Source organism: Cervus canadensis, chromosome 29 (genome assembly GCF_019320065.1).
Source record: "Cervus canadensis isolate Bull #8, Minnesota chromosome 29, ASM1932006v1, whole genome shotgun sequence".
Lineage (NCBI taxonomy): Eukaryota > Metazoa > Chordata > Mammalia > Artiodactyla > Cervidae > Cervus > Cervus canadensis.
The window spans coordinates 25,308,192-25,372,566 of NC_057414.1; the positions used below are offsets into that span (position 1 = coordinate 25,308,192).

Below are 64,375 nucleotides of genomic sequence, written 5' to 3' on the forward strand. Positions count from 1 at the left end.
ACAAAATTAATAAACCTTTCGCCAAACTAAACAAGAAAAAAGGGAGGGGACTCAAATTAATAAAATTAAAAATGAAAAAGAAAAAGTTACAAATGACTCCATAGAAATACGAAGGATCAGAAGAGATTACTATGAGCAACTTTGTGCCAATAAAATGGACAACCTGAAGAACTGGACAAATTCTTAGAAAAGCACAGTCTCCCAATACTGAACCAGGAAAAAATAGAAATATGACCAGACAAATCACAAGCACTGAAATTGAAGTTGTGATTTAAAAACTCCCAATAAACAAAAGCCCAGGACCTGATGACTTCACAGGTGTATGCTATCAAACACTTAGAGAAGAGTTAATACATAACCTCCTGAAACTGTTCCCAAAAAATTACAGAGGAAGGAAAACTTTCAAACCCATTCTATGAGACCACCAGGACCTGATACCAAAGCCAGACAAAGATAGCACAAAAAAGAAAATTATAGGCCAATACCATTGATGAAAAACAGATGCAGAATTCCTCAACAAAATCCTAGCGATCTGAATCCAACAATACTTTAAAAAGATCATACACCATGAGCAAGTGGGATTAATTTGAGAAATGCAAGGATTGTTCAACAATCACAAATCAATCAATGTGATACACCACATCAAACTGAAGAATAAAAACAATATGATCATCTCAATAGATGTACAATAAACTTTTGACAAAATTCAGCACCAATTTATGATAATTCTTCAGAAATTGGGCATAGAGGATATATGTGCATGTGTGCTAAGTCACTTCAGTCATGTCCAACTCTTTGTGTCACTATGAACTGTAGCCCACCAGGCTTCTTGGTCCATGGGATTCTCCAGGCAAGAATACTGGAGTGGGTTGTCATTTCCTTCTCCAGGGGATCTTTCCAACCCAAGGGTTGAAATTGGGTCCCCTGCATTGCAGGCAGATTCTTTACCACTGTGCCACCAGGGAAGCCCATAGTAATTAGCGACTAACAGAGACCCTTAGACTTCTGAAAGTCTGTTTCCACCTGATTTTGATCCAGGGACCTTTGTCATGTGAAGCGAAAGTGATAATCACTACAGTACAGAAACAAGGCCTAGGGGTGCATCTTAGTATAATAAAGGCCATGTACAACAAACCCATGGCAACCCACTCCAGTATTCTTGCCTGGAAGATTCCAAGGGCAAAGGAGTCTGGTGGGCTACAGTCCACGGGGTCATAAAGAGTAGGACACAACTTGAGTGACTCTGCACAAGAGTTGTTTAAGCATTTTAGAGTGTTCATTTCCCCATATTTTCTCAAAAGGAAAGTAATCCAATGTCCTATTTGAGAAAAGTCATAACTTGAGTTAGTCACCAAATGTATTTTTCAAACTATCATTCTCTAACAGCAATTTGAAGATTTATACTTTAAAATCCAAGAGGAAGTAGCCAACAAAAGGAGAAATGATTTAGTCTTGCCCAGGTTAAACACAGTGTTGGAGGTTGAATCATTTAGTTTTTTAATTATCAAATAAGTTTTCATCCTACCCATCGAAATCCTGTGATCTTCATATTTCTAAGTCTTCTAGAAAAAAAGAGGAGAATCATAAAAAGAGGCTTTTATTTTCAAAAATTTATTTCCTAGTTTCCTTATCCCTAATTTGTTTTAATCACTAACAGTTATTTTATCTTCAGAAAAAAAAAAAGTTCTCTAATTTTCTCCTCACATATAGCCACTTTTCTACCTTCAATTCAAACAATACTACTATCATATAGTCGCTCTGCATCATTAGCTTACGAAAGCTTTATGGACTAAATATTTAATGTTCTAGATGGAATAGTTTAAAATAAAATATATTTAAAGGCATTTCCTAAGCCTCATGAGAAATCACCACAAGAAATCACTTATTTATTGGTGATGTGGCTTGTTGAACCTTGACCTCATGCCAGGATTCTGGACTCTTTAATCTCCCAAGCCCTTTTCCTTAAACTGCAAATACCTGCAAATGTTCCTTTTTTTTTTTTTCCTTAATTTTTGGGAAGAAAAAATATCCTTACTTAAGACAGTCATCTCCCTAGTATTCAGGTTCATAAGGCCTGCTATTTCCCAACAATGACAAGAACAAAATAATTATTTTCATAAACTAAAAAAACTAAAAATAAATACCCATTCTGAGAAAAATTCACGTACCACCCAGGGACAAAGCACAGTCAAATTTCAAATTAGAATATTTTCTTCTTTACCATATTTACTGAAACAAAAATAATGAGAAAAAGTAGAAGCAAGTATACCGAGAATAGTAGACTTTAAATCATAAAACTGAATTTAGTCTAGAAGTTTTCATTAAAAGATATGCAACTATAAATAAAGCAAAAACCACTCTGAGTCACACTTTCGCATCCAGGCAGTATATGCTTATAATCTGTTATGTGCAGGACTGGCTGTGGAAAAGTAAGAAAAATCTTTTTTAAGAAAGCAAAATGTACACTGTTAACAAAAGCAAAATGGTTTATAATGAACAGTCATTATGAAACCTTGTATCTCAGGGATTAAATGAAATATACTCTTTCTCAGGGAAAACTGGAAGGAAGAGAAGAGAAAACATTGTCTGATTCATGCTTCCAATGGCAGATGGCAAATAAGACAACCATAAAGACACCACGTCAACCTATTGTTCCCCAGTTTGATCATCAGTAGAACAGTCTTCTATTTCAACAGGTGAAAAACTTCAAACTGATAAAGAAAAACAGATTAAATACATTTTTCTGAAGAGTATTAATAAATATGAGGAAGTGAGGAAAGGAAATTGTGTTAGTGGTAAGAAAAGAGAGACTGATTCTAAAAAAGTGGAAATAAATTGTGAGATGACTCAGATATCCTTTCACATGGTGAAAAAGAAATAAGAAGATTGTCAACAAAGTTACTATGATTAAACACAGAAACTTTCCTGTGCCCAACTGCACAGAGAGATACTCTATCTATTCAAAATTATTTGCTACTCAGTGTTTTTCTCAGAGCAGTTTTCACATCTTTGTTTCTCAAGCTATAGATTAAGGGGTTCATCATAGAAACCACATTGGTGTAAAAGACAGAAGAGACTTTTTCCTCATCCATAGACCCAGCAGAAGATGGTTTGAGATACATAAATGCACTTGATCCAAAGAACAGAGAAATAGCAATGATGTGGGAACTGCAGGTGCTGAGGGCTTTGGACCTGCCCTCTGTGGACTTGATTTGGAGGATGTTGGTGAGGATGAGACAATAAGAGACAAAGATTGTGAAACTGGGCATAATGATGTTGATGCCCACCACAATGAAAACTACAAGCTCATTGACATAGGTACTTGTGCAGGAGAGCTGGAGCAAAGGGTGGACATCACAAAAATAATGGTTGATGGTGTTTGCATCACAGAAGGTCAGCCTCAGCATGCATCCAGTGTGAGCCATGGCACCAGAAAAGGCCATCAAGTAGGAAGCAAGCATAAGGCTGGAACACACTTTAGGGGACATGGCAGCATTATACAAGAGTGGGTTACAGATGGCCACATAGCGATCATAGGCCATTGATGTCAACACATAGCATTCAGAGATGACAAAAAAACAGAAGAAGTAGAGCTGGATCATGCACCCCATATAAGAAATAATATTCTTCTTTGATAAGAAGTTAATCAGCATTTTGGGTGTAAATACAGAAGAATAACAGAGATCTATGAAGGACAAATTAAAAAGGAAAAAGTACATGGGGGTGTGCAGATGTGAATTCAGTGCAATTAGGATTATCAATCCTAAATTTCCTAGCACAGTGACCATATACATTCCTAGAAACAGGAAGAACAGAGGGAGTTGGAGATCCGGTTGGTCTGTTAATCCCAACAGAATGAATTCAGTCACGAAAGAGTCATTTCCAGGAGTCATTCTTCTCTAAGGGAATCTGTGGATAGAAGAGAAAAGGGTTCCATTAGAGAACAACCCAGCTCTTCCACAGTGTCTCACCTATAAAAGAGATCAATTTTTCTTGTTTAGTCACTAAGTTGTGTCCAACTCTTTTGGGACCCCATGGACTGTAGCCCACAATGTTCCTCTGTCCGTGGAATTTTCCAAGCAAGAATATTGGAGTGGATTGCCATTTCATTTACCAGAGGTTCTTCCCAACCCTGGGATCAAACCACATCTGCTGCATTAGCAGGAGTGTTCTTTACCACTGAGTCCCAGGGAAGCACAGCACAAGAGTATACACACTGGGAATATCTGACACTATACCAATCTGGTCGCATAGAATCTGACTTTACCCTTGATAATATACATGTTTTGATGCTGTTCATGTATATTATCAAGGGTGAAACAGATCACCAGCCCAGGTTGGATGCATGAGACAAGTGCTCGGGGCTGGTGCACTGGGAAGACCCAGAGGGATGGGGTGGGGAGGGAGGCGGGAGGGGGGATCGGGATGGGGAGCACATGTAAATCCATGGCTGATTCATGTCAATGTATGGCAAAAACCACTACAATATTGTAAAGTAATTAGCTTCCAACTAATAAAAATAAATGGGAAAAAAAAAAGAATCTGACTTCACCATTGTCACAATACAGAGTGATGTGGACTTGCCCTGTATTAGAGCTGTTACAAGTTAAATATAGCAAAGCACATCACAAACAGCCTACAGAGGGAAAGCCAGTCCTACCATATGCAAGCATTCCTGCTGGAAAATCCAACGGGAAGAGAGATGGATTAGGATACAATTGTTCTACTGTCATCTCTACATTTCCTCATTTGAACTCTTCCCTCACTAGTATAACTGGAGGCAGTGATCCTAGCAACCTGGCACTGGCTTCTAAGGCAGATTAGCTGTGACATGGTCCAAATCAAAAACATACCTTCTAATCCAAAATGAAGGGACCAGAATCTATAAGTTAAGTTACTCCACCTGTCACAGAGTATAAAGGCAGAAGGGTGAGAGTTGCACCTACTTAAAAGAAACTTCCTGACTGATATGCCCTTTGAGCCCCCTTGTGTTTCTGAACATTCTCTGACTCCTCTCCAACAGATTCATCTACTAGTTTCACTTGGCTTCCAGAACCACACAAAATGAGAAACAATGGACCCTGGATTTTCATCTCAGAACAAAGAATAAGTATTATAAATGGAATTCAGCATGTAAGATGAATTCAGAAACTCACCTTCCTTAGGTCAGAAAACCTTGGGGCTGTCTCCCTTATCATTAGTCTTCACCTTGTTGGTACTGGAAATGTAATGTCAGGTTCTTGAGGCTTGATTCCTTTGACTCTAAAATGAGACAGCATTGACATATGCCCTCAAAAACTTTATGAACTACCATAATTTCTGGTTATTTTCAGTTGCCTCAAGAGGTAGAGGAAAATAAAGCATTTTATCATCACACTCACAACTTGATTAGACACAGAAGATTTAATATGAGTGTAATGATGTAATGCTCATGGTTAAAAACAGACTGGGGGTTTGCCCCAACAATTCCCCAGGGAGTAGATCATATTTAAAAAAAAAAAAAAAGAAGGAAATTACATACATGGTTCATGATCTGTCTTTAGTTCCTTAGGGACTCACTCTTTTAACCATTTTCACTTTACTCTAGGGATTGCACATCCCTCAGGTGGATCAAAGTAAATTCCCATCTCCCTCATCTTCACATCCAAAGGGAAAGCTACTGCATTGCTTCATTCCCTTTTTTGTCCATTTCTTGAGTGAATGTATTTTCTCCAAGGGTCCTACTTTCAAGTTTCCTTATTTCTTTATCTAAATTTTTTCAAATGTTGAAATAACTCATTTCAGTTGTTCTCTCTGTAGGATATCTCTGAAATAATTTGCAATACTCTATGTTCCTTCTAGGGGGACTTCCCTCATAGCTCAGTCAGCAAAGAGTCTGCTTGCAATGCAGGAGACCCTGGAAAAGGAAATGGCAACTCACTTCAGTATTCTTGCCTGGAGAATCCCATGGGCAGAGGAGCCTGGCAGGCTACAGTCTGTGGGGTTCCAAGAGTCGGACACGACTAAGCACACAGCACAGATATCCCTTCTATATTTTATATCTTTAATAAACACCTGAAATTTCTACCTGTTGGGTCACTTTCTGTAAAATTTCAGTAACTGAAGTTATCAGTTTCGTATCATAGAAAACAGTAGGTGCTATTGAGTTAGACTGTTGTGAATCTTACTTTCCTTATGCCACCATTACTGACTATAACACTTGTGTTGTTTAGTTGCTCAGTCATTTTTTCTGCAATACTTTGACAGAATGACATCTAATATGAAAGAGCACTTACTTTTTCTAAAGATGAGACAAATTTAACTTCTATTTTGAAGTTTCTCAAAAGAAAGACTTGTGATCAGCTTTAACAGATTTTTGGCACCTCAAATAATGGTAAAATTCAGAATAGATTGGATGCATTTCTGCAGTGCATATAACAGTTCCCAAATAGTTTAATTATTATTTACTTCTTTAGATACACTTCTCTATCAATAAGGAAGACAAGTTTATAAAAAGGGATAATATGTAAATGAGAAAAATACCTAACTAGGTCAACTATTTTGTATACCTATAGACTTTGGCATGTGAAAATCACATACATTTGTATTGAGGTCAGGGGCTGTGGTATGAGTGGTCATTTAAAACCATAAGTCAAGGATACAGCAAGGAGAAAGAAAACATACGTCAATGCTGAACATATAAAAATGCAAACAAGCAAACATACCAGTATTGCTAAATTCACAATATCTAACTCTTGAGAGAAGAATAGAAAACAAGTAAAATAAAAAATATTATTAAAATTACCTTTAAAAATGTTGAAATTGTCACATTTAAGGCTTATGAATTTTAGACTAACCATTTTCCCTATTTTCTCAAAAAAAAAAAAAGAAAGAAATACAATAACCTATTCCAGAAAACACATTATTAAACTTGAGATATCCACAAAATGTTTCTTTCAAATTATCATAGTTCTAACTGCAGATTGATTTATGGTTTTATACCTTAAAATTAATAAGGAAGTAGCATACAGAAGCCAACAAAAGCAGGAGTGATTTGGTTGTGCCAAGTTTACACCAAAGGAACAGAGATTTGTGAGTTTAGTTTTTTTTTAATATCAAAAGTTTCGGTTTTTATGCTATCCAGATAAATCCAATGATCTTTATAATATTTCTAAGACTGTCCAGAAAAAGGAGGAGACTCATAAGTATAGGTTTTTTATCATATTTTCTAGATTCCTTCTAATTTGAGCTTTAATTACTACTCACCATTTTATGTCATGAAAAAGTGTCTTTTTTCCCCCAGTTCTGATCATAGCTTATTCACCTTTGTTCACCTAATTCTACTACTGTATGGTCACTGGGCACTATAAGTTTAGAAAAAAAACTTTATGGACCGGATATATTTATCTCACCAGATGGAACAGAATAAACTTCCAAATTAAAATGCAGGACCCAAGCCCCACAACCACGCTGCACAGGGGACATCTTATTTATTGGCCATGTGTTTGCTGATGTCTGGCCTCAGGAGAGATTTCTGGGTTCCTTTCTCTCCCATGCCTTGTTCTCTGAATTGCAAACACTTGCAAGCATTCCAAATCTATTTTGTTTTTTGTTTTTAATTTGGTGAAAGAAAGAACGTTCTTACTTGACCAATCATCTCCCAGTATACTAGCCCAAGAGGTATTATCTTTCCAATAAGTAACTACAACAAAAAAACGCCCTGACAAACTCTTCTTAAAGAACAATAAAATAAAAGAGCAATACTCACCCTGAGAGAAATTCATGTACCACCGTGAAACAAAGCACAGTCAGCTTACAAGTTAGAATAGTTTTTTTCTGTGCCATGTTTACTTAAACAAAATTAATGAACTAAAATAGAAGCAAAGGATACTAAGGAGATTAGAAACAACATCAGAAACCTAAATTTATTCTAGAGTTTTTCATCAAAAACATATATGATTGTAAATACATCAATGACTACTCTGAGCTTTATTGCACCATCCATATAATAAATATATTTTGACAAACCGTTGAGTGCAGGTAAAAAAAGTACTTTGTCAAAGGAAGTATAATGTAGTGTTTATAGATGCAAAGTGTGTTATACTTAACAGTGTCTTGAGATCTTCCACCTCAGGAATGAAAAGCGTTACAGTCTGGGGTCCCAAAGCATCAGACAAGACTGAGTGACTGACCTGAACTGAACTGATTCTTGCTAAATGAAGCCTGGAAAGATGGAAAGAGGAAACACTCTGAGATTCATGCATCCAATGGCAACTGGCAGATAAGACATCCCCAGTGACATTACATCACACTAATCTTCCCTGATTTGATCATTTGTTGGCCAGTCTTATATTTTCAGAGGGAAAGGGAAGTTCAAACTAATGGAGAAAAATGTTTTCTAGAACATAATATAATAAAAAAATAAAATATATTATAATAAATAGTAACATGTGCAAGCTCATTCACTAAGTCATATGTGTTTGTGACCTCATGGAGAGTAGCCCCCAGGGTCCTTTGTCCATGGGATGTCCCAAGCAAGAATGCAGGAGTGGGTTGCTGTTTCTTCCTCGAGAGTATCTTCCTGACCCAGGTATTGAAAATGCATCTTCTGCAATCTCAGGCGTATTCTTTACCAATGAGCCAACTGGGAAGCCCATAAATACTAAGTTCAGTTCAGTTCAGTGGCTCAGTCATGTCCAACTCTTTGCAACTCCAGGGACTGCAGCATGCCAGGCTTCCCTGTCCATCACCAAGTCCCGAAGTTTACTCAAACTCATGTCCATTGAGTCGGTGATGCCATCCATCCATCTCATCCTCTGTCGTCCCCTTCTTCTCCCACCTTCAATCTTTCCCAGCATCAGGGCCTTTTCAAATGAGTCAGTTCTTCGCATCAAGTGGCCAAAGTATTGGAGCTTCAGCTTCAACATCAGTCCTTCCAATGAACACCTAGGACTGATCTCCTTTAGGATGGACTGGTTGGATCTCCTGGCAGTCCAAGGGACTCTCAAGAGTCTTCTCCAACACCACAGTTATAAATAGTAAATAAGATAGTAAATGTCTTTTTAATAGTACTAATAAATGGGAACATGTGAGAAAAGGAAATTATGCAAATGATGAATAAGGAGAGAAGTGTTCCTGTATGATAAGTATAAATAAGTTAAGTCTCAAATTTCTACAATATGATAAAAACAAAATAACATAAAAAGATGCTAATAAAATTATTATAATTGAAAAGAATATCTTCCTACACTTTGAATATCTTCACAAAAAGACACTGTTGCTAATCAAAACTGAATTCCACTTATACTTTTTCTCAGAGCTGTTTTCACATCTTTATTTCTAAAGCTGTAGATTAAGGGGTTCATCATAGCAACCACATTGGTGTAAAAGACAGAAGAGATTCTTCTATCATCCACAGACCCAGCAGAAGATGGTTTGAGATACGTAAATGACATTGACCCAAAGAACAGAGAAACAGCAATTATGTGAGAACTGCAGGTGCTTAGGGCTTTGGACCTGCCTTCTGTGGAGCTGATATGAAAGATGTTGGAGAAAATGAGGCCATAAGAGGCAAAGATGGCAATGCTGGGCACAATTATATTGATGCCTGCCATGAAGAAAACTACCATCTCATTGATGAAGGTACTTGTGCAGGAGAGCTGGAGCAGAGGGTGGATGTCACAGAAATAATGGTTGATGGTGTTTGCATCACAGAAGGTCAGTCTCAGCATGCATCCAGTGTGAGCCATGGCACCAGAAAAGGCCATCAAGTAGGAAGCAAGCATAAGGCTGGAACACACTTTAGGGGACATGCCAATGTTATACAAGAGTGGGTTACAGATGGCCACATAGAGGTCATAGGCCATTGAAGTCAGCACATAGATTTCAGAAATGACAAAAAAACAGAAGAAGTAGAGCTGAGTCATGCACCCCATGTAAGAGATAATATTCTTCTTTGATATGAAGTTAATCAACATTTTGGGTGTAAACACAGAAGAATAACAGAGATCTATGAAGGACAAATTAAAAATGAAAAAGTACATGGGGGTGTGTAGATGTGAATTTAGTAAAATTAAGATTATCAAGCCCAAGTTCCCCATCACAGTGACCATATACACTCCTAGGAACAGGAAGAACAAGGGGAGCTGGAGATCTGGTTGGTCTGTTAATCCCGTCAAAATGAACTGAGTCACAAAAGACCCATTTCCAGGAGCCATTCTTCTCTAAAGGAATCTGTGGATACAGGAGAAAGGGTTCCATTAGAGAACAATTCAGTTCATCCAGTGTCCCATTCTACAAAACAGAATACACACTGTGAATGCCTGACACTATCCTGACCTGGTCCCATACAATCTGCCTTTTCCATTATCAGGATACAGAGTGATGTGGACTCACCTAAGTAGAGTTTTTATAAGCTAAATATAGCAAAGGACATCACAATCATACTAGAGAGGGAAGGCAAGAGCTACCATATGCAAATATATCTTCTGGAAAAACCCAGGGAAAAGAAGGATGGACAAGGATGCAACTCTTCTACTCTCTTCCCAACATTCCCTCATTCCTGTGAACTCTTCCCTCACCAGTACAACTGGAGGCAGTGACCCTACCAACCTGGCGCTGGCTTCTCATGCAGATTAGACCTTATGTGGCAGGAACCAGGAGCACTGTTTCTAAATCAAGATGAGGGGACCAGAGTCTATGAAAATTAAGTTATTAACTTTGTCACAGAGTAAAAATCATAAAGGAAGAAGAGTGAGAGATCTACCTATTTAGAGGAAACTTCCTGACTGATATGTCCTTTGAGCCCCTCTAATATTCTCTGACTCCTCTCCAACAGATGCTTCTAGTAGTTTTACTTGAGTCTCAGCTGCACATAATGAGAAAGAGTGGACACATAATAGGTCCCTGGACTTTGATCACAAAACAAGGAAAAAGCATTGTAAATTAAATTCAGAAACTCACCCAACTTTGATCTTAAAACTTCAGCACTGTCTCCCTTACCCTATATCTTTACCCTGTTGATTCTGGGAATGTTATTTCACATTCTCCAGGTTTAATCTGTTTGATTTTAGGGGAGAGGAGTTAGACATTAATTCACCTATGCCCTGAAAGCACTCTGAGCTTCTGTAATTTTTCTTATTTTCAGTGTTCTCATGAGACAGAAGAAAAATAATCCTTTTATTATCATCCTTACATGAGTGTAATGATGTAATGTACTTGGTGAAAGGCAGGTTAGAAGCTTGCTTGGTCTCCTCCCCAGGGTGTAGATTATATGCACAATATGGAATAAGGAAATTATGGATTCTGGTTCTTGATCTGTTTTTAGTCCCTTAGGGACTCACTCTTCTTCATTTTTGCTTTACTCTGGGGACTGTACATCCCTCAGGGAGATCCAAAGCGAATTACCATCTCCTTATTATCAACACCTCTGAGGGGAAAGCTACCACATTTATTCACATTTACTAAATGGACATATTTCCTGAAAAGACCTACTTCCAGGTTTCTTTATTTCTTTATCTGAACACATCAAATGTCACAGCAACTCATTTCAGTTGTTCTCTTTGTGAGATGTCTCTGAAATAATTTGCAATTTAGTATATCCCTTCTATAGTTTATATGTTTAATGTATTCCTGAAATTTCTACCAGGAGACTTTACTGCTGCCTAATTTTCTGAAACATTTTAGTAACATTTCAAATAACTGAAGTTATCAATTCTTCTCATCATAGAAAAGGGTATGGGTTATAGACTTAGAGAGAGTGCTGTGAATCCTTCCTACCTCCCTTCTTCCACTTTTACACACTATAACACTTTGGACAAGTTATTGAATCTCTTGATTCTCCTATGTAAAATAAGGAATGTAAAAATAGCTTCTCTTTCATTGAGCTGTAGTGTTAACCAAATGAAAAAAAAAAAAACTAAGTAAAATGGTTGGGCCAGTATTGGCATGTGAGAGTCAATTAACGTCAGGTGTTATTACTCATGTTCTCATAAATTTCAGTAGATTCTCTTTCATTGTACTCATTAGACTTTTCCCCTTTAATTTGTGCTTTTCTATGAACTGTATATTCTATAAGGACAAACATTTCTTCTATCTTGTTAACTATTTGGATCCTGAAACTAAGAACACTCCTGAGTACACAGAAAGAATTCAACGAATACTTCTGAATTTCATCTTATCTTTATCTAAGAGCTTTCAGAATACATCCAAAACTTCTCTTATGCTAAACCACATCATCTACAATGACAGTGACCCACACCCACCTGTCCCCAGACACCATACAACTTCTGGCTTTATGATTAAACTGAACTAGTGTAATGTTGAACTATAGAGGCTCCTATTATTTTCACATTTTGCCAAATATTCACTCTTATTTGTTCATGAATAATGCTGCTAGAATAAAGTCTGAAATCACAGCTCTGTCCCTCCCTAGTTCAAACACTTTCAGTGGTTCTCCATTACCCACTTGAAAATTGAAGCTATGTAGTAAAAACACAATTCTCAAAACTATGATTAAGGCTTGGTTAAAATTAAAGAAGAAATTGAGTCAGAGTTAACTTGATGAGCCATGAAAGTCCTCTTCTAATTGATTGAAATATCTTGCACACTTTAAATATGGTACAAAACTTTAACCTTCTGAAAAACATAAAAAAGAAAACAGGAGAATGTTTACTTTTCAAAGACCACTCAATTGTCTTGAGAGATTCAACCCATTTTAGAAATATATGTGTTTTTCTGTGAAAAATAAACCTACATGAGTTTATCTTTAAACACACTACTTATATTGAGTGGAAGGAGGGAGAAGAGTATCGTTCTATGATATAGAGTGTTCTCTTACTGATAGAAAAGCATCCAACACTCAAAAATATGCCTTCAAAATGCCCCCAAAAAAGAGGTCATCCACACACAAAATAATGACTTGTGAGCTACCACAATTATATAATTTGTTTGTTTTTAGTGGGGCAGAACTTAAAAGGGAGATGGAAGAAACTGCTAAGCACTGAATTTCTGATGAATGAAAATTAAAATCATGCCATGTGTAATTTTAAATGTAGGCTTCTTTGAAACATCTTCTTAGCTCTCAATCTCTTGTTTAGAATCTTCCCAATATATTGTATAATATTTGAAATCACTAGTCTAGTTAAATTGGGGAAGAAAATATATATTCTTGATGCAACATTTTGGAAAAGAATCCAATTTCACACCAAATTAGAAAGAGCTCTGCCCTGGCAGAAGAAGAAGAGGTGGCAAGAATACACAGAATAACTGTACCAAAAAGATCTTCAAGACCCAGATAATCACAATGGTGTGATCACTCACCTAGAGCCAGACATCCTGGAATGTGAAGTCAAGTGGGTCTTAGAAAGCATCACTACAAACAAAGCTAGTGGAGGTGACGGAATTCCAGTTGAGCTACTTCAAATCCTGAAAGATGATGCTGTGAAAGTGCTGCACTCAATATGCCAGCAAATTTGGAAAACTCAGCAGTGGCCACAGGGCTGGAAAAGGTCAGTTTTCATTCCAATCCCTAACAAAGGCAATCTCAAAGAATGCTCAAACTACCACAGAATTGCCCTCATCTCACACGCTAGTAAAGTAATGCTCAAAATTCTCCAAGCCAGGCTTCAGCAATACGTGAACTGAGAACTTCCAGATGTTCAAGCTGGTTTTTGACAAGGCAGAGGAACCAGAGATCAAATTGCCAATATCCGCTGGATCATCAAAAAAGCAACAGAGTTCCAGAAAATAATCTATTTCTGCTTTATTGACTACACCAAAGCCTTCAACTGTGTGGATCACAATAAACTGTGGAAAATTCTGAAAGTGATGGGAATACCAGGCCACCTGACCTGCCTCTTGAGAAACCTGTGTGCAGGTCAGGAAGCAACAGTTAGAGTTGGACATGGAACAACAGACCGGTTCCAAATAGGAAAAGGTGTACATCAAGGCTGTATATTGTCACCCTGCTTATTTAACTTATGTACAGAGTACATCATGAGAAACACTGGGCTGGAAGAAGCACAAGCTGGAATCAAGATTGCTGGGAGAAATATCAATAACATCAGATATGCAGATGACACCACCCTTATGGCAGAGAGTGAAGAGGAACTAAAAATTTTGATGAAAGTGAAAGAGGAGAGTGAAAAAGTTGGCTTAAAACTTAACATTCAGAAAACTAAGATCATGGCATCTGGTCCCATCACCTCATGGGAAATAGATGGGGAGACAGTGGAAACAGTGTCAGACTTTATTTTTTTGGGCTCCAAAATCACTGCAGATGGTGATTGCAGCCATGAAATTAAAAGACACTTACTCCTTGGAAGGAAAGTTATGACCAACCTAGATAGCATATTAAAAAGCAGAGACATTACTTTGCCAACAAAGGTCCGTCTAGTCAAGGCTATGGTTTTTCCAGTGGTCATGTATGGATGTGAGAGTTGAACTGTGAAGAAAGCTGAGTGCTGAAAAATTGATGCTTTTGAACTGTGGTGTTGGAGAAGACTCTTGAGAGTCCCTTGGACTGCAAGGAGATCCAACCAGTCCATCCTAAAGGAGATCAGTCCTACGTGTTCATTGGAAGGACTGATGCTGAAGCTGAAACTCCAATACTTTGGCCACCTCATGCGAAGAGTTGACTCATTGAGAAAGACCCTGATGTTGGGAGGGATTGAGGGCAGGAGGAAAAGGGGATGACAGAGGATGAGGTGGTTGGATGGCATCACCGACTCGATGGGCATGAGTTTGAGTAAACTCCGGGAGCTGGTGATGGACAGGGAGGCCTGGCATGCTGCGATTCATGGGGTCACGAAGAGTCGGACATACTGAGCAACTGAACTGAACTGAACTGTCCTGGTTGATGAGCATAGGAGAAACCCAGAGCTTACAAATTTGTCTCTAAGATTGAACACCTTCAGCAGAACTGTAACTTTCTTCAAAACCTGTCAGTGCCAATCACATAACTCAAGAAAGGAAGAAGTAGAAGGATATCAAACCGGTCAATCCTAAAGGAACTCAGTCCTGAGTTTTCACTGGGAGGACTGGTGCTGAAGCTGAAGCTCTGACATTTTGACCACCCGATGAGAAGATATGAGTCATTAGAAAAGACGTTGATGCTGGGAAAGACTGAAGGCAGGAGGAGAAGGGGATGACAGAGGATGTGATGGTTGGATGGCATCACTAAATCGATGCACATGAGTTTGAATAAGCTCAGGGAGTTGGTGATGGGCAGGGAAGCCTGGCGTGTTGCAGCCCATGGTATCACAAAGAGTAAGATACAACTGAGTGACTTGACTGAACTGTACATTTAAGATACTCTGGCTTGATTCCCCCTCCACCTAAAAGTCCAAATAGAGAGAGACACAATTCCATTGCTACCTAAAACATGATTAATTTGTTGAACAATCAGCAAAGTTGCCTCCTTTACAATGTTACTACAGGTAATTATCACAAATTGTATTTTAAGTTATTTATATTTTTTCAAGTTAACCAAAGATATAAATTACTCATTTTAAGGAGTAGTTCTTTTATGTAAGTGAACAGATTTCATTCTAATTTTGAGGCTCATGAAAAGGAAGATTAGTGACCAGGCTTAACTCACTCCTAGGGATCTTTCAATTGTTATAAAATACATAATAGAGTACATGCAGCTGTACTCTGTAGGTTTCCAAATGGCCCAGTTAACTTCACTAGTTTAGATGTATGTAAATAAAACTTGTTAAAGAAAAATCAATCATGTTCATACTGCAATCGGGAAATGAAACATGGGTGGTCATCTAAAAATATCAGCCAAGGATTAAGCTATGCTGAACATCTCAAAAAAAAAAAAAAAAAACAAGTCAAAAATCAGCTTTGCCAAATTTCAAAATACATAAATACTCACTGGAGATTAAGAACAATGTTAAGTGATGACTATTATTCAAAGGAAACCCTCTTACACTGTTGGTGGGAATGTAAACTAGTACAGCCGCTATGGAGAACAGTGTGGAGATTTCTTAAAAAACTGGAATTAGAACTGCCTAATGACCCAGCAATCTCACTTCTGGGCATACACACTGAGGAAACCAGATCTGAAAGAGACACGTGCACCCCAATGTTCATAGCAGCACTGTTTATAATAGCCAGGACATGGAAGCCCATCAGCAGACGAATGGATAAGGAAGCTGTGGTACATATACACCATGGAATATTACTCAGCCATTAAAAAGAATTCATTTGAACCAGTTCTAATGAGATGGATGAAACTGGAGCCCCTTATACAGAGTGAAGTAAGCCAGAAAGATAAAGAACATTACAACATACTAACACATATATATGGAATTTAGAAACATGGTAACGACAACCCTATATGCAAAACAGAAAAAGAGACACAGAAGTACAGAACAGACTTTTGAACTCTGCGGGAGAAGATGAGGGTGGGATGTTGCAAAAGAACAGCATGTATATTATCTATGGTGAAACAGGTCACCAGCCCAGGTGGGATGCATGAGACAAGTGCTTGGGCCTGGTGCACTGGGAAGACCCAGAGGAATCGGGTGGAGAGGGAGGTGGGAGGGGGGATCGGGATGGGGAATACGTGTAAATCTATGGCTGATTCATATCAATGTATGACAAAACCCACTGAAATGTAAAGTAATTAGCCTCCAACAAATAAAAAAAAAAAATGAAGAAAAAATAAATAAATAAATAAATAATATAAATTTTAAAAAGTAAAATAAAATACTGGTTTTTTTAAAAAGTGAAAAAAAAAACTTAGAAAATGATTACAGTGCCACAGATGACGGCATATTGAGGATTTTTAAGTAGCATATTTTTGCTTTCAAAAACTAATCCAACATTCTTGTCATAACTTGCTTCATTCTCCAAATATTTCTTTCACATTGTCATTATTCTCCCAGCTGCAGTTTGATGTTTCTGTACCTAAAACTCCATATGAATGTAGCACAATAATCTACTTGTTCAAAGGTCATCTAGTCCTGTTGGTTTAACATTTTCAATCATAAATAACTTAAGCTTTCATCTTATATAGAGAAATTCTGTGATCTCAATAGTATCTAGGGTCTTGCACAAGGAGTGAGTCCATAGGTAAAGGTTTTCATTATCCAAAACTGTTTTGTGTAAATTGTTTCTTCCTTTCTTAATTCAGTTACTCCTCATGATTTATCTCTTGTAATTAATGCCTTCTCTCTATTCCCCAAATGAAATCACAGCTCTTCCACTTCCCTTCTCCAAAACACTAAACAAGTGTGCTCATTATGCCAATAGTTTTATCAAAGATTTATGAATAGTGAAATATGCAAAACAGGAAACAGTTTCAGAATGAAAGTGAAAGTGACTCAGTCATGTCTGATTCTTTGTGACCCCAGGGACTATACAATGTATGGAATTCTCCAGGCCAGAATAGTGGAGTGGGTTCCCTACTCCAGAGTATCTTCCCAACCCAGGGATCAAATCCAGGTCTCCTGCACTGCAGGCAGATACTTTACCAGCTGAGACACAAGGGAGCCTGAGTCCCTAAATCTCATGACCACGTCCCACATTGGGACATCTTATTTATTGACCATATGCCTTCTTAAGTCCTGACATAATTAAATGTTTCTGAGCATCCTTACTGCTCGTGCCCTGCTCTCTGAAGTATAAACACTAGAAAGCATTCCAAATTCAGGTTTTTAATTTTGCAGAAGTTGTAATTTCCCTTTTTGAGCAAATCATCTCTATAATATATGAGCTTAAAAGGCTTCCTCTGTCTGACAACAACAGCAAAAGACAATCAAACTGTTTTGCTAAAAAGAAGAAAGAAATACCCACCTTGAGAACAGTTCATATGTCATTCTGAGACAGAGAAGAGTCAACTTTAAATCAGGAGTGTTTTCTTATATTTCATGCTCACTGAAATAGAATAACATAATCAAGAGTATATAGAGTATACTGAAGAATAATACACTTGAAATCAGAATGATAAGAAGTTAGTTTACAATTTTTCTTTCTAAAGCTGTATGACTTTAAGTAAATCATTATCCAGACTTGGCTTCACTTTCCCACCCATGCAAAACATGAATTTTGATGATTGGCTATGTGTCAATTTGGCTTACAAAGGTGAAAAATAAACTCTTTGCCAAAAGAAGCTTAACACTAAATGTTTACAGATGGGAAATGGATTATCCTTGATACTCTTAGAACCAACAATCTAAAGAAGGTATTTAAAGAAGATATATTATTGCCTTGTTAAATATGGAAGATAAGAGTAGAAACAGAGTATCTTATTTACCATTCTTATTTCAAGTTGATAGATAAAACCAAGCCCAGTGATATGTTTTCAGTCTAGTGTTACGTAATTCCTTATTTGGAGACCGTTCATCTTTTCCCAGTGTAAAAATAAATTCAAAATGATAATGAAAAGAGATAATATATTCACTATTTAATATTATTACTATGCAAGAAAAGGAAATTATATGTATTTTGAAAACTGTGAGAGAAATATATAAAAATGGAAATAAATTATTCAAATAGGACTCAAAGTTCTTTAAGATACTAGGTAAAAAAAGATGATAAAAAATATGGCAAGAAGGTTGTCACTAAAATTAAACACTCAACATCTCACTGTCTTGTAACTCATGCATACAGACAGTTCTAATCAAAACTGTCTCCTACTCAAGGTTTTTCTCAGATTAAGTTTAATATCTTTGTTCCTCAGGCTCTAGATTAGTGGGTTCATCATGGGAACCATATTGATATAAAAGACAGAAGGGATTTTCCCCTCATCCATAGACTCAGCAGAAGGTGGTTTGAGATACATAATGCCCCTGATCCAAAGAATTGAGAAACAGCAATGATGTGCAAACTGCAGGTGCTGAAGGCTTTGGACCTGCCCTCTGTGGAGTTGATGTGGAGGATGTTGGTGAGGATAGAAGACAAAGATGCTGAGACTGGGCACAATGATATTGATGCCCACTACGATGAACACTTCCAGCTCACTGACATAGGTACTCGTGCAGGAGAGCTCGAGCAGAGGGAGGATGTCACAGAAATAATGATTGATGGTGTTTGCATCACAGAAGGTCAGTCTCAGCATGCATCCTGTGTGAGCCATGGCACCAGAAAATGCCATCAAGTATGAACCAATCATTAGGCTAGAACACACTTTAGGGGACACGGCAACATTATACAAAAGTGGGTTACAGATGGCCACATAGTGATCATAGGCCATTGATGTCAACACATAGCATTCAGAAATGCTAAAAAACAAAAACAAAACAAAAAAAAAAAAAACAGAAGTAGAGCTGGGCCTTCCCCCCCAGGTAAGAAATAATATTCTTTTTTGATGTGAAGTTAATCAGTATTTTGGGTGTGAGTACAGAAGAATAACAGAGGCCTATGAAAGACAAGTTAAACAGGAAAAAGTACATGGGGGTGTGTAGGTGTGAATTCAGTGCAATTAGGATTATCAATCCCAAACTTCCCAGCACAGTAAGCATGTACTTTCCTAGGAACAGGAAGAATAGAGGGAGTTGAAGATCTCGCTGGTTTGTTAATTCCAGCAGAATGAATTTGGTCACAAAAGAGCATTTTCCAGGAGCCATTCTTTTCTAAGGTGATCTTTGAGCACAGAAGAAAAAGGTTACGTAAACAATGACTCAATTTTCACACAATACCTCCTCTCACAAGTGTGGTGTTTGGGTTGGGAATATCTGAGAGTAACCCAGCCTGGACTCGCAGAATTGTCTTAGCTACTCTCTCATGGAACTCTGTTACCATGATTTTTGCTTTTTTGCATCTGGTGTGATCACCAACCTAGAGCAAGACATCCTGAAATGCAAAGTCCAGTGGGCCTTAGGAAGCATCACTATGAACAAAGTTATTGGAGGTAATGGAATTCCAGTTGAGCTATTTCAAATCCTAAAAGATGATGCTGTGAAAGTGTTGCACTCAATATGCCAACAAATTTGGAAAACTCAGCAGTGGCCACAGGACTGGAAAAGGTAAGCTTTCATTCTAATCCCAAAGAAAGGCAATGCCAAAGAATGCTCAAACTACCTCACAGTTGCACTAATCTCACATGCTAGTAAAACAACACTCAAAATTATCCAAGCCAGGCTTCAACAGTACATGAACCACGAACTTCCAGATGTTCAAGCTGGTTTTAGAAAAGGCAGAGGAAACAGAGATCAGGTTGCCAACATCCACTGGATCATCAATAAAAGAGAGTTCCAGAAAAACATCTACTTCTGTTTTATTGACTATGCCAAATCCTTGGACTGGGTTGATCAAAACAAACTGCAGAACGTTCTTAAAGAGATAGGATGGATATAACAATCATGCTGATTTTGCAGAATTATTGCAGAGATTTTGTTTGCAAAAAACTCAGGACCTTTGTCCTGTTCCTTTTGCTTTGAATAAATTGCCCCATCCTAAAAAAAAAAAAGAAAAGAAAAGAAAGAGAGATGGGAATACCCAACCACCTGACCTGCCTCTTGAGAAATCTGTGTGCAGGTCAGGAAGCAACCGTTAGAACTTGACATGGAATGACAGGCTGGTTCTAAACAGAGAAAGGAGTGTGTCAAGGCTGTATATTTTCAGCCTGCTTATTTAATTTATATGCAGAGTACATCATGAGAAATGCTGGGATGGATGAAGCGCAAGCGGGAATCAAGATTGCCGGGAGAAATATCAAGAGCCTTCAGATATGCACATGACACCACCCTTATGGCAGAAAGTGAAGCACTAAAGAACCTCTTGATGAAATTGAAGGACAAGAGTGAAAAAGCTGGCTTGAGGATCAACATTCAGAAAACTAAGATCATGGCATCTGGTCCCATCACCTCATGGGAAACAGATGGGGAGACAGCAGAAACAGTGAGAGACTATTTTTTGGGACTCCAAAATCACTGCACATGGTGACTGCAGCCGTGAAATTAAAAGACTCTTGCTCCCTGGAAGAAAATTTATGACCAACCTAGACAGCATATTAAAAAGCAGAGACATTACTTTGCCAACTAAGGTCTGTCTAGTCAAAGCTATGGTTTTTCCAGTAGTCATGTGAAAGTTGGACTATAAAGGAAACTGAGCACCAAATAATTGATGCTTTTGAACTGTGGTGTTGAAGAAGACTCTTGAGGGTCCCCTGGACTGCAAGGAGATCCAACCAGTCCATCCTAAATGAAATCAGTCCTGAATATTTATTTGATGGACTGATGCTGAAGCTGAAACTCCAATACTTTGGCCACCTGATGTGAAGAACCGATTCCTTGGAAAAGATCCATATGCTGGGAAAGATTAAAGGCAGGAGGAGAAGGGAATGACAGAGGATGAGATGGCTAGATGGCATCACCGACTCAATGGACATGAGTTTGAGTAAGCTCTGGTTGTGGGTGATGCACAGGGAGACCTGGCGTGCTGCAGTCTATGGGGTCGCAAAGAGTAACTGAACTGAACTGAACTGGGTCTTTGTAAACTAAGTAGGAAAGAGTATCAAAACTTAGCCTACAGAAGGAAGGAAAACGACTGCCCTGTGCAGACTCGACAGCTTGGGGAAAAAAACAAAGAGTGGATAGAGAGGTTGGACCGGGATTGACTCACTCTTCCCACATCTCAACATTTCTCTATTCACTTTAAGTCTCCACTCACCAATGAGACTATAGGCAGAGACTCTAGCACTTAGGTGCTGGTCTCTAAAGCAGATTAGACCTGGTGGGGTGAGAACAAAGAAAATTGCTTAACTAAGACTAAACAGCCAGAGTCTATGAGAGGTTAACTCTTCACCCCACATCACGGAGTAAAAGCTGTAACTATAGATGAGTGAGACTTCCATCCATGGAGAGGGGACTTACTGACTGTCTAATGCACACTTTTAGGCCCCTAGTATCTCTGATCATTGACTGATTCCTGCATTGAATAAGTTTTGTGTGAGTCTCATGATGCAAAATTGGGAAATAAGTTGTCATATCTTAGATCCTTGGACTTCCATTTCAAACAAGAAGGACATGAATAAATGGAATTCAGAAACTCACCTTCCTGTCTCTAGAAAACCCCAGGGCTTTCTTATCATTGGTTTTACCCTCTGGTCTTGGTACAGCAACTTCAAGTTCTGAAACTTTGATTCCTTTGATTCTAAGAGAATGCATATGTATTTTCTGATTTGACTTCAAAATCCTTTAGAAATATAGATCACAATTTATGTTTATGACTTTCAGTCCACTCAAGTAGCAGAGAAAAATGAACAATCTTCATTATAATAATAATAATAATAGTTTCGTCACTCAGTAAGTCACAAAAGACTTAATGTCAGTGTAATACTATAATGCATTCAGTTATAAATGTGGCAGAAGCTTGCTCAGTCTCTTCCACAGGAAAACCGTCTACATATAATAGGGACCTGGGGGGATTGCATTTACATTCTGTATCTTAATATGTCAATCCCCTAGAGATTCAATAGTTTACTCAAGTTTTCCCTTCACTTAGGGACTGTCCATTTCCCACCTCCCATTTTCTGTTCATTTAGATTACAGAAATGAAGAGGAAGCCTTAGTCTCTTTTTTAACTACAGAAACAACTGATGCAAATATAATTTATATAGTGAATATGTAAGAAGTTCAGAAACTTGTTAAGAAAATCTTTCACCCAGTTCACGCATGAAGCTAGCCATACTGAGGCTGGGTGTAAGGGCAATGAAGAATTGCATTTCTGGACAATATGATTCAGAAATGAGTCCTAGCAAATCAGTGCTGGTGCTGTGCTTACTGGCTCAGTCTTGTCCAGCTCTCTGAGACCCCATGGACTGTAACCCACCTGGCTCCTCTGTCCATAGGGATTCTCCAGGGAAGAATACTGGAGTGGGTTGCCACGCCCTCCTCCAGGGGATCTTCCCAACCCAGGGATCGAACCCATGTGTCCCTCATTGCAGATGGATTCTTTACCATCTGAGAAACCAGGGAAGCTCAAGAATACTGGAGTGTGTAGCCTATCCCTTCTCCAGGGGATCTTCCTGACCCAGGAATTGAACTGGGGTACCCTGCATTACAGGTGGATTCTTACCAGCTAAGCTACCAGGGAATCCCAATTAACTGGCCTATCAATGACTCATTTATAGGAAAAATGTTCCTTGTGAGATTTCCTAATCCATAAATTCTCTACACAGTCTCGAAAATAACTCTATTTTTTTCTTTGGTGCTTTTATATTTATTGAAATTTAAAAAAAAAAAAAAGGCCTCACTAAAATCTTATTTTTGTTAAGAAGAAAAATACACACACACAGAAATACACAAATATATTAATAAATGCTTATATAAATGGCAGTTTAAAGTTAATGAGGGGTGTATATTAAACAGATAACAGTTGGTATCTCTGAGTAATGGGACTACTCATGATTTTTATGTTTTATATATTTATGAATTTTCAGAGTTCAAAAATTTTGTCTTATTCATTCTTCATTTTTCTTTTTTAAATACCAGATAAATATGTGTTACATTATAACAAGAAAAATTTGTTTTCTGAAAAAAGGGTATTTCAGCCACATTTTGGATTCCTGGAACAAAAACAGAATAAAAAAGAAAACTGAAAGTAGTTTTCACTTACACAAAGGAAAAGAGCCTCTTTCTTTTACTGAACAATCATCCAATCATAAAATTGTCTTCATTCCTTTAAGAAACAGCATTTTGAGAAGAGTTAATATCATATTTGTGAAACCACAACTTTGTAAAATAATATTATTATTGCTTTATAAAAGGAAATGGAATGATTTTTTACGCCACCTGCTGAGAAATAATCATTTTTAAATGGAGCTTATCATAAAGATAGGGGCTTCCCTGGTGGCTCAGCAGTGAAGAATCCACCTGCCAATGCAGGAGACCTGGGTCCCAGGGAAAATAACTCTTATTAAAGGAGAAAAGGAGCACTAGGTCTTCAGGAGAAAGCTATCTTTTAGTTTTATGAGTTCTAAAATAACAATTTTCTTCTATGTCCGAATTGGAACAGTGCAAAAAACTCATTTTTGGTTTGTGCACCAGGGTGGAGTTTATAGTGACTGTATCTCAGCCTGTTCTATCTACCTCAGTGTGGCCTTTTTCTCACCTTTGTGCTCTGCTAGTTTTCAGATCTTTTTCAGAGGTGATTGTTTCATATGTAGCTGTAGATTCACTGCATTCATAGAAGGAGGTGAACTTAGGATCTTCCTATGTCACCAACTTGAACCTTGTTCCCTAAAATTGGGCTTCCCTGAAAGCCCAGTTCGCAAAGAATCTGCCTCCAATGCAGGAGACCCCAGTTCATTTCCTGGGTCGGGAAGATCAGCTGGAGAAGGGATAGGCTACCCACCTCTGTATTCTTGGGCTTCCCTTGTGGCTCATCTGGTAAAGAATACGCCTGCACTGGGGGAGACCTGGGTTCAATCCCTGGGTTGGGAAGATACCCTGGAGAAGGGAAAGTCTACCCACTCCAGCATTCTGGCCTGGAGAATTCCATGGGCTGTATACTCCATGGGATCACAAAGAGTCGGACACCACTGAGTGACTTTCATTTTCACTAACCGTATACAGTCAATTTTATCTCACTAAAACTGCAAAAGTATGAAAACATTACTATCTAATGAAATACGATATTTTATTTTATTTTTAAATGACAAAAAATGTATGGCCATTGAACTTCTCTGGTAGTCCAGTAGTAAAGAATCCACCTGCCAATGCAGGGGATGTGGGTACAATTCCTGGTAAGGGAAGATGCCACATGTCCTGGGACAACTAATTCCATTCGCCACAACTACTGAGCCCTTGGGCCACAACTACTGAAGCCCATGCTCTAGAGCCCAAGTGCGACAACTACTGAGCTCACCAGTCGCAACTTGAGAGCAACAACCACTCACCACAGCTAGAGATAGCCCAAGAACATGTTTGGAATAATTTATGTGCGGGAATCTATCTCTCCAATTGTAAATTTTGTGAAATATAAATAGAGATCAAGTGTTTTTAATTTAAAAATTTAGTGTCACATTTATTTGGGCTGTTCTGAGAACATTTTAAGGCTTAGTACACAATAGAAGGTAAAAATATCTTAATATTTTTTATTGGTTGCATGCTGAAGTGATAATATTCTAGATCTATCGAGTTACAGGAAACATTATTATAATTAATGTCACATCTTTCTCTTTTACCTTTTTAATTCAGCTAGCAGAAAGTTTGAAATCACATGTGGGACTTGAAGTATATTTAAGTTGGATATCACTGGTCTAGATGATGCTTAATAGGTTTAATTTTTTAATTAGTTTCTATTGCAGTATAATTTCTCTTTACAATGCTGTGTTAGTTTCTTGCTGTACTGCAAATTGAATCAGTCATACGTATACATATAACCACTCTTTTTTTTTTCTTTAATTTCCTTCGCATGTAAGTCATTACAGAGCATTGAGTAGAGGTTCTTGTGCTAAACAAAAGGTTCTCACTAGTTGTCTATATTATACATAGTAGTGTTTATATGTCAGTCCCAATGTCTTAATTCATCCCACCTCCTCTTCTTCTTCTTTTTTTGTTGTTCAGTTGCTCAGTCTTATCTGACTCTTTGTGACCCCATGGACGGCAGCATGCCAGGCTTCCCTATCCTTCACTATCTCCCAGAGTTTCCTCAAACTCATGTCCATTGAGTCGATGACGCCATCCATCCATCTCATCCTCTGTCATCCTCTTCTCCTCCTGCCCTCAACCTTTCACAGCATCAGAATTTTTTCCAGTGAGTCGCTTCTTGGCATCAGGTGGCCAAACTATTGGAGCTTCAGCATCAATCTTTCCAATGAATAGAGTTGATTTCCTTTAGGATTGAGTGTTTTGATCTCCTTGCTGTCCAAGAGACTCTCTGTGACCCCATGAACTATAGTCCACCAGGCTTCTATGTCCATGGGGATTCTCCAGGAAAGAATACTGGAGTGGGTAGCCACTTCCTTCTCCAGAGGATCTTTCCAACCCAGGTATCGAACCAGGGTCTTCCACATTACAGGATGATTCCTTACATGTCTGAGCCACCAGGGAAGCCTCTTCCCTTATTAGTAACCAAAAGTTTGTTCGCTACATCTGTGACTCTATTTATGCTTTACCATTTTAACTAGTGATAGTTAATCTCTACCATTTTTCAGGATATAATTTAGGAACTTTCTGGTCTGTGACTCAGAGAACCATTTTTTGTTAAAACTAGAAAACCAGAGCTTTCAGTTCTGTTTATTGCGTAAGTACAGTCAAATTCCATGGCTTACCTGATGGACTCAGTTGTGAAAATTTCAACAATTTCCCTTGTTATTTTTCAAGTCCATTCATGAACATTAAAAAGCAAGAACAACTAAGAATAACTATGCTGTGCAATTAAAATACCCTGACTTGATTGCCCTCTTTTGAAAGAAGTTCAAATAGATCCAGTACTTATTGCTAACTAACACGTGTTCAAATTGCTCAACTCTCTGCTAAGTTATCTCCTTAGAAATGTCACCACTCTTTATTATAACAAATACTATTTAAATTATTTTATTAAATTTTTCCAATTAGTCAAAGACAAATTGCTTTCAAGGAAACTTTATTTTTTTCCGTAAATGAAGCACATTTCGTTTGTATTTTGATGTTCATGAAAGATTAGTAACTGGGTTTCAGCCACTCTTGTGGCACCTTCAATTATGATAGAACGTATAACCTAGTGGGCACACCTCTGAGATGTCCACAGATTTCCAGGTAGCAGTGATATCTTTCATATCTGTTTATATACACTTTTCTTTCAACAAAGAAAACAAGTTTTTCAAAATGAAGAGTAAATAAAAGAAAGGGGAAAAAGCAGAAAGCTGAAGCCAAGATCAACTATTTCACATAACTAGAACTTAAAAGGTTAAAATAAATTGTGTTAATATTGGGATCAGGGGAGGGGAATGAGTGGTCTTTTTAAACTAAGACAGGGTTTAGCAATCTCAACATCCAAAAAACTAACAGACCAATAAACCAGTTATACTGAATTTTAAAATAACTGAATAGTGTGTGGAGACTAGGAATGTGGCAAATGGTGAATATCAACAAAGGTATTTTAGAAAATATTTAAATTCTGACTTGATACATTGAGTTGAGGATTTTTAGATTTGACTTTGTTAAACGTTTTTCCCCAAAATGATGATAATTCAATATCCTTTCCAGAAAAGCCATGGTCACAACTTGCTTTATTCATCCAATATTTTTAAAAAGTTTCTTAAATTTCTCATTGCTGTACCAGCTGCAGTTCAAGGTTTTCACACCTAAAAATCCAAATGGAAATAGCATATGGAAGCCAACAAGAAGGTGTTATTTAGTCCTTTCTGACTCCTCCTGTCCTGTGGGTTTATTTTTTTTTAATTCAATTAAATTATGTTTTTATCATCCAAATAAATTATGTGACCTCCACAATACATCTAGGGCTTTCCAGGATGGAGAAAGGAATAGATAAAGGCTTCCATTATCTAACATTCTTCATTCTAAATTTCTTTTTCCTAAATTGAGTTCCAGTTATCCCTAGCTATTTTATCTCCTGGGGCCTCCCAAGTGGCTCAGTGGTAAAGAATCTGTCTGTCAGTGCAGGACACAAAGGTTTGATCCCTGGGTTAGGAAGATCCTCTGGAGAAGAAAATGGCTACCCACTCCAGTATTCTTGCCTGGAAAATCCCATGGACAGAGGTCTGGCAGGTTAGAGTCCATCAGGTCACAGAGTTAGACGTGACTAAAACTACTGAACAACAATTTTATCTCCTAAAGAGCTGTTCTTTCTCTACCTGCTTTCCCAAACATGGCTATAACTTTTCCATCTTCATTTCCAAAAACGACTAATGTATGGACACTGTGCATTATAATTTTATCAGGCTTTATGGGCACTGGAATGTATTTATAATAATCAATGCAATATAAATTCAGATTGAAATAGTATCATGACCATTCCCATGGAGGACCTCTTATATACTGACCATGTGTGTCTCTCTGAGTCGTGACATATTGCCATGATTTAGGCTCCTTTTTCTCACATATCCTGCTCCTGAATTACAGATAGTTGCAAACTTTCTAAACTCAATTTTTAAAATTTGGTTCAGAAAAAGTAACTTCCTTGTTTGAACCAATCTGCTCCCCAATATATTAACCCAAAGTTTTCCTCTGTCCCAACAAAAAGAACAATCAAGTTATTTTCTACAAAATAACTAAAAAAGTGATAGCCACACTGAGGGAAATTCATTTATCATCTTGGGACAAGGCAGAGTCACCTTTGAAATTAGCAGTGTTTTCTCAAATTCCACCATTACCGAAATAAAAGTAATAGGAGAAAGTAACAGCAAAATAGATTACAAAGTAGCAAACTTGAAATCAACTTTCCTTTATAAAGCTATATGACTTAAGTAAATCTATCAACTCTAATCTTTACTTTTGCATGCATAAATAAATATAGTTTGACGAACTGTTATGTCAATGCTTGTATACTAAGGTTAAAAAAAAAAAAAAACTCTTTGCCAAAAGAAGCTTGAAGCATAGCATTTATATATGTAAAATGGATTATCCTTGATAGTCATCATAGAACCTTTAAACTCTGACATTCTTACCAGCTGGAGCATGAAAAGAGTAGAAATATTTAATTCGTGCTTTTAATAGCAAGTGACAGACTAAAATACCCTCAGTGCTGCAGTGACACTCTAGTGTTACAGAATGCCATTATTTGAAGACCACGTATAATGTTCTAGACAATGGGAAAAAAAAGAGTTCAAAAGTGACAATGATATAAAAGGACAGAGATAATATTATGATTTAATTAATGCTATTACTAAACAGGAAAAAAAGGTGGAGAAGATATTTTGTAATCATGAGGAAAAAAAAAAAAGAGACCTACTCCAAAAAGAGTAGAAATTACTTATGAAAAAAGACTCAAATTCCCTTTACTAGGTTAAGGGGAAAAAAATGGACCATAAGGCTGCCACAAATAATATATAATTGAAGCACAGAATCTTGTTGTCATATAATCAACTGCACAGACAGATACTTTTGATCAAAACTGTCTCCTATTCAGGGTTTTTTTCAGAGCACGCTTAACGTCTTTGTTCCTAAAGCTATAAATTAAAGGGTTCAGCAAGGGAACAGTATTGGTATAAAAGACAGAAGAAATTTTCCCCTCATCCTTGGACCCAGCAGAAGATGGTTTGAAATACACAAATGCAGCTGATCCAAAGAACAGGGAAACAGCAATTATGTGGGAACTGCAGGTGCTGAGGGCTTTGGATCTTCCTTCCATGGACTTGATGTGGAGGATGCTGGAGAAGATGAGACCATAAGAGACAAAGATGGTGAGACTGGGTACAATGATATTGATGCCCACCACAATGAAAATTACCAGTTCATTGACCTGGTTACTTGTGCAGGAGAGTTGGAGAAGAGAGAGCATGTCACAGAAAAAATGGTTGATGATGTTTGCATCACAGAAGGTCAGTGTCAGCATGTTTCCAGTGTGAGCCATGGCACCAGAAAATGCCATCAAGTAGGAACCAAGGACAAGGCTGGTACACACTTTAGGGGACATGATAACATTATACAAAAGTGGGTTACAGATGGCCACATAGCGATCATAGGCCATTGATGTCAGCACATAGATTTCAGAAATAGCAAAAAAACACAAAAAGTAAAGCTGGGTCATGCACCCCACGTAAGAAATAATATTATTCTTTGATATGAAGGCAATTAGCATTTTTGGTGTAAACACAGAAGAGTAGCATAAATCTATGAAGGACAAGTGAAAGAGGAAAAAGTACATGGGAGTGTGTAGATGTGAATTCATCCCAATTAAAATTATCATGCCCAAGTTTCCCAACACAGTGACTGTATATATTACTAGGAACAGGAAGAACAAGGGGAGTTGGAGATCTGGTTGGTCTGTTAATCCCAATAGAAGGAATTCAGTCACAAATGAATCATTTCCAGAAGTCATTCTTCTCTAAGAGAATCTGTGGACAGAGGAGAATGTATTACATGGAGAAAAATTCAACTTCTCCAACATCTGTTCTCCGAAGAATGTTGTATGCCCCGGCAAGATCTGAGACCTGATCAATGTGGACCATAGTCTATTTTATCATTATCATGAAACTGAGTGACTTGGGCATTCTTTCATTAGTCTTTATAAGCTATATGAGCAAAATTTATCAAAACTTAGCCTGCAGCATGATGCACATTGGTTCCATATGCAAATGACTGTTGTAAAAACCACAGGATTGGGGAGAAGTTTGGACTAGGACATAGTCACGCTTCTCTCTTTCATCAATTCTTCTTTCACATGACCCATCTCTTCACAGTAAAATTGGAAGCAGCAACCCCACCAACCTGGTACTGACCTCCAACATATATTAGACTTGGTGGAGTAAGAATCAAGTAGATTTTCTGAACCAAAACGAAAAGACCAGAATCTAGGAGGGATTAAGTTACTGCTTCATGTCACAAAAACCATAAATATAGAAGAGTGAGATGTCCTTTGATGGAAATGATTGAGATAATGCATTCTCTGAGCAAATGAATGTCTTTAAACTTTCCCTGCACCCATCTTTTAGCGTATCCTTCTACCAGTTTCACTGAATCTCAGGACTACAAAAATTAAAGTCATCTATCTTAGACCTCTGAACATTCATCAGAAAAGGAGGGCATTAATATAAGTGGGATTCAGAAACTCACCTTCCTTAGGCCATCAAACCTTGCTATTTCCTTATCTGAGTTCTTACCCCCATGTCTTGGAAGAGCAACTTCAGGCTCTGAGGCTTTGTTTCCTTTATTTCTAAGAGGATGCAGCCTACACTTAATGTCTGATAGGTACCATAAATCTTTCAGAACTACAGCTCATAATTTTTGAGCAAATTGAGTTTTTATTATTATCATCTTTGCCACTTGGTAAGTCACAGAAGATTTAACATGAGTGTAATGATGTCATACAAATCAGTTCTCCCAGGGCAGAAGCTTGCTCAGACACTTCCCCAAGGAAACGTTCTAAATGTAATAGGGACCTTAGGGGATTTTATTTACAAATATGACCATTATGTATCTTCTGTCCCTTAGGGATTCAAAAGTTTACTCAAGTTTTCCCTTCACTATTGGAATTATTGACTTCCCTGGCAGTCCAGTGGTTAATACTCAGCTTCCATTGCAGGGGGTTGAGTTCGATCCCTGGTCAGGGAACTAAGATCCTACATGCCACGTGGTGCAGCCAAAATATATTTGGGGCTTCCCTGGTGGCTTAGCTGGTAAAGAATTTGCCTGCAATGCAGGAGGCCTGGGTTCTATCCCTGGGTTGTGAAGATCCCCTGGAGAAGGGAACGGCTACCCGTTCCAGTATTCTGGCCTGGAGAATTCCATGGACTTCATAGTCCATGGGGTTGCAAACAGTTGGACACGACTGAACAACTGTCACTTTCATAGAGATTATACATTCCCCAAGGAAAAGCTGAAAATAAACTTCTGTTTCCTATTCATCAAGATGACATAAAAGGAAGCCCTAGAACCACTTATCTTCCATGAATACACTGATTCAGAAACCTTTCAGGTGCAGATTTCCTTTGTAAGAAATCCAGAGACTAAAAAAGGTCCAGCTCCTAGTAATGTGTGAAATAAGTTATACAGAAACTGTTAGGGAAATTCAGGAAATTCTCTTTTCATAATACTTATTCTTCCAAAGAACCTTCAGGTTGGGACCAACTCCCCAGTTCTAGATTCTCCCTGGGAAAGGAAAGGTATGCATTATGTGGCCAATGCCCCAACTTTTCTTCGGGGTGTCCAGGAGACTGGCTTCAAGACAGCCTGTGTGTCAGAAAGCATAGGGGACCCAGGATACAGAATTCTGTAGCTATCGTGGATGAGAGTGAACCAAGATGATGGACTGGGCTGAAAGCCACTATAGCTCCCCCTCACCAGATCAGCATAGAACAAAGTACCAAAAACCCCTCTCTTATAGCTTTTCCTGGGGAGGAAGGAAGTGCACCATACATCTCAGGACACAGCATATCTGGGGGCTGCTTGTGGACTAAGCCCACTAAGAACCAAGATAGAAGGCTGCACTAACACAAAGGTTGAGTGGTCCACACTGGCCAGGCTTATTAGTGCTTTCTTCAGTACAATGCCAGCCCATGAAAATTAGGACAGACCAGAAAGTTAAAGACCAATACAGTATACTAACGCATATATATGGAATTCAAAAAGATGGTAACGATAACCCTATATGCAAAACAGAAAAAGAGACACAGATGTACAGAACAGACTTTGGGACTCTGTGGGAGAAGGCAAGGGTGGGATGTTCTGAGAGAATAACATTGAAACAAGTATACTATCAAGGGTGAAGCAGATCACCAGCCCAGGTTGAATGCATGAGGTGGGTGCTCAGGGCTGGTGCACTGAGAAGACCCAGAGGGATGGGATGGGGAGGGAGGCGGGAGGGGGGATCGGGATGGGGAGCACATGTAAATCCATGGCTGATTCATGTCAAGGTATGGCAAAAACCACTACAATATTGTAAAGTAATTAGCCTTCAACTAATAAAAATAAATAAAAAAATTAAAAATAAAACAAAGGAAAATTAGGACAGATGGGTGTTTTGTATAATGTGCACACACCAAAGCAGAGAGTCAATGAAAATGAAGACATGTTGAAATATTTTCTAAAAAAAGATTAAGAAAAAGCACTGCAAACTAACTTTATTTTTTATTTATTTCTTTATTTATTAGTTGGAGGCTAATTACTTCACAACATTGCAGTGGGTTTTGTCATACATTGACATGAATCAGCCATGGAGTTACACGTATTCCCCATCCCGATCCCCCCTCCCACCTCCCTCTCCACCCGATTCCTCTGGGTCTTCCCAGTACACCAGGCCAGAGCACTTGTCTCATGCATCCCACCTGGGCTGGTGATCTGTTTCACTATAGATAATATACATGCTGTTCTCTTGAAACATCCCACCCTCGCCTTCTCCCACAGAGTCCAAAAGTCTGTTCTGTACATCTGTGTCTCTTTTTCTGTTTGCAAACTGACTTTAATGGAATGGATATGTAAATTACCTGACATAGAATCAAAAAAGTATCATGCTTACTGTAATCAGAGAAAAATACATAACCAAAATGAGAATTTCACAAAGATTCAGAAAACTTAAAAATACTAAACAGAAATCATGAAGCTGAAGAAAGGAATAGAGAGAACATAGAATGTCACTCAGTCATGTCTGACTCTTTGCGACCCCAGGAACTATAGTCCACCATGCTCCTCTGCCCATGGAATTCTCCAGGCAAGAATACTGGAAAAGGTAGCTCCTTCTCCAGGGTATCTTCCCAACCTAGGGATTGAACCTGCACCTCTTTCACTGCAGGAGGATTCTTTACTGTCTGAGCCACCAGGGAAGCCTAAAGAATACATAAGTATGTATTTATTTACACACACATATTAAATAGGACTTCCTTAGTGGCTCAGTGGTAAAGAATCCACTTTCAAAGGAGATGTGGGTTCAATCCCTGGGTCAGGAAGATACACTGGAGAAGAAATTGGCAACCCACTCCAATACTCTTTCCTGGGAAATCCCATGGACAGAGGAGTCTGCTGGTCTAGAGCCCATGGGGTCACAGAAGAGTCAGACACAACTTAGCAAATAAACAACATTTAGTAGGAAAAAACAGTATCATTTTTACCTATATAGCAGGGTCCCCTTAGTAGTAAAAGAAAGTACCAGACTCTGAGATTTGTCAAACTGCACAGAATAGAGTAAAATCTACAGATTGGGGAGCTTTATAAAAAAGTAAAGTTTATTTCTCAAAGTTCTGGATCCAAGGAAGTCCAAGATCAAGGCATTGGAAGATTCAGTGTCTGGTGAGGTCCCTCTTCTTGGTTCAGAGCCTGCCATTTCTTGCTATATCCTCTCAGGGTGAAAGGAGACCTCTCTGCTGTCTCCTTTATGAAAGCACTGATCCCACCCATGAGAGCTCTATCCTTATGATGTGATCAGCTACCACAGTTCTCACCTCCTAAGGCCACCACGTTGAGGATTAGGTTTCAACATATGAATTTCAGGAGGACACAAACATTCAGTCTGCAGCAATCTTCACTCAAAGATTACACATTTTGACATTTTAATTTTAGGTTTCACTTTGAATTTTTTCCTTCATTCTCTGTATCTACGACCTAAGACCTATGTTTAGGATCATGCCAGTATATCACATTGGATTTTGAAAAAGCTATCCTCACACAATAAGGTAGAATGGGGAAATTCATGATGTAGCATTTTGGAAAAGAATCCAAATAAAGAGAAAATTATTAATTTTGTGAATTGTGATTAGATATCCTTCTAGGAAACTCCAGAAATGTTTGTGATATTAAAAAGAGACACCAGACTCTCTTCACAAGAATCATTTTAACAAGCAAAGCTCCCCATTTCAAAGCAAGTAGCCATGATTGAGGGATGTTCTTCTACTCAAATCTTGTCATATTTTGAATTTTTAAACAGACAAAAAGAATAGAAATCCTGGGTCAAAGGCAATGAATAATTGCATTTCTGGACAACAGAACTTAGAAATGTGTCATAGCAAATCCCATAGCGTTACAGTACATGTATCATTAGAAAAGAAGTGCAGTTATCTGGGGTTTACCCTACTATGCATGTTAACCGTCCTATTAATGACTTATAGGAAAAAGGTTTTCTCTTAAATTTACTAGTTCCTGTTGATAAATTGTCTACAAAGTCTAAAACATAACTCTTGGCAAAGGAAAGAAAGAACACTAGGTTTTAGGGGACAGATTTCTTAAAATTTCAAGTATCCTAAAATAAGCTTTCCTTCTGTATCAGAACTACAACCTTGTGTGGAAAAAAAAAATAATGTGTTAATTGTCCCTGTGTATTAAGGAATAGAGTTATGAAGTATGAAAATCCCTATCAGTGAAGGGAACGAGTCTCAATTGGAAATCGTTTCAGCAATAATCTAAGTAAATAGCTCCCACTGATGGGGACTTTTGTCTTAAATAATATTGGAACTAACTTAAAAAAAAAATTGCTCTAAGAAATATACCAAAAATATTGAAGAGATTTTCCTAGAAACACACAACATACCAAAAATGAATCTAATAAAGATCTGTGGCAAACAAAAGAGTAAAATTAGACCATTATTTTATACCAAACACAAAAATTAATTCAAAATGGATTAGAGAATTAAGTGAAGACCTGAAACCATAAAATTTCTAGAAGAAAACACAGGCGGTAACCTCCTTAACATTAATCCTAGAAATGTTTTTTAATTAATTAATTAATTTTTAATGAAAGCATAGTTGATTTACATTGTTTTATTAGTATCACATTAGTTGTATTAACAGCATAATTATTCATTCATTTATTTTAATTTTTGTATTCCATTTATAAGTGAAAAGTACAGAATTTATCTTTTTCTATATGACTTATTTCACTAAGCATAATACTTTCCCAGGTCCAAGAGCAAACTTTTTTTTTTTTTTTTTACTGAGTAGTACCTAGTGCATATATATTCCAAATCTGTTTCATCCCACTCAATTACCAATGGACACTTAGGTTGCTTCCACACCTTCGCAATTATAAATAATGCTGCTATGAACAATGGAGTTAGAATCAGTGCTTTCGTTTTCTTCAGATATATACCCAGGGTACGAATTACTGGATCATGCAGTGATTCTATTTTTGCTTTTCTGAGGAACCTCCATAATGTCTCACATAATGGCTGTATCAGTTTACATTCCAACCAGACTCCATGTGGATCTCTTTACAGCCTTGGTTGTGAACAGCTGTTCTGCTTGTCCCCAGGCTGATTTCAGCAAGAGTTGCTCTATAGGTGGTTTGTAGTCTGATATGTTCTTCAGGGAAGGTGAACCCACTGTCTTCCTACTGTGCTATCTTGATCTCCCTTTTTATATTTGTAGTTTCAATTGTTATAGGCAATCTCTGTGCTGAGGGTCAGGCTCAGGCAAAACTTAAGTTCTATGGTCTTTCTGAGCCTGCACCTCTCACTATACAAGCATGAAGACTTCTAATTTTTTGTGTGTATGCTTCTTAAAAGTCCCAGTCTTTAATGTCTGGCTCCCAAAAGATATGAAAAAAAGAAAAATGAAGATAGGAGGGATACAAGATACTGGTCATTAAATTCCCTGAAACTTCCTTCAGCTGGACTGGTGTGGGGTGGGGGTTTGGGGAGGGGAAAAGCCATGGTGGGGAGATGCACCAATTATGGCTGCTCTCCTCTCTGCACCTCTAATTCAGAAGCAATAATCAATAATCAGAGAACAGATATTGGGTATTTGGAGGAAAATGTCCTATTTCCCAACTGGCTCCCATAAGAATTCTTGCAAGGTTCAGCTGGAACTTGTGCAAGTGTGTTAGCTATAGGGTTGTGCTGGGGCATGGGTAGCTCCATTAAACAGTGAAAATCACTGAAATCAACCACAGCTAACTATACAAGTGTCCTGGAAGTTGTGAGGCTTCTATAGATTACACACTTCCAAAATAGTTATATAAGATAGATTATGCCAGTGCAATTGTTTTTTAAGTGGGGAAATATTTGTGGTGCTTCCTATTTTGCCATCTTCCCAGGATCCTCCTCCTTCCCCTTTTATGTAGCAATCCATTTCCTTTCACAGCTACCCTCCAACTCATCAACCCAGTTATACATGTTTAAACCTAGCATACCCTCTCACATTTTCTTACTTGTTGCTGCTGCTACTGCTACTAAGTCGCTTCAGTTGTGTCCAACTCTGTGTGACCCCATAGATGGCAGTCCATCAGGCTCTCCTGTCCCTGGGAAACTCCAGACAAGAACAGTGGAGTGGGTTGCCATTTCCTTCTCCAGTGCATGAAAGTGAAAAGTCAAAGTGAAGTCGCTCAGTTGTGTCGGACTCTTAGCGACCCCATGGACTGCAGCCTACCCGGCTCCTCTGTCCATGGGATTTTCCAAGCAAGAGTACTGGAGTGGCGTGCCATTGCCTTCTCCTCTTACTTGTTAGATATACTCTAATACATTTAGAGGGACTATGTCCTTATTTAAAAGAGTAGCCACCTCTTGTTTTTGAAGAGCATTTCTGACCATTTAAAACTACATCATCAAAACCTCTTCAGTGTTCTATGCTATAAACATAATTTATCCAACCATCTCACATAGACAGAGATTTTTCTATACTTCCAGTTTTTATCATCAAAAGCAATGACAAAATAAGCACCAGTATACATACATCATTTTATGCCAGTACTTTTAATTCAATAACATCCCAAAAGGTTGTCTTTCTGTGTGTTATTTAAATCAAATATTTTTCTGAAGTCAGTCAGTCAGTTCAGTTGCTAAGCCTTGTCTGACTTTCTGTGACCCCAAGGATGGCAGCACTCCATGCTTCCCTGTCCATCACCAGCTCCCAGAGTCTGCTCAAACTCATGTCCATAGAGGCGGTGATTCTATCCAACCATCTCATCTTCTCTGTCCCTTTCTCCTCCTGTCTTCAATCCCTCCCAGCATCAAGGTCTTTTCCAATGAGTCAGCTCTTCACATCAGGTGGCCAAAATATTGGAGTTTCAGCTTCAACCTCAGTCCTTTCAATGAATATTCAGGACTGATTGCCTTTAGGATTGACTGGTTGGATCTCCTTGCCATCCAAGGGACCCTGGAAAGTCTTCTCCAACACCACAGTTCAAAAGCATCAGTTCTTCGGCACTCAGCTTTCTTTATAGTCCAGCTCTCACATCCATACACGACTACTGGAAAAATCATAGCTTTGACTCAACAGACTTTGTCAACAAAGTAATGTCTCTGCTTTTTAATATGCAGTCTAGGTTGGGCAAAACTTTTCTTCCAAGGAGTAGTGTCTTTTAATTTCATGGCTGTGGTTACCATCTGCAGTGACTGTGGAGCCAAAAAAAAAAATAAAGGCTCTCACTATTTCCAGTGTTTCTCCAATATTTGATGGGACTTGATGTCATGATCTTAGTTTTCTGAATGTAGAGGTTTGTTGTTTTTTTTTTTTCAATTGAAGGATACTTACTTTGCAGAATTTTGTTGTTTTCTGTCAAACCTTAACATGAATCAGTTATAGGTATACATAGATCCACTCCCTTTTGAAACTCCCTCCCATCTCTCTACTCATCCCAGCCCTCTAGGTTGATTCAGAGATCCCGTTTGAGATACCTGAGCCATACAGCAAATTACCATTGGCTATCTATTTTACATAGTAATGTAAGTTTCCATGTTACTCTTTCCATATATCTCACCCGCCCCTCCCCTCGCTCCATGTCCAAAATTCTATTCTCTATGTCTGTTTTTCCATTGCTGCCCTGTAAATAAATTCTTCAGTATCATTTTTCTAGAATCCGTATATATGTTAGAATACAATATTTACATTTCTCTTTCTGATTTACTTCACTCTGTATAATAGGCTCTAGATTCATCCACCTCATTAGAACTGACTCAAATGTGTTACTTTTATGACTGAGTAATATTCCAGTGTATGTATATACCATTCTTCTTCACCCATTCATCAGTCTATGGACATCTAGGTTACTTCTGCATTCTAGCTATTGTAAATAGTGCTGCAATGAACAATAGGATACATGAGTCTTTTTCAATTTTGGTTTCTTTGCGGTATATGCCAAGGAGTGGGATTGCTGGGTCATATGGTGGTTTTATTCCTAGTTTTTAAACGAATCTCCATACCATCTTCCATATTGGCTGTATCAATTTACATTCCCACCAACAGTGCAAGAGTGCTCCCTTTTCTCCACACCCTGTCCAGTACTTACTGTTTGTAGACATTTTGATGATGACCATTCAGACTAGTGTGAACTGATATCTCATTGTAGTTTTGATTTGCATTTCACTAATAATGAGCAATGTTGAGAATCTTTTCATGTGTTTTTTAGTCATCTGTATGCCTTATTTGGAGAAATGTCTGTTTAGGTCTTTATCCCACTTTTTGATTGGGTTGTTTGTTTTTCTGGTATTGAGTTGTATGAGCTACTTGTATATTTTGGAAAATTAATCCTTTGTCAGTTGTTTCATTTGCTATTATTTTCTCCCACTTTGAAGGTTGTCTTTTCACCTTGCTTATACTTTCTTTTGGTATGCAAAAGCTTTTAAGTTTAATCAAGTCCCACTTGTTTACTTCTTTTTGTTTGTTTGTTTCTTGTCGAGGTCCATATCTTTAATCATGTTCTTTAAATTTTTTTTAATTTATTTATATTAGTTGGAGGTTAATTACTTTACAATATTGTAGTGGTTTTTGCCATACATTGTTTTTATTTATGTTACTCTAGGAGGTGTGTCATAGAGGATTTTCATTTGATTTATGTCATCAAGTGTTCTGCCTATGTTTTCCTCTAAAAGTTTTATCCTTTCTGGTCATACATTTCTGTCTGTAATCCATTTTGAGTTTATCTTTGTGTATGGTGTTCGGAATTTTTCCAATTTCATTCTTTTACATGTAGCTGTCCAGTTTTGCCAGCACTATTTATTGAAGAGGTTATCTTTGCCCCATTTTATATTCTTGCCTCCTGTGTCAAAAATAAGATACCCATAGATGCACAGGTTTATTTCTGGGCTTTCTATCTTGCTCCATTGGTCTATATTTCTATTTTTTGTGCCAGTACCAGACTGTCTTGATGACTGTGGTTTTCTCATATAATCTGAAGTCAGGAAGGTTTATTCCTCCAGCTCCATTCTCCTTTCTCAAGACTGCTTTGGCTATTTGAGGTTTTTGTGCCTCCATATGAATTGTGAATTTTTTTTTGTTCTAGTTCTGTGAAAATGCCATTGGTAATTTGATAAGAATTGCACTGAATTTGTAGATTGCCTTTGGCAGTAGAGTCATTTTCACAATATTGATTCTTCCTACCCAGGATCATGGAATATCTCTCCATTCGTTTATGTCATCTTTGACTTCTTTCATCAGTGTCTTATAATTTTCTGTGTACAGTTCTTTTGTTCCCTTAGGTAAGTTTATTCCTAGATATTTTACTCTTTTTGTTGCAATGGTGTATGGGATTGATTCCTTAATTTCTCTTTCTGATTTTTCATTGTTAGTATACAGAAATGCGGGTGATTTCTGTGTGTTGATTTTGTACCCTGCAACTTTGTTAAATTCACTGATTAGCTCTAGTAATTTCCTGATACTATCTTTAGGGTTTTCTATGCACAGTATCATGTCATCTGCAAACAGTGAGAGCTTTACTTCTCTTCTGATCTTCATTCCTTTTATTTATTTTTTTTCTCTGATTGCTGTAGCTAAGACTTCCAAAACTGTGTTGAATAATAGTGGTGGACGTGGGCACCCTTGTCTTCTTCTTGATCTTAGGTGGAATGCTTTCAGTTTTTCACCATTGAGAATAATTTTTTCTGCAGGCTTATGATATATGGCCTTTACTATGTTTACTAGGTTCTTTTCACACCATTTTTGAAGTTTTAATTATAAATGGGTGCTGAATTTTGTCAAAGGCTTTTTATTCATATATTGAGATTATCATATGGTTTTTATCTTTAAATTTGTGAATATGGTATATCATGTTGATTGATTTTTGTATATTGAAGAATGCTTGCATTCCTGGAATAAATCCAACTTGATCATGAGGTATGAGCTTTTTAATGTGCTGCTGAATTCTGTTTGATAAAATTTTGTTGAAGATTTTTGCATCTATGTTCGTCAGTGATATTGGCCTGTAGTTTTCTTTTTTGGAGTTGTCTTTGTCTGGTTTTGGTATCAGGGTGATGGTGGCTTTGTAAAATGAGTTTGGAAGTGTTCCTCCCTCTGCAATTTTTTGAAATTGTTTCCGAAGGATAGTCATTAGCTGTTCTCTAAATGTTTGATAGAACTCTCCTGTGAAGCCATCTGGTCCTAGGCTTTGTTTTCTGGGAGATTTTGATCACAGCTTCAATTTCAGTGCTTGTAATTGGGTTCTTCATAATTTATATTTCTTCCTGTGTCAGTCTTGAAAGACTAAACTTTTCTAAGAATCTGTCCATTTCTTCCAGGCTATCCATTTTTTTTGCCATATAGTTGCTCATAATAGCCTCTTATAATTCTATTTCTGCATTGCCTGTTGTAGCCTCTCGTTTTTCATTTCTAATTTTTATGATTTGATTCTTCTCTCTTCTTTATGAGTCTGGCTAAGGGTTTGTCAATTTTATCTTCTAAAAGAACCAGCATTAGTATTATTAATCTTTATTATTGCTTCTTTTATTTCTTTTTCAATTTTTTTTCTGATCTGATCTTTATGATTACTTTCCATCTACTAATATTGGGGGTTCTTTGTTCTTCTTTTTCCAGTTATTTTAGGTGTAAAGTTAGCTTGTCTATTTGATGTTTTTCTTGTTTTTCGAGGTATGATTGCATTGCTATAAACTTCCTTCTTAGATCTGCTTTTGCTGCATCCCATAGGTTTTGAGTTTTCATGTTTCATTGTCATGTATTTCTAGAAACTTTTTTATTTCCCCTTTGATTTCTGCAGTAACCTGTCGATTATTTAGAAATGTATTATTTAATCTCCATGTGTTTATGCTTTTTACAATATTTTTCTTGTAATTAATATCTAGTCTCATAGCATTGTGCTCAGAGAAGATGGTTGATACAATTTCAATTTTCTTAAATTTAACAAGGTTTGATTTGTGACCCATGATGTGGTCTATCCTGGAGAATGTTCCATGTGCACGTGAGAAGAAGGTATATTCTTCTGCATTTGGATGGATGTCCTGAAAATATCAATGAGGTCCTTCTCATCTAATGTATCATTTAAGACTTGTGTCTCCTTATTAATTTTCTGTTTTGATGATCTGTCCATCGGTGTGAGTGGGGTGTTAACGTCTCCTACAATTATTGTGTTACTGTCAATTTCTCCGTTTATGTCTGTTAGTGTTTGTCTTATGTATTGAGGTGCTCCTGTTGGGTGCATAGATATTTACAATTCCTATGTCTTCCTCTTGGTTTGATCCCTTGATCATTATGAATTGTCCTTTTTTACCTCTTGGAATATTCTGTATTTTAAGGTTTGTTTTGTTTGATATGATTACTGCTACTCCAGCTTTCTATTTGCATGGAATAAATTTTTCTATCTTCTCACTTTTAGTCTACATTTGTCTTTAGGTCTGAAGTGGGTTTCTTGTAGACCCCATATATATGGGTCTTGTTTTTGTATCCATTCAACCAGTATGTGTCTCTTGGTTGGAGCATTTAAGCCAATTACATTTAAAGTAATTATTGATGTATATGTTCCTATTGCCATTTCCTTAATTGTTTGGGGTTGATTTTGTAGATCTTTTACTTTTCTTGTATTTCTTGACTATTATAAGTCCCTTTAGCATTTGTTGTGAAGTTGGTTTGGTGGTACTGAATTCTTTTAACTTTTGTCTGAAAAGCTTTTTATTTCTCCATCAATTTTGAATGAGATCCTTTCCAGGTGCAGTAATCTTGGTTGTAGATTTTTTCCTTCAGTACTTTAAATATATCCTGCCATTCCCTTCTGGCCTGCAGAGTTTCTGCTAAAAGATCAGCTGTTAAACCTATGGGGTTTACCTTTTATGTTAATTGCTTCCTTTCCCTTACTCTTTATAATATTCTTTCTTCCTGTTTAGTCTTTTTAATTTGAATAGTATGTGTCTTGGCATGTTTCTCCTTGGGTTTATCATGTATGGGACCCTTTGTGCCTCTTGGACTTGACTGACTATTTTCTTTTCCATGTTGGGGAAATTTTCAACTATAGTCTCTTCAAAAATTTTCTTATACCCTTTCTTCATCTCTTCTTCTTCTGGGACCCCTATGATTTGACTGTTGGTGCATTTGATATTGTCACAGAGATCTCTGAGGTTACCCTCAGTTCTTTTCATTCTTTTTACTTTATTCTACTCTTCAGAAATTATTTCCACCATTTTGTCTTCCAGCTCACTGATTCATTCTTCTGCTTCAGATACTCTGCTATTGATTCCTTCTAGAGTATTTTTATTTTCAGTAATTGTGTTGTCTGTGTATGTTTATTCTTTAATTGTTCTAGGCCTTTGTTAATTGATTCTTGCATTCTCTCCATTTTGTTTTTGAGGTTTTTGATCATCTTTACTATCATTGTTCTGAGTTATTTTTCAGGTAGTTTGCCAGTTCCTCTTCATTTATTTGCATTGCTGTTTCTGGTTTGTTCCTTCATTTGTGTAGTATTTCTCAGCCTTTTCTTTCTTTCTTTCTTTTTTATCTTATTGTGTTCGATGTCTCTTTTTATCAGGCTTCAAGGTTGAATTCTGTCTTTCTTTTGGTTTCTGCCCTCCTAAGGTTGGTCCAGTGGTTCATGTAAGCTTCATATAGGGTGAGACTTCTGCTGAGCTGTTTTTTTTTCCCCCCCTCTGATGGGCAAAGCTGAGTGAGGTGTTAATCCTGTCTGCTGATGACTGTGTTTGTGTTTTTGTTTTGTTTTTGTGTTTAGATGAGACATCCTGCATAGGGTGCTACTGGTGGTTGGGTGATAATGGGTCTTATATTCAAGTGATTTCCTTTGTGTGAGTTCTCACTACTTGATGTTCCCTAGGGTTATTTCTCTGATACTCTAGGGTCGTGGAGTCATTGCTCCCACTCCAGAGGCTCAGGGCTTGATCTCTGGTAAGGAATGAAGATTCCACTAGTGGTTTGCTATGGCATTAAATGAGATTAGAACAAATAACCAAAAATGAGAAACCAACAATTAATGCCAGACAAGTAGGAGTTACAAACTCAGGCAAATAATAATTTAAAAAAACATATGGAAAGCTTCAAGACTTTGCATGTCATCCTTGCATGCTGCCCATACTATCTTCTCTGTAAGCTTCCAATTTTAGTATATGTGCTGCAAAGCGAGCACTGAATATTGAGTTTTAAGCCAGCTTTTAAACTCTCCTTTTTCACTTTCATCAACAGACTCTTTAGTTCATCTTCACTTTCTGCCTTAACGGTGGTGTCATCTGTGTATCTGAGGCTATTGATATTTCTCCCAGCAGTCTTGATTCCAGCTGTGCTTCATCCAGCCCAGCATTTCGCATAATGCACTCTGCATAGAAGTTAAATAAGCAGAGTGACAATATACAATGTTAACATACTCTTTTCCTGATTTGGAACCAGTCTGTTGTTCCATGTCCAGTTCTAACAGTTGCTTCTTGACCTGCATACAGATTTCTCAGGAGGCAGGTCAGGTGGTCTGGTATTCCCATTTCTTGAAGAATTTTCCACAGTTTGTCATTATCCACACAGCAAGGGATTTAGTATAGTCAATGAAACAGAAGTAGATATTTTTCTGGTACTCTCTTGCCTTTTCAATGATCCTACAGATGTTGGCAATTTGATCTCTGGTTCCTCTGCCTTTTCTAAATCCAGTTTGAACATCTAGAAGTTCGTAGTTCATGTACTGTTAAAGCCTGGCTTGGAGAATTTTGAGCATTACTTTGCTAACCTGTGAGATGAGTGCAATTGCACGATAGTTTGCACATTGTTTGGCATTGCCTTTCTTGGGATTGTAATGAAAACTGACCTTTTCCAGTCCTGTGGCCACTGCTAAGTTTTCCAAATTTGCTGGCATATTGAGTGCAGCACTTTCACAGCATCAATTTTTAGGATTTGAAATAGCTCAACTGGAATTACATCACCTCCACTAGCTTTGTTTGCCATGATGCTTCCTAAGGCTCACTGGACTTCCCATTCCAGGATGTCAGGCTCTAGGTGAGTGATCATATCATCATGGTTATCTGGGTCATGAAGATCTTTTTTGTATAGGTCTTCTGTGTTTTCTTGCCACCTCTTCTTATTATCTTCTGTTTCTGTTAGGTCCATACTGTTTCTGTCCCTTATTGTGCCCATCTTTGCATGAAATGTTCCCTTGGTATCTCGAATTATCTTGAAGAGATCGCTGGTCTTTCCCATTCTATTGTTTTCCTCTGTTTCTTTGCACTGGTCATGAGGAAAACTTTCTTATCTCTCCTTGATACTCTTTGGAACTATGCATTCAGATGGTTATATCTTTCATTTTCTCCTTTGCCTTTAGCTTCTCTTCTTTTCTCAGCTATATGAAAGGCCTCCCCAGGCAACCATTTTGCCATTTTGTATTTCTTTTTCTTAGAGATGTTATTGATCACTGCCTCTTTTTCAATGTCATGAACCTCTATCCAGCATTCTTCAGGCACTCTGTGTATCAGATCTAATCCCTTGAAATGATTTGTCACTTCCACTGTATAATTGTAAGGGATTTGATTTAGGTCATACCTGAATGGTCTAGTGGTTTTCCCTACTTTCTTCAATTTAAGTCTGAATTTGACAATAAGGAGTTCATGATCTGAGCCACAGTCACCTCCTGGTCTTGCTTTTGCTGACTGTATAGGGTTTATCCATCATTGGTGGCAAAGAATACAATCAGTGTGATTTTGGTATTGACCATCTGGTGATGTCCATGTGTAGAGTCTTCTCTTATGTTGTTGGAAGAAGGTATTTGTTGTGACCAGTGCATTCTTTTGGCAAATCTCTGTTAGCTTTGGCTCCAAGGCCAAATTTTCCTGTTAATCCAGGCATCTCTTGACTTCCTACTTTTGCATTCTAGTCACCTATAATGAAAAGGACATCTTTTTTGGGTGTTAGTTCTAGAAAGTCTTGTGGGTCTTCATAGAACATTCAGCTTCAGCTTCTTCAGCATTCCTGATTGGGGCATAGACTTGGAATACTGTGATATTGAATGGTTTGCCCTGGAAATGAACAGAGATCATTGCATCATTTTTGAGATTGTACCAAGTACTACATTTCAGACTCTTTATGACTATGAGGGCTATTCCATTTCTTCTAAGGGATTCTTGTCCACAGTAGTAGATATAATAGTCATCTCAGTTAAATTTGCCCATTCCAGTCCATTTTAGTTCACTGATTCCTAAAATGTTGATGTTCACTCTTGCCATCTCCTGTTTGACTACTGCCAAGTTACCTTGATGCATGGACCTAACATTCCAGGTTCCTATGCAATAATGTTCTTTACAGCATTGGACTTTACTTTCATCTACAGTTACACCCACAACTGGGTGTTGCTTTGGCTTTGGCTTTGGCTCCATCTCTTCATTCTTTCTGGAGTTATTTCTCCACTCTTCTCCAGTAGAATATTGAGCACCTACCAACCTGGGGATTTTATCTTCAAAAGTCATATTTTTGCATTTTCATACTGTTCATGGGGTTCTCAAGGCAAGAATACTGAAGCCGTTTGCCTTTCCCTTCTGCCATGGACCACATTTTGTCAGAACTCTCCGCCATTTTTCTCAAAGGCTAAAACAATTCCCATTCTCACAGAGAATAAATGAAACCTTTATGTCTTCTCCAACATTTCTAAAATACATTCCTCTATTATTCAACTTGAGAATCTTTTCATTAATGTCTAAATTGTTTGAATTTGCCTCTCTGTGACTTACAGTTATGTCCTCCCACCATTTTCCATGAGGTCAATTCTCATTTGTTGCTCAGTTACAAAATACAGTGGATATTAATCTTATACCTGTTACTTGCTGTTTAACTCAATTTTTTCCTAATCTACTATACTCCATTGATTTATTTAGGGTATATTTTGACAAAACAACATTATATTTAACTCAATAAAATGTGACTACATTTATATTTACTTTATATATATACATAAAATTAGGCTCAGATGGTAAAGAATCTGAGATGCCTGCAATGTGGGAGACCCAGGTTCGATCCCTGGGTCGGACGGTAAAGAATCTGCAGATGCCTACAATGTGGGAGACCCAGGTTTGATCCCTGGGTCAGGAAGATCCCCTAGAGAAAGAAATGGCTACTCACTCCAGTATTCTTCCCTGGAGAATTCCTTGGACTGAGGAGACTGGCAGGCTACAGTTCATGGAGTCAGACACGAATGAATGACTAACACAACATTTACACAACAACAACTTGTATATCACATCTATGACACCACCTCCTTGATTTGAGAACCATAATCTGTTACCATTACTAGTGCTACTACAAACATCTCCTAAGTAGACCTCTCATTTATTTATTGCCTTCTACAGTTTATTCCTCCCAAAGCAACTGGAATCATGCTTAAAAATCTTAAATCAGCTTATTTTTAATTTTCTGGACTCCATTTCACTCAGAGAAAAAGTCTAATTTTCACAGTAACCCGTAAGATTCAAGGTGATCTTCCTCTTGTTACATCCCTGTCCTCATCTCCTTTAACTCTCTCTTTTACTCCATCATTCAGTACAGTAGCCCTTGTTATTTCTCAAACACGTTAGAAGCATCACCTTAGGGGGTTCTCACTGGCCATTAATCCCACTGAAATTATTTTTGCAAATATCAACTTTAAACATCACTTTCTCAGTGAAACAGGATTTATGTCTAATTTATCTTTGTATTTATTGCCTGGAAAATTCCATGGGCGGAGGAGACTGGTAGGCTACAGTCCATGGGGGTTGCAAAGAGTTGGACACGACTGAGCAACTTCACTTTATCTTTGTATCACTGATCTTTAACACATTTTGTGACATAAGGATTGTGGTATATTTGGATAAGTTTTCCTTCCTGCATGTCACCTAAGCAGGGGTTAGGGGTTAAATTGCAAGGTTAATTTGACTGGCTTTAAAATATTCTGAAGTGAGTGAAAATATTATAGTCAAATAATTCCTTAAATAGCCTTTAATAATTCCTTTTTAAAGACAAATTTTTGTAGCAACCTTTAATAATACTTAATTAATTATTTAATTAATAATTCCTGTAGTAATTCCTTTTTAAATTAATGACATATTTTTCTTTTGAAATTAGAGGAACATATATGGTCATTTTTGTTGGTCAGTTGCTCAGTCATATCCAACTCTTTGCATCCCCATGGACTGCAGCATATCAGGCTTCCCTGCCCTTCACTATATCCTGGAGCTTGCTCAAACTCATGTTCATTGAGTGGATGATATCATCCAACAATCTCATCCTCTTTGCCCCCTCTCCACCTTCCCTCAATCTTTCCCAGCATCAGGGTTTTTCCCAATGAGTTGGCTCTTCACTTCAGATGGCCAAAGTATTGGAACTTCAGGTTCAGGATCAGTCCTTCCAAGGAATATTCAGGGTTGATTTCCTTTAGGATTGACAGGTTTGATCTTGCTGTCCAAGGGCTTTGGTCATAAAACACATAATCAAATGTCAGGAGCAATGCTGATTATATAAGATGAATTTTAGAATTCATTCCTGTGTAAGATGTTATTCAATTTTGGTGCATTATCAAAAAATTGTCTTTGATCAGTCTCCTACATGGTCATCTTAATGTCTGTCAAATACAGCATATTGCAATATGTTACCAGGGACTCAGTGGGTTAAAAAAAAAAATTGCTGTTGTTGGGGTTTACCCAAACAAATTAATGTCTGAAGCAATAACTATTTCTTCTGGTTAGATTCAGCAAATACTTCTGACTGAGTCCAGGAGCTGGAGCAAGAAACATCTATCTGAATATGTTTGAAAAGATTAAAAGTGGGCTCCACACCGTGCAGTAATAGACAGTGGTCTCATCAAATAGAAGACTTGAAGACATTGTGTGTGTGTGTGTATGAGTGTGTGTGTGTGTGTGTGTGTGTGTGTGTGTAATCACTGTAAATGAAAGTAGAGGATGAAATTCAATACAGTGCAGTTTCAGGAATTAAATGGATAAAGAACTCAAAATTCCTTTTACTTCTAATTTCCATCAACCCTTAATCACAGTGACCCTCATCACGCTCATTCCAAACCTGATCCTGAGTAATGATATCAGCTCTCTCAGAGAACATTTACATTGAACAAATTTGAGATGTAACCAGGGAACTTGCATTCTGCTCTTTAACTTGGAGAACCATTTTCTGTTAAGCTTACAAACATGAAGTTTTCACATTGGCTAAGACAACGGTCTGTCTGTTTACAGTGGCACAGGGGAGTCCCACGGCTCACCCAATTGATTCTCAGCTGTGGTAACTTCAATAGAACCATTCTGAGAGGGTAACAGGCTCTCCAAGTGGAGGAAATAGGCTGCAAGTGTCAGACATTTATTATCCTTCTCTTAAGAGGCAGGAGGAAACAAACTACAAGTGTTAGATTTTTTCCCCCTTCTCTATACACATTTTAAAAGAGATATCTTTAAAAATTCTGTGTTGCCATGACAACATCTGGTTCCACCTGAACTTAACTTTTCTCAAACCTTGAGTTAACCAATGTGTTTTTCTTATGGAAATATTTATTTTAATCTATGTTAATGAACTATGTATTTACCCTAGACTCTGTCTTCAAATTGGTTCACCTGACTCAAAACCTACTTGACAAACCAGTATGTTTTACTCAGGCAAATGTTCTCTTAAGCTATGTTAGTGAGACTGTATTTGCTTGGAAACCTGCCTTTCTTCAAGATTCTTGTCAATCATTTTATGGCCCAGAATAACTCACCTTGTGCCAATGGTATCTCAAAATGCATGTTGTGGATGAAGGGCCTGGTGCTAGTCTCTGAGTTTTGAGATGTTTCCTTTCTCCAATTAGTAGACTGCTAGTAGCTATATAATATCTGGCTAAAGACTAGTGGAGGTGGGGGGCACTCTTTCCGCCCCCTTCTGATGTCTATGCCAAAAGCTTTCTCTATATCTTTTATACTTTAATAAAACTTTATTCAACAAAAGCTCTTAGCCATCTAGCCTCATCACTAGCCCTGGATTGAATTCTTCTCCTCCGGAGGCAAAGAATCCAGGTATCTTTCATAGCTCAGCAGCAACTTTTCAATTCCTTCCCTCAAAAGGTGTCAGTGTCATTCACATAGCTCAAAAAAGCAAAAATGACTAAGAAAAACTAACCTATGCATGTAAAATACTCTGACTTGATTTCCCTCCTTTTGAAGAAAATCCAAATGATAGACAGGCTTATTGTAAAATAAAAAGTACTTAAACTGATTAACTATCAGCAAACTTGCCTCTCTTAAATTTAAATTGCCACACTTAATTATTACAAACTGTATTTTTAAATATATTAATTTTTTCAAATAAGTAAAATATAAAATTAATTGTCAAGACAGTTTACCTTCTCTGAAAATGAACACATTTACCTGAATTTTTAAGCTCATGAGATTAAACATTAGTGACCACACTAACCCACCATTTGCTGTTGTTATTGCTCAGTTGCTAAGTTGTGCCAACTGTTTTGCAACCACACAGACTGTAACCCGCCAGGCTCCTCTGTCCATGACATTCTTCAGGCAAGAATACTGGCGTGGGTTGCTATTTCCTCCTTCAAGGGATCTTCTCAACCCAGGGATTGAGCTCGAGTCTCTTACATTGTCAGGTGGTTTCTTTATACTGAGCCACCAGGGAAGTCCTACCCTTGGGAAACCTCAAATATTTATAAAATACATAACAGAGTGAGTGGATGGAGATCTGAAACGTTTCCAAATGACTTGACATACGAACTTGCTTAGACACACCTTTGTTATTATAGGGGAAACAAGCTGGAAACAGAACATAAAAAATAAAAAAATAAAAAAAAGGAAACTCCAACCAAGATCAACTATTTTAAATAAATATAACTGTTTCAGTGAAAAAGAAGCATGTTGATATTAGTGGTCAGGAGATGGGAGATGAGTGGTCATTTTAACCATAAGACAGAGATTTAGCCATGCCAAACAACTAAAAAAAATTTTTTTTAATTAATTAATTTATTTTTTCAGTGGGTTTTGTCATACATTGACATGAATCAGCCATAGATTTACACGTATTCCCCATCCCGATCCCCCCTCCCCCCTCCCTCTCCACCCGATTCCTCTGGGTCTTCCCAGTGCACCAGGCCTGAGCACTTGTCTCATGCATCCCACCTGGGCTGGTGATCTCTTTCACCATAGACAATATACATGCTGTTCTTTTGAAACATCCCACCCTCACCTTCTCCCACAGAGTTCAAAAGTCTGTTCCGTACTTCTGTGTCTCTTTTTCTGTTTTGCATATAGGGTTATCGTTACCATCTTTCTAAATTCCATATATATGTGTTAGTATGCTATAATGTTCTTTATCTTTCTGGCTTACTTCACTCTGTATAAGGGGCTCCAGTTTCATCCATCTCATTAGGACTGATTCAAATGAATTCTTTTTAACGGCTGAGTAATTTTCCATGGTGTATATGTACCACAGTCTTCGCTTCTCCATTCGTCTGCTGATGGGCATCTATGGTTGCTTCCAATGTCCTGGCTAATTATAAACAGTGCTGCCGATGAATTGGGGTGCACGTGTCTCTTTCAGATTCTGGTTTCCTCAGTGTGTATGCCCAGAAGTGGTATTGCTGGGTCATATGGCAGTTCTATTTCCAGTTTTTTAAGAAATCTCCACACTGTTCTCCATAGTGGCTGTACTAGTTTGCATTCCCACCACCAGTGTAAGAGGGTTCCCTTTTCTCCACACCCTCTCCAGCATTTATTGCTTGTAGACTTTTGGATAGCAGCCATCCTGACTGGCGTGTAATGGTACCTCATTGTGGTTTTTGATTTGCATTTCTCTGATAATGAGTGATGTTGAGCATCTTTTCATGTGTTTGTTAGCCATCTGTATGTCTTCTTTGGAGAAATGTCTGTTTAGTTCTTTGGCCCATTTTTTGATTGGGTCATTTATTTTTCTGGAATTGAGCTGCAGGAGTTGCTTGTATATTTTTGAGATTAATCCTTTGTCTGTTGCTTCATTTGCTATTATTTTCTCCAATCTGAGGGCTGTCTTTTCACCTTACTTATAGTTTCCTTTGCAGTGCAAAAGCTTTTAAGTTTCATTAGGTCCCATTTGTTTAGTTTTGCTTTTATTTCCAATATTCTGGGAGGTGGGTCATAGAGGATCTTGCTGTGATTTATGTCGGAGAGTGTTTTGCCTATGTTCTCCTCTAGGAGTTTTATAGTTTCTGGTCTTACATTTAGATCTTTAATCCATTTTGAGTTTATTTTTGTGTATGGTGTTAGAAAGTGTTCTAGTTTCATTCTTTTACAAGTGGTTGACCAGTTTTCCCAGCACCACTTGTTAAAGAGGTTGTCTTTTTTCCATTGTATATCCTTGCCTCCTTTGTCAAAGATAAGGTGTCCATAGGTTCGTGGATTTATCTCTGGGCTTTCTATTCTGTTCCATTGATCTATATTTCTGTCTTTGTGCCAGTACCATACTGTCTTGATGACTGTGGCTTTGTAGTAGAGTCTAAGTCCGGCAGGTTGATTCCTCCAGTTCCATTCTTCTTTCCTCAAGATTAATTTTGGCTATTTCGAGGTTTTTTTGTATTTCCATAAAATTGTGAAATTCTTTGGTCTAGTTCTGTGAAAAATACCGTTGGTAGCTTGATAGGGATTGCATTGAATCTATAGACTGCTTTGGGTAGAATAGCCATTTTGACAATATTGATTCTTCCAATCCATGAGCATGGTATGTTTCTCCATCTGTTTGTGTCCTCTTTGATTTCTTTCATCAGTGTTTTATAGTTTTCTATGTATAGGTCTTTTGTTTCTTTAGGTAGATATTCTCCTAAGTATTTTATTCTTTTTGTTGCAATGGTGAATGGTATTGTTTCCTTAATTTCTCTTTCTGTTTTTTCATTGTTAGTATATAGGAATGCAAGGGATTTCTGTGTGTTAATTTTATATCCTGCAACTTTACTATATTCATTGATTAGCTCTAGTAATTTTCTGGTAGAGTCTTTAGGGTCTTCTATATAGAGGATCATGTCATCTGCAAACAGTGAGAGTTTCACTTCTTCTTTTCCTATCTGGATTCCTTTTACTTCTTTTTCTGCTCTGATTGCTGTGGCCAAAACTTCCAACACTATGTGGAATAGTAGTGGTGAGAGTGGGCACCCTTGTCTTGTTCCTGATTTCAGGGGAAATGCTTTCAATTTTTCACCATTGAGGGTGATGCTTGCTGTGGGTTTGTCATATATAGCTTTTATTATGTTGAGGTATGTTCCTTCTATTCCTGCTTTTTGGAGAGTTTTAATCATAAATGAGTGTTGAATTTTGTCAAAGGCTTTCTCTGCATCTATTGAGATAATCATATGGTTTTTATCTTTCAATTTGTTAATGTGATGTATTACATTGATTGATTTGCAGATATTAAAGAATCCTTGCATTCCTGAGATAAAGCCCACTTGGTCACGATGTATGATTTTTTTAATATGTTGTTGGATTCTGTTTGCTAGAATTTTGTTAAGGATTTTTGCATCTATGTTCATCAGTGATATTGGCCTTGTAGTTTTCTTTTTTTGTGGCATCTTTTGTCTGGTTCGGAATTTTAGGGTGATGGTTGGCCTCATAGAATGAGTTGGAAGCCTTACCTTCATCTGCAAATTGTCTGGAAGAGTTTGAGTAAGATAGGTGTTAGCTCCTCTCTAAATTTTGTAGAATTCAGCTGTGAAGCCATTCTGCGTCCTGAGGCTTTGTTTTGCTGGAAGATATTTTGAGACAGTTTCGCATTTCCTTGCTTGTGATGGGTCTGTTTAAGATCTTCTTTATTTCTCCTGGTTCCAGTTTGGAAAGTTATACTTTTCTTAAGAATTTTCCATATTCATCCAATTGTTCCATGTTATTGGCATAGAGCTGTGGTAGTAGTCTCTTATTGTCCTTTGTATTTCAGATGTTGTCTGTTGTGATCTCTCCATTTTCATTTCTAATTTTGTTAATTTGGTTCTTCTCCCTTTGTTTCTTAATGAGTCTTGCTAATGGTTTGTCAATTTTGTTTATTTTTCAAAAAACCAGCTTTTAGCTTTGTTGATTTTTGCTATGGTCTCTTTAGTTTCTTTTGCATTTATTTCTGCCCTGATTTTTAAGATTTCTTTCCTTCTGCTAACTCTGGGGTTCTTCATTTCTTCCTTCTCTAATTGCTTTAGGTGTAGAGTTAGGTTATTTATTTGGTTTTTTTCTTTTTTTTTGATGTAAGCCTGTAATGCTATGAACCTTCCCCTTAGCACTGCTTTTACAGTGTCCCATAGGTTTTGGGTTGTTGTGTTTTCATTTTCATTCATTTCTATGCATATTTTGATTTCTTTTTTGATTTCTTCTATGATTTGTTGGTTATTCAGAAGTGTGTTATTTAGCCTCCATATGTTTGAATTTTTAACAATTTTTTTCCTGTAATTGAGATCTAATCTTACTGCACTGTGGTCAGAAAAGATGACTGGAATGATTTCAGTTTTTTTGAATTTTCCAAGACCAGATTTATTGCCCAGGATGTGATCTATTCTGGAGAAGGTTCCGTGTGCACTTGAGAAAAAGGTGAAGTTGATTGTTTTGGGGTGAAATGTCCTATAGATATCAATTAGGTCTAGCTGGTCCATTGTGTCATTTAAGGTTTGTGTTTCCTTGTTAATTTTCTGTTTAGTTGATCTATCCATAGTTGTGAGTGGGGTAGTAAAGTCTCCCACTATTATTGTGTTACTATTAATTTCCTCTTTCATACTCGTTAGCGTTTGCCGTACATATTGCGGTGCTCCTATGTTGGGTGCATATATATTTATAATTGATATATCTTCTTCTTTGATTGATCCTTTGATCATTATGTAGTGTCCTTCTTTGTCTCTTTTCACATCCTTTATTTGAAAGTCTATTTTATCTGATATGAGTATTGCGACTCCTGCTTTCCTTTTGGTCTCCGTTTGCATGAAAATATTTTTTTCCAGCCCTTCACTTTTTAAGTTGTATGTGTCTCTTGTTTTGAGGTGGGTCTCTTGTAGACAGCATATATAGAGGGTCTTTTTTGCTATCCATTCACCAATCCTTTGTCTTTTGGGTTGGGCATTCAACCCATTACATAGAGTGGTAATTTATTGATAGGGTTTGTGGTTCCCGTTGCCATTTTACTTTGTTGTTTTGGGTTCACGTTTATACAACCTTTCTGGTATTCCTGTCTAGAGAAGATCCTAGCATTGTTGAAGAGCTGGTTTGGTGGTGCTGAATTCTCTCAGCTTTGCTTATCTGTAAAGCTTTTGAATTCTCCTTTCATATCTGAATGAGATCCTTGGCTGGATACAGTAATCTAGGTTGTAGGTATTCTCTTTCATACTTCAGTACACCTGCCATTCCCTTCTGGCCTGGAGGGTTTCTATTGATAGATCAGCTGTTATCCTTATGGGAATCCCTTTGTGTGTTATTTGTTGTTTTTCCCTTGCTGCTATTAATATTTGTTCTTTGTGTTTGATCTTTGTTAATTTGATTAATATGTGTCTTGGGGTGTTTCGCCTTGTGTTTATCCTGTTTGGGACTCTCTGGGTTTCTTGGATTTGGGTGGCTATTTCCTTCCCCATTTTAGGGAAGTTTTCAGCTATTATCTCCTCGAGTATTTTCTCATGGCCTTTCTTTTTGTCTTCTTCTTCTGGAACTCCTATGATTCGAATGTTGGGGCGTTCACAGTGTCCCATAGGTCCCTGAGGTTGTCCTCATTTCTTTTGATCCTTTTTTCTTTTTTCTTCTCTGCTTCATTTATTTCCACATTTATCTCTACCTCACTTATCCTATTCTATCTGCCTCCCGTTATTCTACTCTGTTCCCTCCAAAGGTTTTGATCTCATTCATTGGCATTATTCATTTTTAATTGACTTCTTTTTTATTCTTCTAGGTCTTATTAACAGTGCTTGAATCTTTTCATCTTTGTTTCAGGCTATTTATCTGGTAACGTCCATTTGTTTCAAGATTTTTTGGATCAGTTTTTTATTATCATTATTCTAAATTCTTTTTCAGGTAGATTCCCTATCTCCTCCTCTTTTGTTTGACTTGGTGGGCATTTTTCATGTTCCTTTACCTGTTGGGTATTTCTTTGCCTTTTCATCTTGTTTAGATTGCTGTATCTGGAGTGGGCTTTCTGTATTCTGGAGGTCTGTGGTTCCTTTTTATTGTGGAGGATTAACCCAGTGGGTGGGGTTAGACAATTGGCTTGTCAAGATTTCCTGGTTAGGGGAGCTTGCGTCAGTGTACTGGTGTGTGGAACTTGATTTCTTCTCTTTGGAGAGCAATGGAGTGCCCAGTAATGAGTTTTGAGATGGGTCTATGTGTTAGGTGTGTCCTTGGGCAGCCTGTATGTTGATGTTCAGGGCTATGTTCCTGCGTTGCTGGAGAATTTGCGTGGTATGTCTTGCTCTAAAACTTTTTGGCTCTTGGGTGGTGGTTGGTTTCAGTGTAGGTATGGAGGCTTTTGGACGGTCACTTATTACTTAAAGTTCCATGTAGTCAGGAGTTTTCTGGTGTTCTCAGGTTTTGGGCTTAAGTCTCCTGCCTCTGGATTTCAGTTTTATTCTTCCTGTAGTCTCAGGACTTCTCCAACTATACAGCCCTGATAAGAAAACTTCTAGGTTAATGGCTAAAAGATTCTCCCCCGTTAGGGACACCCGGAGAGGTTCACAGAGTTACATGAAGAAGAGGAGAGGGAGGAGGGAGATAGAGATGAACAGGAGGAGAAAAAGGGGGACTCAAGAGGAGAGAGACAGATCTACGCAGCTGTTTGTTCCCAGAGTGTTCTCCGTAGCCCAGTCACCTACAAGGATTCACAGAATTGGATTGGGAAGAGAAGGGGGAAGGAGGAAATAGAGGTGTTCTGAGGTAGAAAACAGAGAGTCAAGATTGGGAGAGAATAATCTTCGGTTTAAAAATAGGGCTTCTCTTCTTTTTTTTTTTGTAAGGTTATAGTGTATTGAAAATGAAAATTAAGGAGTAGTAGAGGAGTACTAGAGGACTTTAAAAGAAATAAGAGAAAAAGAAAAATAGAAAATAGAAGAGAAAAAGGAAAGGAAAAAAAGAAAAAAAAGAAAGAAAAAGAAAAAAAAAAAAGAAAAAAAATTTTAAAAAAAAAGAGAAAAAAGTAAAATTATATCTAGGAGTTTCTCTGGAGCTGTTGCGGTCAGTGTGGGTTCGGCTCAGTTTCAGATAGCTCCTCGTTCCAGCTTACAGATCTCGATATCTACAGGCCCCTCCGGTGTAGTCAGTGTTTCCTAGAGGGATTTTAATCTGTTGCACCAGTCCCTTCTGAAGCGGTTCCCTTTGTTTATTTGGCTTCTGTTTGCCGGTCTCTTCAGAGCCTCATTTCCGCCCTGACACAGGCGGGCGGAGGTGGACTCTTATTCAGGTAGCTAGTTCCGTCGCTCTGCGGGGCAGGGAGGGGCTTGCGCTGCCGGGAGTGGCTGGCGCTATGGGGACGGGCTGGCGCCGCGGGGATGGGCTGGGGCTGCCGGGAAGGGCTGACGCTGCTTTCTCCGTCTGTGCTGCTCAGGCTCCCGGCTGTTCTATATGGAGCGCGCCCCGCGCTGCGCGAGGTTCCAGCCCTCGGGTGTTCCACAAAAGCGCGGAGCAAAAAGCTGCGCCTGCTCTCTGTGCCTTCCCCGTCAGAGCGGTCCAGGCAGCCAGGGGCTTGGTGGGCGCACTCTACCCAGGTGTGGCGCGCCCCCTCCCTTCCGCGGACCCAGACTCAGTTTCCGCTGGCGCCAGTCGGGCGCACGCGCCTTCCGCCCTCCGCGTCCCCAGCCCCAGTCCCCGCCCCCGCCGGTCGGGTGCCTGCGCCCTGTGTCTCGCCGCGACCTTCCCCTCCCGCTGCCTCCTGCCTCCGGCGGGGCTGGGCCGGTCCGCAGCCTGCGAGCTCCTCTCTGGACCCTCTCGGTCTCTTTGTTCTGCGAACGGCCGGCAGTGTGTTCGGGCCGGTTAATTTACTCTCTCTCTTTTGGTCTCCCACAGTTCAAGTTGGCAACTCACAGAAGTTCCCTCCGATTGTCCTCAGGGCACTCGGGCCCGGACCCTACCCCAAGCAATGCCGCCTAAGAGCTCCCGGGACGGATCTCCGTCCTTAGCTCTTTTGTCTCACTTTTTATCTTTTATATTTTGTCCTACCTCCTTTCGAAGACAATGGGCTGCTTTTCTGGGCGCCTGATGACCTCAGCTAGCCATCCGAAGTTGTTTTGCGAAGTTTGCTCTGCGTTCAGTTATTCTTTTGATGAATTTGTGGGAGAGAAAGTGGTCTCCCCGTCCTACTCCTCCGCCATCTTGGCTCCTCCCCCATGATAAAGTTTTATAATCAACAACTAACCAAATTTTCAAAAGATGTAGTTAGTTTTATTACTGGGAAGAAGAAGCAACTAAAAAAGCAGATGGGTACAGACAATTCTAAACAGTAGTAAGGTTCATGAGAAAAAAAAACCATATTGAATATCCCACAGTCTAGTTACACAGAGTCAGGTCAGAAAGAGAAAAACAAATATCATACATTAATGCATATATATGAAATCTAGAAAAACGGTACTGATGAACCTATCTGCAAGGCAAAAACAGACACACAGACATAGAGAACACACAGGTGGACACAGTGGGGGGAGGAAAGAGCAAGAGGAATTGAGAGTAGCCCTGAAACAAATACATTACCATACGTAAAACAGACAGTGGGAAGTTGCTGCGCGATACAGGGGGCTCAGCAATGTGCTCTGTGACAACCGAGAGGGATGGGATGGGATGGGGCAGGGGGGTGAGTAGGAGGTTTGAGAGGGAGAGGACATACGTATGCTTATGCCTGCTTCATGTTTTTGTATGGCAGAAGCTGACACAACATTATAAAGCAATACTCCACTTAAAAAGACAAAAAAAATCCCAGTCTTTGTTAAAATGATACTACACAGAGAAACTATGTATTAAGATCAAAACATAACAGTTTTGCAATTTTTTAACTCAAAGCCAGACGTTTTACTTTTCATAATGTGACTTTAAAAAATCCTACAACTTATCAAGTCATTGAAAAATTATGCTGGACTGCTTCGCTATTATGCCATAAAAATACCTAGCTAATATTTAAAATATGCATGTTGATAATGAAAAAAATTTGATTTTTTAAAAAATCCACAAGTGGATAGGAATCTGCTGCCAATGCAGGGGACATGGGTTTGATCCCTGGTCCAGGAAGATTCCACGTGCCCAAAGGCAACAAAGCCCACAAGCTTCAACTACTGACCCTGTGTCCCACAACAAGAGAAGCTACTGCAGTGAGAAGCCTGCGCACCACAACGAAGAATAGCTCCCGCGCACCACAACTAGAGAAAGCCTGTGCACAGCAACGAAGACCCAACGCAACCAAAAATATACAAATAATTTTAAAACACACACACACACACACACACACACAATCCTACAAACAACTTTGAGAGAAAACAGAAAAATGTCAATGTGGACTTATATTAAATGACATTAATTTAGTTGATGTGATAATAGTAATATAATTAAGAAATTATCCTTCTTTTTAGGTGGTGGTGTTGATATAAACCAAGGGATTCACAGATGGCTCAGGGCTAAAGAACCTGCCTGACAATTCAGAAGATGCTAGTTCAATCCTTGGGTCAGGAAGATCCCCTGGAGTAAGAAATGGCAACTCAGTCCAGTATTGTTGTCTGGAAAATTTCATGGACAGAGGCGCCTAGCAGGCTACAGTCCACAGGGTCACAAATAGTTAGATACGACGGAGCAGTAGCAGCAGCAGATGTAAACCAAAGTTTTCACAGGTGAAGTGTTATGATGTCTGCAACTTACTTCCCAATAGTTGAGTTAAAAAACACACAGATACAAATATACTTTACAGCAAACTGTTAACAACAGGTGAACCAAGGTGATGGATATATGAATAGATATTTTCTATTTCAACTTTTTATATATTTTTATTTTTATTAACAAACTATTAGGAAAAATACATGATAATGATGCTTGTGACCTATCAGTGGACTGAGTTAGTTTTCCAATAATTCTTCAAACTGTTCCTTACTTCTAACCTCTGACACACGAGATAAGGCGAGCTCAATTTAAACATATGTATACAGTTTGGCCAAGCTACATAGCATATTAAAAAGCAGAGACATTACCTTGCCAACAAAGGTCCATCTGGTCAAGGCTATGGTTTTTCCAGTGGTCATGTATGGATGTGAGAGTTGGACTGTGAAGAAAGCTGAGCACCGAAAAATTGATGCTTTTGAACTATGGTGTTGGAGAAGACTCTTGAGAGTCCCTTGGACTGCAAGGAGATCCAACCAGTCCATCCTAAAGGAGATCAGTCCTGGGTGTTCCTTGGAAGGACTGATGCTGAGGCTGAAACTCCAATACTTTGGCCACCTCATGCGAAGAGTTGACTCGTTGGAAAAGACCCTGATGCCGGGAGGGATTGGGGGCAGGAGGAGAAGGGGGCGACAGAGGATGAGATGGCTGGATGGCATCACCGACTCGATGGGCATGAGTTTGAATAAACTCCAGGAGTTTGTGATGGACAGGGAGGCCTGGCGTGCTGCGATTCATGGGGTCGCAGAGAGTCGGACACGACTGAACTGAACTGAACTGAACTGAACTGAACTGACCTGACTGATACAGTTTGGGGATCCTGGGAGCCTCTCACTCACCCCTGCTACTCAAAACAATACAAACCCTGTAAAAAACGAGCTTTCATTTTGTCTCAACTTATAAAAGCATACTGTTTAATAAGCTAATGAGCATAATACTTCTGAGTCTACCTGATTTCAGACTGTACGTTTCCCATTCTGCGAGTCATTAATGGTATCACCAGGAGCTTGGAATCAAGCTTAAAAATTGTAGTACTTTGTAAATGAAAACACACATGAAGAACTCTCTGGCCAATAGCAAATAGAGAGCTGTTTTCCTTCAGGGGGGAAAAAAAAGGCAAAAGAAAACAAGTAATCTCAAACAAAAGGAGAAAAACTGATCTTCCAACAGAAGCTGAAAAGCCCCATACCAAGAACTGTTAGGATAAAAAGGAAAACATCAGGGCCCATCAATAAGAAATGGAAAAAAAAGGGTTCTAGGCACCAAGGAACAAGATGAAAGAGGCAGGAGAGGAATGCCACCTGAACTTCCAAGTATCACAAAAGCTTGCTGTAAGCTAAACACTGAAAAATCCTATTTGGAGGACAATTCTGACAATAGGAAAACGTGCGTTCAGAAACCACTCCATGCAACCTCCCCGTTACCACAAGGAACTGAGGCCCGGGCTGCAGGCCAGTCTAGGTTCAGAATCCCCAACTCCCTATCTAGTCAGTGGCATCTATGCCCACAACACTGACAGCAGACAACACCACACCAATTTACCCAGCAAAGGGAATTCGGAGAATCACAGGAAGCCACGCACAACTACAAGTTCCCTAGTGACTCATACCATTCCACTACGACACTCACATCAAACTGTAAACCTTCCCACTTCAGAAAATCAAAGTTAAGTACATCTTCTTGGATGTTCATTACTTTCAAACAGGAAGGGGAGAAAAATAAGAAAATAAATATTAATGGAACAGTACAAATAGACCATTTTTCTAGTGAATTTGGGTCTCCTTGATCACTCAAAAAGCATTAAAACTATAGATTTTTACAATATTAGAAAATCAGTAAGAAAATTATGAAATTCAAACTCTGCTAAGATATTGATCCATAACAGAAGGTGATATTATCTACTGAAAAAATAATATTTGTAAGAAAATAAAATTAATACATAAAAACTTTAGCTAAAAAATTTACACCTATCTAGGTACATGACATGAAGAATTCATCTGAGGGAATTTTAAACAACATTTGTATATATTTCCCTAAAATATGGGTGCTGGGAACAATATAAGGTAGGTTTTTTTTTTAAGGCAGCACAGATTCTGAAGTTAAGGGGAAGCATGATATTGCTAATTTTGAGGTATATTTCCTTCTACAATAAAGAAACACTACTTAGATTATGAAAGGAAAAGGAAAAGCAACAAATGTTGGAAATAAAATGAATCTGTACCTTAAGTGAAGCTAGTGGATGTTCTGGACCAAGTAAACTCCAATGAAAGGAAGCCAGATCTTCATCAGGTAGAATGTGATTTCCTGGAATACAAACAGGGATACCACAAAAGCCATTACTGACATGGGGGAAACTTAATATCATTGCATGTTATAATCTGTAGATTATCTTTGTTAGTTTTAAGACTTTGCAATATGACTCCTTAGGACCACCTTGTTTAATACACCACATAAAACTTCCACACAGACATTGAGAATATTTCTTCATCTTTTAACACAAAACATACAGCAGGCCAACTTCTTGAAGCTGCTTCAAGTACATTTCCATTATAGGCTTAACAGCATTCAAACTGAATAAACTGTATAAAAACCTAAGTAACTCCCCAGCACAGTATTAAGGCCAGTCTGATAATGACAGATGCCAAATACCAATCTGATACAAGTTTTCATGTGTTTATGAGAGACTATGGCTCAAACTACATTCTGTGAAGTAGGTTCGACACCAGATGCAGAATCTACACAGTTATAAAACCTAAGGTTAAGTGACAATGCTTGCAGTTTGTGACATGGATCAACACCCTCCTCCTTAAATTTCTAGCACCACCCAAAAAATAGATGTACAAAGCACAGACTACACTACCACCAAGAAGTGTCAATCAGCTCTTTGCACTATCACCAGGGCCGTGTCACAAGTAAGAACTACATTCAGATGAGAAACTACATTTTTGGGGTGAACATTCTCCCTTCATTATAATGCTTGGATGCCTGATACACTAACATATTTGCTAGTTGTTTTGATACAATTTAAAAGCAATGACTTCCTAAATAATTCTGTGAATTGTATATTATGATTTAGTCACCTCCACACTAAGCAGATGCATTACTGAGCTGCTAACAAAAGGTAAAACAAAGTGAGTGCATCTCAGCATTGCTAATCATAATACTCTAAACACAGGCACATGATACAGGTGTACCAAACTGTCATGATATTCACAAGCGCAGAGCTAGGTCCAAAGTGTCCAGTTATTGAGTTCTGTATTACTTTCCTCTGCTCATAGATACTGCAGAACTTTACTGTGAAGTATAAAGTATCTGAGATTTGTTTTTGAAGCTACTATCTGAAAAAATATTAAGCCAATTCCAACACCAAATATAGTCTGTTAAAACTTGGGCCAAATACTTAAATGAGTATTCACTCATTTTCACTCAACTTTTCTAAAAGAAAACATCTTATATTGCTATGCTTTCTATTACAAAAAGGAGAAATTATACTTTCTATTTAAAAAAAAGGAAAATAATATTTCTCATTTGAGGACACTCAAATTTTCACAAAAATCTAAACTAAAATGCTCTAAAAATGTTCACCCAGGGACTTCCCTGGCGGTCCAGTGGTTAAGACTTTGCCTTCCAATGCAGGGGGTGAGGGTTCGATCTCTGGCAGGGAGTTAAGATCCCACATGCTTTGGGGCCAAAAAACTAAAACATAAAACGGAAGCAATCTTGTAACAGATTCAATAAAGACTTTAAAAAAAAAAAAAAAAATGTTAACCCAATTAAGAGTTTATAATTTGCCTAATTTTTTTGAAGAAATTTCAAGCCTTAAATTATTACTAAATTATTCACAATGTTATTATTTTTCATTTCTTTTAATATTTCATAAACTATTAGTTGGTATTATCTCCCAAGAAATTTATTCAATGTTTCTTAAATATCATAAACAAATATCCTTCCCAGGGTAGCTAAGGTACCCATATTCTACAAGTATACAATATTCCCATTCATTTAAAGTCAATTAACATGCCCAAGTCAATGGGTGTAACATTTAAATAAATATGAAACTTTTCATGTGTCCATCCACTTCATCACTTTTTAACATTTGAGGAAATATCCTTTTATATTTTAATATCTGAAAATATAAAAGTACTATATGCATTTAGAAATTAGGTTTTAATCCTCTGAATCCCAACTCACAGGAGTTCACTAAGAAAATGGACAGAAAATAGCCAAGTACTAACTTAAAAACATGTATTTGAGATTGGAACCAAATAAAGACAACTTGTAAAATCAAAAATATTTTTTATTAATTTGTAGTTACACAATTTGAAATGTTATCACCAAATAACATATGAAAAATTATGGCTCCCTCACTATAATTTCTAGTTGTATAAAACTCTTTTGGAATGCTTATTGAAAAATCTGCTAATTAGAAAAATCTGCTAATTAGGAATTTCTAAAAGAGCCCACAATAGGGGGTCTAAAAGACCCCCTCGTAAGCACAACCAGAACCTGTTGCTAAGCACTGCAGAATAAAAACTGAGAGAGTACAGTAAGATCTCACTTTTTCTTAAAAGCACACATCTCTCAACGAGGGCCTGAGTATCCCAAACAGCTCTCAATCTCATCACTGAAGTTCTTGGGTTTTACTCACAGGAGAGACAGAGAGAGAAGTCGCTCAGTGGTGTCTGACTCTTTGTGACCCCATGGACTGTAGCTGACCAGGCTCCTCTGTCCATGGGATTTTCCAGTGGGAAAATGGACAGAGGAGCCTGCACAGTAAGGGTCTTGCTCAGAACACATTTACTTATACTGTGGACACAATTGTTACAAACTCTCAGCAAACTAGAGCCAGATACTCAAGTAGCTAAGAGACATGCACAT

General features: G+C 38.0%; 3 protein-coding genes, 1 non-coding gene and 1 pseudogene across 5 annotated transcripts; all 5 read right to left on the reverse strand.

The window, feature by feature from the left end:
* Positions 1-2,966: 2,966 nt before the first annotated feature.
* On the reverse strand, positions 2,967-3,893 carry LOC122430914 (olfactory receptor 8B3-like). Its single transcript, XM_043451860.1, has one exon. It carries the CDS (start codon positions 3,891-3,893, stop codon positions 2,967-2,969), a length of 927 nt encoding a protein of 308 aa, XP_043307795.1.
* Positions 3,894-9,263: 5,370 nt separating this feature from the next.
* Positions 9,264-10,196, reverse strand: LOC122430993 (olfactory receptor 8B3-like). Its single transcript, XM_043452004.1, has one exon. It carries the CDS (start codon positions 10,194-10,196, stop codon positions 9,264-9,266), a length of 933 nt encoding a protein of 310 aa, XP_043307939.1.
* An 8,414-nt stretch (positions 10,197-18,610) lies between these two features.
* LOC122430706 lies at positions 18,611-19,556 on the reverse strand (annotated as a pseudogene).
* A 9,427-nt stretch (positions 19,557-28,983) lies between these two features.
* On the reverse strand, positions 28,984-34,719 carry LOC122430959 (olfactory receptor 8B3-like). 2 transcript variants are annotated; one of them, XM_043451947.1, is made up of 2 exons: positions 34,696-34,719; positions 28,984-29,922 (listed from the first exon to the last, which is right to left on the reverse strand). In XM_043451947.1, the coding sequence occupies exon 2, from the start codon at positions 29,914-29,916 to the stop codon at positions 28,984-28,986; it is 933 nt and encodes a 310-aa protein (XP_043307882.1). In that variant the 5' UTR covers positions 29,917-29,922; positions 34,696-34,719. The 2 variants fall into 2 exon arrangements, with proteins under 2 accessions (XP_043307882.1, XP_043307881.1); XM_043451946.1 differs by lacking the exon at positions 34,696-34,719 and adding an exon at positions 30,408-30,415 and having other exon boundaries at positions 28,984-29,917.
* Positions 34,720-43,707: 8,988 nt separating this feature from the next.
* On the reverse strand, positions 43,708-43,812 carry LOC122431563. The gene has a single exon (XR_006266578.1). It is a non-coding gene; the product is annotated as a U6 spliceosomal RNA (small nuclear RNA).
* Positions 43,813-64,375: the final 20,563 nt, after the last annotated feature.

Excerpts from the sequence above, each read along its gene's own strand:
- LOC122430914 (XM_043451860.1), bottom strand. The coding sequence starts at position 3,893 with ATGACTCCTGGAAATGACTCTTTCGTGACTGAATTCATTCTGTTGGGA.
- LOC122430993 (XM_043452004.1), bottom strand. The coding sequence starts at position 10,196 with ATGGCTCCTGGAAATGGGTCTTTTGTGACTCAGTTCATTTTGACGGGA.